Raw genomic sequence first — 56995 nt, 5'->3', positions numbered from 1 at the left:
ACTAAAATACTGTTAAAATATTATATTTACTATTACGAATTGAACATAGTAAACTGGTAAAAATATATTTAAATACTAACGAAATATTAACAAAAATGTGAAGTACGAGGAACTAATTTTTTAATGAGTACGTTCAATGTTTCAAACTTTTAATTGAGACTCGAAGACACGGGTATTTATCCTTGCCTCTGGTTAAAAGCAGCGGGAATAAATGAAAGTAATGGTAATCTCAAAAATTACTTGTCGAATGTAATTACTTTCGACAAAACATTTGTAATCAATATCTAATTTATTCCAACTAATGATCAATTATAATTTTAATGATCCGTCTTCTAGAATGCAAACATTTGTTCTTTGATATACATCAACGTTATTTTTCTACGCAAATTAGGCCTGTGTATATGTGATCCCAATCCCAATTTCTAGAAAGTGTACTGTCTGCTTGATATGTCACGTGATTCTATAACCATGTGTCTTTTACTCAACATGGCGACCGGCAAAGGGCTTACGATTGTATTTCGACCAAAAACTTTTAGTTTAATCAACAGTGGTATTCTAAATAAATTGTCGTGTGGTATTGTGCAAAGATGTAACACATGTCACCGATCTATCACAACAGTAGCGTTGGGTGTCCGCAATTGGAACTCAAAGAAAATAGGAAAATGTAACGTATACCTCTAACCATGAAGAGCACAGATTACATCATTCATTTTTCTGATAATGCGAGTTATATTCCATTAATTTTGAATTTACTAACATGTTAAAGACATTCTGGCGTTCCGAGGCAACCAATTATATATAGTTTCATAAATGTCCTGTAGTTTCTCGTTTGTGATTTTGCTAAAGAATCCTCCAAAGTGGAATATAACCCCACATTTTACAACACATGCTTCTTCGTTTCGTTAAACGCATTTGTTTATAACTGCTGTAAAGGAAACTCTGATCGCCGGTATATTTTCTTAAATGCTATAACATAAATATTTATTGTTACTATCGTAATAGTTTAGTTCCTGAAATTAACTTTTGAAATTTTACAAACCAATATGAACTGGAGACAATATTTTATATTCAATTCTTTGTACTCCTTTAGCCAATTCTTATTCTTCATAACATAATTAATCGTTCTAACAATTGTATGTACATGCGAGTATATTGAAAAAATTATTATATAAAATTATATTCAAATGGTTTATTAATTTTGTCTTTTATGTTGGGAATTAATTAGCAATGGGAAGGCATATGATTAAATGTAAATTAAAATGTATTTTAAATATGTGTAAAGTGCAAAGGATTAATAATAAAATATGTTTTAAAAGATTTTATTTGATAGTACACATTGATGCATTATAAATTTGGCAAGAAAACTTTTTTTCGTTTAAAACATTCTTTTGAAATATAATTACAGATGTGACAGGACATTTCGCTCAAACCCAAAGAGAAATACATACTACAAATCAGCTTTTAAAACTTGATTATTATGAGATATTAGGTGTATCTAAAAATGCTTCGGCAAAGGACATTAAGAAGGCATATTATCAATTGGCTAAAAAATATCATCCTGATACAAATAAAGGAGATCCAAATGCTAGTAAAAAATTTCAAGAGGTTTCTGAAGCTTACGAAGTATTAAGCGATGATAATAAAAGAAAAGACTATGATACATGGGGAGAATCTGCTCATCGAATGGGAATGGGGAATTCTCAGGGTCAAGCCAAAGATTATGGAACTAACTGGGAGTACCCATCATCTGCTAATCCAGAAGAGTTATTTAGATCAATCTTTGGAGATGATGCTTTTCGATCTAATATTTTTAATCGTTTTGATGATTATGCTGAAACGAAATCTGGTTTTGGAGCAGCTCAAGAGGTACATATAAAATGTATACAAGTGTTTTAAAATGATGGGATGAGTCAAAACATATAAATATTTTGTGCAAAGAGAAATTGAAGAGCCCTGTGCCATTTTGCAATCTGAGACTATATTTACAAGATACAAACAGTTAAAGTTTACTCTTAATACATGATATTTATATCCCGATCAGCTAGTTGTGCAATGGCACATGCACACACTCGCACACAAGAGCTACGTGTCCGTGACATGTAAAAACTTTAACTGTTTATATCTTGGATAAAAAAATATCAGATTCCAAAATGGGTAAAGAACTTTCGAATTTCTCTTTGTCAGAGAAATTTATATGTTTTACATTCTACATTTTTGACTTGTTTTATATGAGGAATTACCTTTGTTTCAGTTGTACCACAATTTCAGAATCATCTTGTGTGTGCATGCATGTATATGTATGTATATAGGGTTTTCTTTTTGTTTCTTTAGGTTATTATGAATTTAACATTTTCGCAAGCTGCCAGAGGTGTAAATAAAGATGTTCAACTGAATGTAATCGATACGTGCCCAAAATGTAAAGGTTCCCGTTGTGAGATAGGTACAAAAGCAGTTAAGTGCCAACATTGTAATGGCACTGGAATGGAAACGATTGGTAATGGTCCTTTTGTGATGCGCTACACTTGTCGTTATTGTCGCGGCGACAAGGTATTTATTAAATTTCCGTGTCAGGAATGTGACGGAAAAGGACAATCGGTACGAATTCTACTACATTTTATACTAATTAAAAACACATGAAAGCATTAAATGAATTAACGAATATAGTAATCATTTTCTACGAACGTGTATTTTAAAAACAGGTGCAAAGAAAAAAAATAACAGTTCCAGTTCCAGCTGGTATTGAAGATGGTCAAACAATTCGAATGACTGTGGGTAACAAAGAAGTGTTTATAACATTCCGAGTGGAAAAATCGAAATACTTTCGTAGAGATGGATCAGACATACATACAGATGCTGAAATTTCGTTATCACAAGCAGTACTTGGTGGCACAATAAGAATTGAAGGCATTTATGAGGATCATACTATACAAATACAGTCTGGTACTTCATCCCATACTAAAATTAGACTGAATGGAAAAGGAGTGAAAAAGGTGAATGGCGTAGGATGTGGAGACCATTATGTACACATTAAAATATCAGTACCTACAAAATTAAATAACAAACAATTGGCTTTACTGCAAGCTTATGCCGAGCTTGAGACTGATACTCCTGGCAGTATATATGGTATAACACACAAAACAGATGGTAAGAATAAATGCAATAAATTTTGAGACTGATTATTATAGTTTAAGAGTTAATTATGTATATGTACCTAACAAGAAACTGAAACATATGTGAATTTCCATATTATCATTTTTCTGAAGTACATTAAATTTTAATAATGTGCCTGAAGTCTTTTCAATATCTTGTGTAACATTTTATAACAAATAATCTTTGATTTTGGTAAGTTCACATAAGATTATACGCGTGTGTCGCTTGAGTTTCTTTACATGTACCTGCCATTGCTAGTGAAATAAATGATGTACAAATTTATACATGTGTTTTATTGGTGTTGAGTATAAATAAAATACCAATGTCTATAAAATAAAAACATTAACGAATTATTGAGTTGTTTAATTTGCTTGTTTCACTGTTTAGCATACAGTTTTTCATTGCGTGCTCTTATATCAAGTATTTTTATCATTAGATTATACCTTCTTTTAGGCATGGCAGGTCCAAATGTAAAAACTCAAGTGAGACAGAATACCGACGGTGAACGGGATCATAATGATGGTCTGCTTAATAAGATAAAAAAAGCTATATTTGGATAAATAGAGGTGAGTAACTGTTTAGGATAAAATGTAAAATTTATTTTTGGTGTTAACAATGAATGTGTTGCAAAATATTCATTGTTATCTGTTTTCATTAAGAGAACAACATAATAAGCATTTATTAAATATTTACTATTCTAATAAAACTATTTTTGGTTTTAAGGTACAAAAGAAAGTTATATTGGTCCTCTCGAGTTAGTAGAATCCATACGAATAGCATTAAGTAATGGAGATATTTCTAATACACAAAATTCATTTCCAAAAACTGAAGATTCTGGAGCTAAGCCACGAAATAATACGAAATCGAAATACGATAGTTCGAAAAATGAAGACGTTAACACAAAGCAAAGACAAACATCATAATATTATGACACTATTAGATTTTGTGAGTGGTAGCAAATTATTCGTTCACGTCAGCTGTGGAAGAAATAACGTTCGAAATTAATAAAAGTAAAAGTTAATTGCTATGTAATAGAATCTATATTGCCGCTGCCAACATTAATACAATACGGAACAAAGTCGACTGCAACTTGATGTGTTTATTACAAATGCAATTGTATGCTAATGTTTTCGTTTATTTAATCTATACATACTTGACTTTAAAAAACTTGTACATATTACCACAAATGTGTTGCTCGATTTCCGATTGATAGAATGCGATTGGATGCGCAAAATTGATTTTCGATGATTCCGACACATTTGTGGAAGTATAAATAAATTTCTTTTTAAACCAAAGTACATCGGCAATTGATACAATTTACCGAGTAAGTTACATGTGTATCCATAAAAAAAAAATTGATGATAAAAGGTCGTCTTAATAATATCTATAATACATGTATAATAAATTATACAATGTGTTATATTTACACTTATGGTCAACCATTAGGTCCTTTACTTTCATACTATCCAAAACGAATTCATAATGCAATGATGCCTTGGAAATTGGCCGGTTGCTATCCCTACCAGTTCTTAAAACTGACTACCTACTTGCACCGTGTTATGTATGTCTATCTCACTTACACTTTCTGAAAGAAAGAGACGCGCGGGACTTTCTGAAAGATTTCCCTCTAACTTTAGCTAATTTCAGTCCCAAACATCGCCCAATATCCAAGGCATTATTGTATGCACAATTAAACATGCATGTATGCAAGTAAACATAGGAGAAAGGATGAATAGGTGCAAAGAAAACATTATGTAAATATAAATAGAATTTATTATTTTATTCAAATTGTTTACACGTGTAAAAGAAAGACAAATAATTTAGTTTGTGTAGGTATGGTTACATTTAATGTTGAAAGTCTCTTTTCAACAATTTTCTTTTTCATTTTTTCCATTCCCTTAGACATGTGTTCGCGTGATTTCTAAAATAAGTTTCTCAATTAAAGAATTTTATAAGTGTTTTAATATAAAAGGCGTAAATTTTGTATGAAAGAAGTGAATTGTAACTAGTAATAAACATAACAGTAATTGTTTACATAAAGTATCTTTTAGAAATAAATAAAAGAATATTAAGGTTGTTTCTTAAAGACTTTCTTGTAGTCAGTAATATTATACTTTAATTTAAAATGCATGCTTATTTAAATTTACGGATAATTTAGAGCTTTGAAACTTCTAGTTTTATTAACTAAGTTGACTTAATAATTTCTATATTATGAAATTATTTGATAAATACAACACAAACTATTATATTAATTTATATACACTAACATAAAAATGAAAAACAAAGTACTGTTAATATATATTTTGTAGTTTTATTAATTGTAATATTTGAGGCTTTATCTTTGATGCATAAAGAATAGATAATTGGGAAAATTTATTAATGCTACTTGTATTTATAGTGATTAAAATGTTTTAATTTAACTCTTTTTTACAATAATTTCGAAAAATATAAATGATCTTTTGGGCATATTTTATTATTATACTTTATACTATTGACTATATAAATACCTACTTAAAAGAAAGAGTAAAATGTAATGGATTTTCCAATAAGAAAAATAGAACTTTGAATTTAAATAAAATAAAATCCATAAAAGATAATCTGGTGCTTATTGTTTTATTTTGATGTACATTTGATGATATTATATGTATATAAAATATATAATATCACTTGAATGATCACCACGATTACATTTGGTGGAGTAAATACATTAAACCTTAAGTAAGACCTAAGACTTCGAATAAAATTCGCAGCAGAGAAGTCTAGGGAATGCCTAATTTTTCAGAACGTTGTGAAATCGATAAATTCTCAGTAACATTTTTTTTTATAATAGTAATATTCTTTTCGTTTCTTGTACTACGTGAACGCGTTGGAATATGTATATTGATCGACAACTAAACCACTGGCTTCAAACAGAGATACTGGACGGAGGCCCGGGTGCACCGGGGACACCTCATTCCACTTTCTCACACTATGCCAAATCACACGTACTGTGAGCTCGTAGCGTTTCGGAGAGTCGACAAAGACAAACTGACACATGCCCTCTTTCTCGATTCTCCGAAGCTGCTCGAAGTAATTTCGGACCGTCTCGTGGGAGTCGGGAGAAAAAGGCTCACATTTGCTTTCTCGCTTTTAAACAACTGAAATTTGACCTCACGTCAACGGCATTCGATTTGGAATCTCGAAATGCCCAGGCATTTTTACTTACATGTATGTACGCTCATATACATACAGGGTGTTCGGCTACCTCTAACAAAAATTTTAATGAGCGATAGTAGAGGCCAAAATAAGACGAAAATCAAGAATACTAATTTGTTGATGGAGGCTTCGTTGCAAAGTTATTAACATTTAAAGTTCCGCCTGTAGAATGACAATCCGCTAAACAGCTGCGTTCGCGCGGACGGTTGCGGCAGGCGAGTGCTAGTGGTTCTCACGCAGCATGAAAAATTCTGTTTACCGACATTATCGACAGCCTTAGATTTTTGTCCACTTATGGGAATGCGAACACCTTACGTTGAATAAGATTCAACCTGTCTTATGAAAATCCAGAAGGGCATATCAAAACTCGCCCGACGAGATTTTCACAGAGAAAGGGTGAATGCCAGTTCCAATACACAATGTTGTGAACAAAAATCACCCACATGCGATTATACACGCCCCACGATTGTCCACAGTGTCCACAAGTATCCACAAATAATCCTTTCAGGCACTAACCACTATGCAATTAAATAAACACGTACCGCGATTATGTTATTCGTGAATGTCTACGTGTACGTGTATCACGATTCTTCCGAGTTACTTACGAATAAAACTGTTATTAATTTTTCAAATACACTTCAATTTAAAAATGTAAAAAGGAATCGCAGGATAAATGAAATTTTCGCATCGATTTACGTTCACGGCGAAGAATGTAACAATACTAGCAGCTGACTGTGCCATCGATCGACGAGGTTCAGAGAAACATATGCCGAACAGGCCCCGATTCTACGTCACTCGCCTCGCTTATCTCTCTCACACACAGCGGAGACAAAGGGCAGCATCGGCACGTGTTCGGCCAGCTAGTCAGTCGTAAAACAGAATCAGTCAAGCTAGTTCATGCGACACATTTTAGACATATTTGATTCAGTTATGTATTAAGTAGCATGTAAGAAATACAGTGATATAAACAATCAGCGAATACTTATTAAATTCCTGTTTACATTTTTAAATTGAAGTGTATTTGAAAAATTAATAACAGTTTTATTCGTAAGTAACTCGGAAGAATCGTGATACACGTACACGTAGACATTCACGAATAACATAATCGCGGTACGTGTTTATTTAATTGCATAGTGGTTAGTGCCTGAAAGGATTATTTGTGGATACTTGTGGACACTGTGGACAATCGTGGGGCGTGTATAATCGCATGTGGATGATTTTTGTTCACAACATTGTGTATTGGAACTGGCATTCACCCTTTCTCTGTGAAAATCTCGTCGGGCGAGTTTTGATATGCCCTTCTGGATTTTCATAAGACAGGTTGAATCTTATTCAACGTAAGGTGTTCGCATTCCCATAAGTGGACAAAAATCTGAGGCTGTCGATAATGTCGGTAAGCAAAATTTTTCATGCTGCGTGAGAACCACTAGCACTCGCCTGCCGCAACCGTCCGCGCGAACGCAGCTGTTTAGCGGATTGTCATTCTACAGGCGGAACTTTAAATGTTAATAACTTTGCAACGAGGCCTCCATCAACAAATTAGTATTCTTGATTTTCGTCTTATTTTGGCCTCTACTATCGCTCATTAAAATTTTTGTTATAGGTAGCCGAACACCCTGTATATTATTAATACGATCACTCAAAATCAAAATACTTGTACTTTTGAATTTTCCTAAAGGCATCTGCTGACCATCGCTGACCACTGCTAATACTTCTGACAACATATAACGATTACTACTGACTTCTGCTGGCCTCTGCTGACCGCTGCTGACCACTACTGATACTTCTGACAACGTATAACGATTACGACTGGTTACTGCCACCCTCTCCCAGCCTCTGCTGACTTCTGCTGGTTTCTGTTAGCTTCTGCTGACCATCGCTTATATTTTTGACAACGTATAACAATTATTACTGACTTCTGCCACCCTCTACTGACCGCTTCTGATACTTCTGACAATGTATAACGATTACTACTGGCTACTTCTTGCCCCTACTAGTCTCCGCCCTGCCTATGTTGGTATCTACTTGCCTCTACTAGTGACCAACTTGAGTTAGCAGATAATGTCATAAAACTGTTTTACCCAGACCTAACCCCTTTTTACCTGAAGTATAAGATAACATCATCAGATTATTACCTCTTCGAAGATAATATTAAAGAAACTCATGGAACGGTCGGGAACACTAACAGAGGATTAATGGAAATTATGCCATTGAATAAATAAATAAATATACAGTCGAATTTATTTAGAATAAAAATGCACGTACTTTCCATTCAACACAGTATGATTATAACGATATTAAATGTTTCTATATGCACGTTGATAACTGTTACGTGAGAGTATTTGTATTTAACATGTTAATGGTATTTCGTTTCAAAAGTTAGTAAATTTATACGACTTAATTGACATAATTGTTTGTTATAGCGTATACCGTGACCAAGAAAAATTTGAACGAGTATTGTAAGTATGTAAATATAAAATTAGGCTTCGATCAGTAAGCCATATTTAAGGCCGATGTTGGTCAAGTTTTGTGTAGCAGATACACGTAATACGGCAAGCGCAATAGACGTAATAGCAACTATTCCTTCCAGATAAAATCCGTACAATACTCTCACGTGGCCAAGTATCGTTGAAAGACCACCGGCAGCCGTAAAATCCAAAGGAAAGAGAACGCTTGCTGCAATCGGTCTGTGTCTAGCTACTCCGAAACACATAATTCCCATCAGATAGTAACTACCTAGAATTTGAAAACATTCGTTTATAGTTAATTGAATCAGTATCTGTAAATAAGATTTGTACACGGACGAGTTTTGTAATTTGTTCTAGAAGTATATTTTTGTAAATGTTTTTCGTAACTTAAAAGGAATTGTATACGTACAAAAGAAAATCATGCGTAACGATATTTCAGAGCGCCAGTAATATTTTCTATAATTTAATAATTACCTAGACAAACGAAGGGTACAATTTTGACCCACTTGGGCACTGGTGTCATTTGTCCTTCAGTTTGCTCGCATTCAATTTTTTTTCTGGCTATAGCATATCTCTGTAATCGTAATGCCCATATGAGGCCAAAGTTCATAATCAAAAGAAAGTGTGCGGGTATACCAATCGCTGCAAAAATTACGGTCACTGTTCGACCAGCCGTAGTGCGTGGAACCGGAGCACCAAAACCTACGATAAATCGAACAAACGAGATTAAATGACTGCAATTTTCAGGGACGAACTATAATCGGGCCAAAGAATCGATTTGGTTAAAAGGAGAAAAAATTTCACACGAACAGGAGCATCCATTATTTGATCTTCGTTGCCTATACTTGTCCCGGAGACTAGAGCGATAACAAACATTAGGGGGGCGTTAACAATGTAGTTCGAGTGCAATCGCTGAAGTGGTTAGGTATAATCTCATCAAACATACATTTTTTAAGCACTGTCATCAGCGACAGTGTATTTTATAACGAGTTTTGTAACAAAAAATTGTTGTATTTTTAGCATTGAGACTTGGCCGAAACGTTGCCAATATTTGGACCCACCTTAATCAGAAGAATCTACAGTATAGAAAAATATATTTTTCGTACCTAAAGTAGTGAGAAGGGAGATGGAAAAGAGAACACATCCAGGAAACGTCCAAAGTTGTCCCGCGTTTCCACTTTCGCCGTATCCAGCACTGACAGCCATCAACAATACTTCTTCGTGTTTTGCTACATACTGGTGTACTTTGTTACTCCAAAGTGGCTCTACGTCCTCCTCTTGTTCTGTTCGTAATTGTCTCAACTCTGTCGCCAGGCCGACCGCTAAAGTTTTCTGCATATTCTTTAATTTCACAACTTGTTCGCGCTCGCGTGGTCCTTCGGTTGCACAAAAGGCAAACGCACCAGCGATTGCCCAAATGGTAAGTAACCATGATAAACCTGCAACAAATTCAATCGTATTCAATAACAAAATGTCTCGAAGCATAAAATCACTTCTTTCCTATCGATCGATTAAGGGGCCATTCTACCTTGTAGGCATGAAAAATACGTGTTTCTTTGTGATTTTTTTTTGCGGGTTATTAAAGAGCGATTAATTCCGGATTTTGTAGATACATTTATTATATATTTAGCTATATTTACGAATTTTTGCAACGCATAATATCTATTGATTACGCTGTTTTTGTTGATCATCAAACAACAGTTTTTACGAACGGCACCCGACTGCGTACTTACGTGATATCTTGCGAACAAGTTATTCGAAATCCTAAAACCAACGATATTCTTAATACAGATGAGTGTGGTTATAGCATGAACTAGGATCTTTTCAAAAAAACAAAAAATGGCAAAATGGCAGCTATTTTACGAAAAAATACTGAATATTTTCATATATTTGGTTGCTTTTTTGTTAATAAAAGAAAAAGTATTGCATATATCGCAATTATCCTAGTTCATGCTATAGGGAGACCAGTTCTGAAGATACTGTATAAATTTGATGTTTATATCTTGAATAGTTTTTTAGTTATCACGCACGCAGTGCCGAAAGATGTAGTTTCGAGAAAAACAACTTTAAAGTTTCACGTCTAGTTGTTATACCTACGCGCGGTACATTTCAGCAGGCTATAACTTCGTTAGGTTTCCGAATTTCAATTTAATATTTGGTAGACATATTTTCGAGACTACATACTAAAGGAAAATGCAAAAAAAAAAAATATCGATTTTTTTAATCCCACAAGGTAGAAAGGCCCCTTAAGAGTAACTTATTTACTTCACTTTTAAAAATCGGTACACGCGCATTATTTAAATAACCAACGACCACCATAGCAGTAGACGCGTTAATTTCTAGCAAATTAGGATAAATTATGAAAAACAACAAATTATCGATTTATTTTTACCGAATAATGAGAGCGATAGTCTTCCTAAAAATCTAATATGCTTCCATATTCTGGAAGATATTTTTGAATTAGTTGTATCACTTTCTTCAATAATGTCCTTCACAGATGGCAAAAGTCTTAGTCGTAATGGTAAACCAACTATAGTTTGAATAGCTACCGATTTCAGTGATTTCTTAGGTTCTATTACTGGTTTATATCGCCGAGCAAACTCTTCTGAAATCGTCGTAGGCGAACCTGTGAACAATAGATTAAATCATTATTATACAATTTCTCGATTTTCTGCTATTGGAGGAAAATTATCCACATTCATATGATACGTAAGCATTAGAGATTCTTTTCCATCATAAATTAGTTGGCGTTCACTGTTATTTTTGTTATTTATTTTACTTCTTTAGTCAGTATGACAATGATATCGATTAGTCTCGTATGCGCTGTTATGTACTGATTATTATTTTATAGATGCGCGAGTGCGTTTAGGAGGATATACTCGTTTCATTCATTGTAAGAGCGAAAATGTACGCGGAAAAATCGGCACACATTTAGAAAAATAGGGAATCTTCTAAAAGACTGGGAGACGTCCTAATTAATTTTGTTAATATATTACTCCCTAAAACTGTAGTTTGTTACAAAATCAAAAAAAAAATATCACCTTTTTGGAAATTGTTCTAAACGCTCGACATTGCTATGTCAGCGTTTAACTTTTCACACGCTCCTTCTCCGCTATTTTAAACTTTAAAGGTGGTTTAAATTCCGTTTCTTCATTTTCTGCCCTTGAAACGAAACCTGCTCTACTTTATTGAATCCTCTTTCATTGAAAATAAAAGAAATTACTAAACAGGCAGGAATGAAATATTGGATGCGCGAAAAAGCTTTGATGGATTCTCGATCAGTACCCTTTTGTTTAAAACAATAGACCGTCTATTAAAATTCTTTCTGATCGATGCAACAAACTACTGTCGATTGTTACAACCAAAAGTGGATGCTTTGAGCAGGCAATTTTATTGAACATTAATATCGAAGATGGATAGCAACAGAAAACTATATGCGACGCGTTTGATGAGTCCACTGCGTCGCTTCGAACCCGTGAAAGATGACTTTCTAAATTCAAACCTGGCGATTCTTTTCTGAACGATGAATCTCGCTACGATTTTTTTTATTAATAACAAAATCCATCGAAATTTTTGCACGTATCCGATATTTTGCTACACAATTCGATAGAAATAAGAGCCAATACTCGTACCGATGGCACATACTACATCATCGTCGTCTTCTTCGTTGTTGCTGCGTCGTCGTTCCGTCATTGTTATACGGAACTCGGTGACACGGTGTCCGATCTGGTCCCTCGAGTTAGGATAGACCAGGTTCCTGCGAGTACAACGTTGTATCCTATGGAGTCCAGACGTGCGTCGCGATTTCGACACATATCGTCTACGAGGACAGGCGACCGTGGGCAATGGAACGCGTGTGAACTTTGCAATATCTACTACATCACTAAGAGGCGACGGTGCACCCTTGAATGTCGGTGGTGCTGGAAAAAGGGGCACGTCCATCGAGGAAGGTCGAGGTGACGGTTACTATAAATTATAACGCAATCACGCCCGGTCACTTCCCCTTAATCCTCTTACAGTCTGTCTTATAAGAGCGTGTCGGTGATATCTTCGAAACTTAGTATCTAATAAAAGGGATACAGTGGTAATCTAAACATGTACACTCGTACAAAGTATTCGAAATCTCGCATTTATAACATACAACTAATTAAACAGGTATGTTAAATCGAAGCAATATAACGCATATAAAAGGGATAGGTCCTAAGAGTACATATGTGAAATTAGAAAATAATTCAACAATATACATCGTTTTTACAATATATTTATTGTAAACCCGCAACATCAGAAGTGGCTCACAAAAATATTTGAGCGGAATCGAAATTTAATGTTCAAATTAAACAGTTGAAAGCTTTAAGAGGGAGTTGGCCTACCGTTTGCTCTCACAACTACCCTAAGTCCGTTTTTCCATCAAGTGGAGTAACTTAAACGCAATATTTCTATCGATTGCCATGTTTCAATAATATTTTGTTTTAACGCTTCTTCTGAAGTTGTAACCGTATTTCTTCATCGTTTTTCTACTTGGTTCTCTAAACAATAGTTTCATTTCTAGAAATTATGGGTGGAAATAGAAATATTATAGTTTGTAGAATAAAGAAAATTCAAATAAGAGATTTTTTTTTATAAACGAACCACTGATTCTTTAAATAAATAAGCAAGTAAAATGTAAATTGAATAAGTGATTAGAATTTGTAGGTCAATCTATGGCAGCATGTGTCACATATCAGTGAATACACATGCTAATATCTGCCCACCTTCATTGTTGAAAGAACGCAATTCCCACTGCGTCGTTTATCGCGAGTAATTTTAATACTGTCCATTGTAATTATGCATTTTAAATTGCATAAAATCATTCCTTCCTGTTCTTTTATGTTTAACGTTTCGCTCTTGTTGCTTGCTCTTCTTTAACAATGCAAGGTTTATGCATTGAAATTTATACAAGTGCCACGTGTTTGCAAATGTCCCGGTTATACGAATACTTTCATAGTATGCTAAATATTTGAACTCTTAAAGTCTTAACAAATTTTTAATCGTCAACGCGTTAATTTACCTGTATATTCTTCAATTTATTTAACATTATTGACACGAGCAATAAATTTTAAATATTCAGGAAACGCGTCAGCTTTGGATCGTAAAAATATTCCCCTTGAAATTATGACGGGTGACACGCGAAATACGCGTTTTCATAGGAAACAGAAAGCTAATCTAACTTCTGTTCTATGCTTGAAGGATACCTGTCAGAGCAAATTCAAGAACTTCGAATATAGGTCGAACGCAGGCGTTAGTATTTTTGATGTTTAGAATCGTAGGCGGCTTGATGTACGATAAAGAAGCTAGTATTTATTTTTTAAACGATGCATAGCATCGGAGCGCCGTAGTGAGATGTGAAAAACAACAGTTTTATTAATTAATTGAAAAAATACGATTATCGTACGAGTGTAACTTTCCATACAAATTGATAAACATTTATATATTATTATTTAAACTCATAAGTCCGGGATAAGTGTATCTAGCTTATATTTATTTTTTAAAATAATTTTTATTATCTTAATTTTCAAGACCAAATGATTTCTCTATTCGTTGGCAAACGCTGAATAATTATTAAAACTATAATATTTCTATTTATAATTTCTAGAAGTGAAATTCTCGAACTTTGAAGCTCCCCTAGATCGTTCACTTTAGATATAATTTGTGTACATACGAACATCACAATTAACGAACGTTAATCACAAGTCGCAACGTCACAGAACAGATTAAAAATGTTTCACGCGTTAGGGAACGAGACGGTCAGATTGAAAATATTAACGAAGAGAAAGAGTCCATGCGGCTCTCGGAACAATTTGGAAACTACTGGCTTCCGTAGAATTGAATTTTAATAGATTTGCCGCGTTGCATGCTACGGCGAAAGGTGTAGTAGCGTAAACGGTTTCCCATCGGTACACTAAAATTAGAACACAGCCTTGAGATCAATTGCGTTGACTTTAAGCGCCATTCATACCTCGGGCCTTACAAATCGAGAATCTGTTAATTTCTTCGATTAAACATATTCGACCCTGTTACAACTTCGTACTTTGAAAACACGATTCCGATATAACACATTACAAATATTACGATAGCTCCCCTATAATACGGTCTCCATATAGCATGATTTAATGAACATCGACAGCTTTCATATTGAAGCGACTTTGATTAAAGCGTTACATTTTCATTGTAATACGCGAACTCTTAGAAACATTGGAACGATTTTATTTACTTTTTTACATATATTAATTCATGTTATGGAACGGTATCATCCCTGTGTTTGTATGTTTTTATATCTTAACACGGTTTCAGCAAGTAACGAATTAACCTTGTTATAGGAGGGTCAACCGTACATTAGAAACTGGTATCGCAGCGTGGTCAGAAGCTCCGAGAACAACATTTTGTTCCAAAGAATAAAGACACGTTTCTTTGGGCAGCGATAAAAATGTAAGATAATTTATAAACGTATTTGTAATAAAAAATTACCGTCCGATATATTGAACATTGTTTTTCATGGCTGCAAGTAATATTTGTTCGCGATAAACGAGAAGCGTACTTTATTTTTTATCAAACCGGTTATATATTATTGAAATTTCTCAATAAAAAATTATATTAAGAGAAACGTATATTATTGTAAAAAGTAATATAGATTCAACAACCTTGGATCGTACGTTCCTATAGCATCGTACGTTCTTTCGAGCGTTCATTATTCAGTTCACGACTAGTTCATGTACGATCCGATGAATAGTAACCGTTAAGTTTGTTTGTTCTATGCCGTGAAGTTTCTTTCGAACGAAAATAAATTATTATGATTCGCTTCCAAGGATCGGTGATTAGAACGTTGCATCGGTCAGCAATAATTAATGTTTTTAAGGAACAATTATTTCCTAAGGCGAGTTACTTTCGTTACTTTGCTGTATTATGACACGTTATTTCGCCGGTATAGCGACTGTTGCTATATTTGTCGAGTAATCGTAGAAAACGATGCGCGAAAATACTAGACCCAGCTCGTCGTTGTTCTCTGTTTAAACTGTCGCGTTTAACGATCAAAGAAATTTATTACAGACGAAAGTTATAAATTTGGGCAAGTCGCATTGAGGCTTGGCACGCTTGCGCCGCATCGATCCATAATTGGCGGTCTCGCCCTTCCGCATAGAACAGCAGTGTGGAAACACAGGTTCAATGAATCTATCGCGCTCGTAATATGGAAGATCGTTTCCTTGACCACGATCGTCGAAAAATCGAGAAACGCGGTCTGTGCGAACAAGAGAACGATGCGCTGCTCGGGTCGAAGGCTGTTGCTCTGGCTTGGGCCAGGGTTCACGTTACTTCTCGTCCTGGTGGGACGTTTGTTGGTCGGTCGTGGGTTTGGTCAACCGATTCCAGTGATCGGTAACGACGTCGTCCTAACGCCAAAGGGCCATTCGATTCCCCGTCAACGCGCGGAAACCGTAGCGCCGGCGTTCGTGGCGGGCACGTATATGGCGGGTCTGCAACCCAGGAACAGTTCTTGCAGATGGTACCACGGTCTACCGGATGTTATATCGTATCCGGCGTCCAAAGTCACCTGGAGCCCGGAAATCGGTGAGAAGAGCCCCTACAGAGTCCTACCGTTTGTATTAGTTGGAACCGAGGAGAGGAACAAGCTGCCCCAGGTGACACTCTGCACGCACGCAACTGCAGATCATGTCTATGGAATCGTGGAGTTGGTCAGGAGATGGGAGGGCCCGTTGAGTCTGGCCGTTTTTACACCTGGCCTCGACGCTGGTACCGCCGTTGCTCTCCTCGATCGGGCCTGTCGATGCGAACCCGAAATGTACAAGGTTTCCCCATGCACTCGATGTCAGAACGGGTCGCTAGAAGCATGATTACATTCAAACGCTATTCTCGATTACGATTCACGCGACTTTCATTCCACTCTACGGCTTTTGCATCCAACGTTCACCCTTTTGCAAATCGATCTCACCTGTATCGTAACGTTACCTGTCACGTAATACCTGAGAAAACGAGTCTCTAGAAAAACATCGAGAAAGGGTGAACACGATCTGGAAAAGGGTCAATTCCGGAGTGCAAACTTGTAAATATCCGCTATCTCGGTCAAATTACACAAAAGCCCTTTTTGTACGTTGAAATTGCTCGACAGATTATTATTTTTTTGTATTATTATCATTACAGGAACATAATTGAAACAGAACGATATCGAGATCGATTTCTTGAAACGAATAGTAACTCGGCAAAGTAGTATATCTCACGATGCTTGTAAAATATTTATTAGGTAGACATAGGTACATTGAATTAGATAAATTATATTGTGAATTAGTGACTACGATAAAGAACGCTCTAATTGCGAAGGAGTAGAGGTACAGGATCGATGGCGTTGCGATTCTAATTTATATTATTTCGCAGGTTTCTGTCCATTTGGTATTCCCGACGGCCCGTCCGCCGACTTTGGGCGAAACGATCAAGACCCACGGCGATTGTGCCGCGTCCGATCTCCAAAGGGGAGAAGCAGAAACGGAAAGAAAGCAGAGAGGCATGACTTATCCTATTAACGTGGTCAGAAATGTGGCCAGAACGCAGGCGAACACCAGCCGTGTTCTAGTAACGGACATTGAACTTTTGCCCAGCGAAAAACTGGCGTCCGGTTTTATGGAAATGGTACGCGGCAGGTCACCGAAAACTGGAGTCGTCTTCGTGGTGCCGGTTTTTGAGATCGAAGCGAACAAGCAGCCACCCTCGACGAAAAAGCAACTACTTTTGGCAACGAAAGCTGGTGTAGCCGTATATTTTCATAGGTTTGTGCGAACAAATAGAATGATACATCGATAACATTATTATTATATACTATATACCACCTATCTTGGAGATAAAGAATTATTATTGGTTGATATTTAAAAACGAGACGTTTGGTAATATTGAATTCCTTAAAAAATATTCACCTTTTGTAGGTTCCTTTGCTCGCATTGCCAAAGATTTCCTGGCCTCACTAGGTGGATGCTTAGACCAGACCCAGGCAAAGTCAGACCACTTATTTTTACTAAAAGAGAATATCCGCATCATAGGTGGGAGCCCATTTTTATTGGAACACGCGATGATCCATTGTACACGGAAGATATGTCTTGGGAAGGCAGACAAGATAAAATGTGCCAGGTGCAATACGAAATTATTTATAGAACTGAAATTTTTAGACGATACAGATTTTATCAATACATATTGCCTCGTGTAAACGCTATTATGAATTTTTGTACAGCGATAAGAAATTTATTTGTTTCGCGTTCAGAATGGTATTCCGAACATACGTATTACGATTCTAATTTCGCAATAATCAACGCTGTTATTTTTTTTTTTTTTTTTTTTTTTATTTAAGCAATTGAAACCCTTCTGGATTTATTTCGCTTTACAGAAATAACATAAATGGGTACAATAATATAGAATACAGAAATAATACAAGAGAATATAATAATAATACAAGTGAATACAGTAACAATGTCCGTTAACACTAAATACGTAAATTACAATTTTTGAAAAAAGAATGAATACTAAGACAAGCTTCAATATTTGGCTTCGCTATGAGTGTGTCTATATTAAGAGGTAGTTGGAGGCCCATACTGAGTAGGGCTTTCGTTAGCTTCCAACGCTATGTTATCGCTGTATAATAATATTTATTTATTTATTTACTCCTTGTAGATGTTCGAAATGTGTCTTCTAAATTATCGACTGGTTATACTTGACGGTGCCTTTTTAGTCCATACACCAGGTATTAAACGAAAGAGAATAAAAGTTGATCTAGCGAGACAAGAATTATTGAGGCCTCACGAAAAAAAAAACGCTCAGATCTATCAACGCGTAATCAAGCGCTTATTGAAGCAATATCCCGTCAATCGAAAATGTGCACATTGATATTAAACGATGATACAAATATCCAATATTGCTTCGATGCAGGATACGAAATAGATTTTTAACAACTAACGCTCTCTAATCTAAGATCGTTGCCCTGCTATTTTATTAATGGCATTATTTTTACAAAACATACATCGAGCATCATCCAATATTTTCATTCTCGAAAATTTTATAATGCACGGTGAATCAATTGAGAACATTCGCCTATACATATTTACATATAATTGCTTGCATGTAGAATATAAGAATAGTATAAATATTAATAAATACGGCGCGTGAATGAGAGTTGTACAACTGTTTTTACTAACTGATCTGAATATGTATACAAGAAACAGGTGCATATTAGAATGTTATCAGTTTAATCTAAACATAGATAAAAATTCGGCTATTATACAAGATTAAGATTGTACAAGAATAAATTAATTAAATAGATTTTATCTAAATAGTTCATAATATTTGAACCGATAAAACTGAACGTTTTTTTGTTAAAAAAAAAATTAAAGGTATGTCGGGACAGAGTATAAGAAAGTGCAAATACAGGTGTCTCGAATATTCAACTTATCAAATAAGATTAAGAATTAAACGAAATTTAATTTAATTGTACAAGATTTACGTATTGTTTTTATTTGATACGGATAAGGAAACGCCGAAAAACCAAGTGTTTAGATCTTATATATCAGCAGCAGTAATCGATCTATATTTTCTTAGATTTGCTGTAATGTTCAAATTTGTAACCGAGTTGTAAATAAACTGAATACAAAATTTTGCATGTGACATGTTTTTATTGACAGAGGATTAACGTCGATTATCAAGTATACAAAAATAATGAAAATCGTTCGGATGAACGTTTACCTTGTTCGATTTCTTAATATAACGCAGAGCCTGCACGGAAGCCATTTCTTAAAGGAAATGCTCTAAACGACCGCATTGGGATTCGATGCAAGCTTTTCCACGTCTTCTTATTAACCTTCCCGTGCGTTCAAAAATTTCGGCAGCTGCTTTGATTCGCAGATAACTATTTCTTTGATATGTTAACAAAGTAATCAAGCGTTATCTACCGTTCTACTATAAGGTCTTCTAAGTCTCGTATAAAAATTCATTTGATTTAAATGTGGAGCACAAGGTAATCAAATAAATTGGTCTTCTGTACTGATCCGTTTCGAGAAATTGTTTATTTAAACATTGCCTCGCTACGCGATAAAGATATGTCACATGTGTCGAACAGTTTCTAGTGGGATATCTCCCGTTAATTTATTCGTTTCTCGGACAGTTGTGCGCGTAAGTAAAATGATATTATTTTTTTATTGTTATTATAACTTGGAACGATTCTCGTATTATTTTCGACATACTTTAGCGATACGTTGTTTCCTTCGTTGTTAAAATTCCATTAATGCGCATACTTATTGACAAAACTGAACGGTTTGCCGGGATAAAAGACGAGGTTATCCATGAATCATTTGTTATCGGAATGATTACAGACGTTCTAACGTGCATTTACAAGAAACGGTTGTGTAACTAAAGTATATGTTGATCTGCAACGGCAGTACATGTATCGAAGTATGTACTAACTTTGACAACGAAGTGTAGAATCAACGATCCAGATTCGAGAAAAAATAAATATTTGAACGATTCGTCGATGAATTATTATTTCGCGCGACACAGGGTTGAAAACTAACAATCGAGGAAGGAATTGAACGACGTATTCAAGTGTACGGGCGCAGTCTTCGAGCGGTGGCGTTTCAGAGTAGAGCAGAAAGGTAGTTGAAGTTTGCGCTACAAAGCAATTTGAGTGGGTATATTCGTTTAATCATTTCAGTTTAACGATTTTTTTTTAGAGAGAAATTAATGGACTTACGATATAACGTGCACAACTGATTGTAGGAATTCAGACGATGAATATATTAAAGAATATCACGTCGGCTTTTTGGTCGACTGATGTTTGGTTACCGCCTAACATAACATGGGACGATATCAAACCAAATTCAGAAAACAAATACGCAGACTATCATCATTTAATTTATCCTTTACCTATGGCACTTATTCTTTTGATAATCAGATACGCCTTTGAGAGGTAATAATCGTTCGTTTTTTCTCATTCATTTCCGAAATAATTCCAACACTCTCGCTCGGACTAAGGTTATACCGTATCCGTTCTATTACTCGTATTTTATGTTGTCAGAAACATTCTGTCGGTCTTATTGTATCTTCTGATTAACTTGTTAAATGTACAATGTAAATTAAGTTATTAATATAGACTAGTCACAAGTAGCGAGCAATATGTATATGTATACATAGAGCAGGCAGTATTATGTGAAAAATTCTTACATTCTTTGTATTAGAATATTGATCAAGTTACATTACATGATTTAATTTGTTAATTGATCTACAGGTATTGTTTTACACCATTTGGAAGGTCTCTCGGTATAAAAAATACAAGAACAAAAAAAGCACCTCAAAATGATATATTAGAAAAAGCCTATGTTAGTAGAAAAATTAAGCATAAACAGGTAAGCCTATTTTAAGTGTTTTAAAGACACGTAAGTTTGAAGCCACTGTGGTAGTCAGCTTGTTAATTAACTTTTTCATGCGTTCAATCGATAAAATAACAAACTCCATTTATGTTATTCATGTATTACAAAACTACTTTTAATACGTGTGATTGAATAAATATTTTATTAATTAAAATATATACATAAAATTAAATATTACTGGTTGTTTTGTAATATATGAATATATTTTAAGCTGTTAGGATTGGCTAAACAATTAGATTGGTCAGAACGACAAGTAGAAAGATGGTTGCGATTGAGACGTACTCAAGACAAGCCATCTACGCTTACAAAGTTCTGTGAAAACAGGTTAGCATTTTATTTCGAATTTACTTAGTTAAAAATTGTATTACATTTATTAAAGTGTAATAATATATGATAGAGATAACTTAGTCTTCAAGTATTCAGTACGTTCCAAATTTTTTTTTACAGTTGGAGGTGTTTGTATTATACATACTCGTTTCTTTATGGCCTTATTATATTGTGGAGTAAGCCATGGTTGTGGGATATAAATTATTGTTATTATGATTATCCGTATCATCCAGTTTCGGACGATGTATGGTGGTACTATATGATATCTATGGCATTTTATTGGTCCTTAAGTTTCTCCCAATTTTTTGATGTCAAAAGAAAAGATTTTTGGCAAATGTTTATCCATCATATTGCCACTATTGTTCTAATGTGTTTTTCATGGGTTGGAAATTTAACCAGAATTGGTACATTGGTACTATTAGTGCATGATTCAGCAGACATATTTCTGGAAGTACGTATAAGCACATACATATTAATGTATATATGTATGAAATTCTAAAATTATATATATATATATATATATATATTTTTTAGGCTGCAAAGATGGCTAAGTATGCTAATTATCAAAAATTATGTGATTGTATATTTGTTATTTTCACAATACTATGGATTATTACGCGTATCGGAGTTTATCCATTTTGGATAATTTATAGGTATGTTCTATCAATCTCATATATTATCTCTCATATGTGTATGGCCATAAGCTATTTGGCGTGATTTAGCCCGGCCATACTCATCAAAGGGTTAATATATTTTAATGTAATTAAATTATGTTTTTAACTAGTCATATTGTATTTTATAATTACAGTACATCGGTAAAAGCACCTAAGATAGTACCAATGTTCCCAGCATATTATATTTTCAATTCTCTATTAATTTTATTACTACTTCTTCATATGATTTGGACGTATTTAATCCTTAAAATTGCATATAATGCTTTTTATGCTGGTCAAGTAAGTTATACTGCTGTAAACCTTTTTCTAAAATGTAATTTCGGTATTTTTTATTTTATATATGTCATTTTTTAGATGGAAGGGGACATTCGTAGTAGTAGTAGCGAAGATGTTTCGGACACCTGCGTGGATAGTACTTCTTTAAACAATACTACAAATTACATTACCAAACAAAATTCAAGACAAAAAGTTCACTAACAAATAACTTTCTAAAATAGTTATGGTAACAGTAATAAGGCAAGAATCCAAATATTTAGCCAGGCGCTAATTTATTTCAGCAAATCTATCGAAGTCTTGCATTTATCGTAGAATGGTAATTTAAAACTACAACTTTCATAAAGTTATAAACAGGTGATGAACCTTTGAAATATTTACTTTCTTTATCGTTACTAATATTTTCTGAATCAATTTAGCGCTTTTATACAATATATGAGAGGCAAACACTTCTTGCATACATCAACTGTTCATTCATTACTCTTAGTATTATTAAGTACGAAAAAACGAACATTAAAAACTACGAATTACTCTTCTTATTAATTGTATCATTTATTTATATGTATTTTATTTAAAAATTTAAGAAGTACAGTAGTGCCCACATAAGTGACCACGTTCGGGACCGGAAGAGGATAAATGCGAGTGAGATACAATAGTTGCCACCCGAAACCATACAATGTATCGATAATGGCCGGCATCAAGTTACGCTCGTCACGCTCGATATTCGAAGCTGCTTGGCTTCTAAGAATTGGTGGGGATAACCGCGGTCATTTAAGTGGGCAAAAATGCGGTCAGTTATCTGGGCACTACTGTACATGTTTTTTACGAATAGTCAAATTATTTAATTAAACAAGTGATGGACCAAAGCTGGAAAATATTTAATATCTGTACTTTTTCAGTCTTATCAAGGCTTAGTAATTGATTATGCATAAAGGCGATTATTTATTCACTTATATTTTATAAATGTCAAACGGTGTCTTAAAACTTGTGAATAAGAATACTAATTATATTTCGAATGAGTTGAATTGTTTAAAATTAATTGTCCCTATTATACATGCAGCTTTCTAGGAATATTTAATTCACCTAATTCATATAATATTAAAATAGCGTTCCTTACATTAAAATAAATGTATTCTCCACTTTATGCTAGGGAGCGCATATGAAAATTAGGCTATAAAAGAAATCTTCAATATAATACGAATAAAAATAATTCAAAAATGTACATAGCAATTTATTTACATACATTACAAATAAAGCAAAATATGTGTAGATGTATAATACATTCTTGATAATGTTTCTTTTTTATGTGTGCAAAAATTTTATTGTTTCCTGATCTATAAGTTCATTTTAACGCAAAACAATAGTGGGAAATGTGTGATGTGACAGGTAATTTCAGAATTTAAAATTAGCGCCAATTGTTTCGGTAAACTCGCCATATTTGATAGACTATATTGAATCGTAAACTTTCTTTTTAGTCACATTCTTCTTGCTTTACTTTATGACCGAATATATGAAAAGGTCACCTTGAACTGTCGTTTCAATTTTAGCGGGGTTTAGGGTTTTACCGTGTTGTAATTTTTAACATTATTTCCTATTTGTGAGCGAGTAAATAATTAAAAAAATAATCATGGGAGGAAAGTGGTCAAGTATGGATCCTTCTCAAGTTGAAGTACCAGAATTAAAGGCTTTATTAGAAAGAGATCCATATTTACAACCATATGAAACTGACATTCGCAAAAGGTATTGTATTTTTAGTATACATAAACGTATGTTTCTTAAAAAATTGCAGTTAACAATTAGTAATCCTTATAGCTTATTGCTCTAATTGCTTTAAGAGTTCTTTTTTCTAAAAGCCGAGTACTTATTTTATTACACACTATTATAGTTTAAGTAATATTTATTGTCTAAATAATGTTTTAGTTTTTTATTTAAGCTTTAACTAAATTAATAATTTTATTTATTAGATATGCATTGTTCAAAGATTATGTGGATAAAATAGAAACTGGTTCTGGTAATTTAGATAAGTTTTCAAGGGGATACGAAACTTTTGGAATACATATTAAAGAAGACAATAGTGTTGTTGCAAGTGAATGGGCACCTGGAGCACAGGAATTATTTTTAATGGGAGAATTTAGTAAGTAGTTTAAAATTAAACATTATTTTTAACCAACTGATTACCCATTGATATGGTCCTTTTTGTTATTGCTTGCTCTAAATCTTTTGCAAAAAAATAATTTTGTTTGCATATGCCTAATACATATTTTGTTCTTTTATTATTAGATAATTGGAATAAAACACTTAATTCGTACAAAAAATTGGAGTATGGCAAGTGGGAATTGCATTTAGCTCCTCTTCCTGATGGTAGTTGTCCTATAAAGCACCTTTCAGAAGTTAAATTAATTGTCAAGAATCATAATAATGAATTGTTAGAAAGATTAAGCCCTTGGGCTACATATGTTACACAAAATCGGGCTGAGTCTGCTACGTATAAACAACGTGTATGGTGTCCATCGGCTGAAAATGTATGTAAAGATACAAATATATATATTTATTTAACTTAACACATACACACACACATATAAAGTTCTTCGGCATGGTTTTTGAAATGACCTCTAGTACTCAGATGATTAATGCTGTTCTATGAAGTCATGTTTATAAAGATAAAACAGTATTGGATAGTAGTAACCAATCAATAATGTTTGAAATTGGTTGTTACTATGTGTTTTCCTTCCAAAGTTATTTAAGGAATAACATACCATGCATGAATTTGCGATTTTGTCAGTTACAATACAAGCAATAAAAATGTACCGTCCCCTTTGATAAAATGTTGATAACCTTAGAATTCGAAATCTGTGACCTTAAGAAAAAATCCAGCTTATCATAATATATGCCTGTTTGTAACAAATAATATTTTCTTAATAGACTTTTTACACACAAAAATATTGTGGAAATATATAGGGTCGTCAGGTGGCTTCTTTTTTTCAAAATATATTTACTTGTAATTAGAATACTTATTCTTTAAAATAGTATAAACGCGAATCGAGAAAAATAATTTCTCTTTGAATGGATGAGAAATCTTTATTAAGCATATTATCTAATAAAGTCGAACAAATATCATTCTCGTGTACAAATACATTTAAAATGATATCTGTTGATACAGGTTTATAAGTTTAGGTACCCTAAGCCAAAGAAACCAGAAAGTCTTAGAATTTATGAATGTCACGTCGGTATTGCGACCCAAGAATTAAAAGTTGGCACATATTTGGAATTTGCTAAAAATCTAATTCCGCGTATTGTAAGACAAGGTTACAATACTATACAATTAATGGCTATTATGGAACATGCTTATTATGCCAGCTTTGGATATCAGGTATGAATTATGTATTTATAGGAAGTAAACCTTCTTAGCAACGCATAGTACAACAAAACAGAGAAAAAAGTTGAATCCTTTGTGCAACGCTGTCTTTTGATAATACAATTTCTCTTCTATTTTCGTAAATATGGTAAAAGTTGGATAAGTGCTGGGACTGATCTACAGCATAAGTGCCCGTTCTTCATCCCCATTACTGAGAGGAGATTCCCTTTGTTATACCACAAAGTTCGGTAGTCGAGAAGGATCCCTTTCTTTTTTATTTGCTGTCCTTTTCTACGTTCGACAACCGACTCGGGCTGTTTCTATAATTAGAATCGATTCATCTACTTTATAACTGCATTTATCCAACTTTGCTCTCTATATATAAGACTTTATATGGAATTAGAAAAATTTATATCCGCATAAGTTTTTAACGCTAACAAAGAATGTTTGGACACATGTACTCATATATGTGTTTAATTAAACTTAATAAGGTAACTTCCTTCTATGCTGTTTCATCTCGCTATGGCACACCAGAAGAATTAAAGGAGTTAATAGATACAGCGCATAAACATGGTCTATATGTTTTATTGGATGTAGTACATTCGCATGCTTCGAAGAATACTTTGGACGGGTTAAATATGTTTGACGGTACTGATAGCTGTTTCTTTCATTCTGGTAATCGCGGTCAACATCCGCTTTGGGATAGTAGACTCTTCAATTATGGAGAATACGAAGTATTACGATTTCTACTTTCCAATTTACGGTGGTATATTGAGGAGTATGGTTTCGATGGATATAGGTATGGAAGCATTAAAATTCGCTTGTCGTAATATAGGATTTACATTATTTACTTACACATAACGTAATACGTAGGTTTGATGGCGTAACATCAATATTGTACCACTCAAGAGGAGCTGGACAAGGTTTCAGTGGTCATTATGATGAATATTATGGTCTTAACGTTGACGTTCAAGGCGTCGTATACTTAATGCTCGCGAATCATATGTTACATTATCTATATCCAGAAGTTACAACAATAGCGGAAGATGTTAGTGGAATGCCCGGAATTTGCAGGTACAATAATATACAGGATGAGGTTTTGCACACTGTGCGTCGCGACTTAAATCATAGTGTAAGGGGTTGAAAATTTATGTCAAGTTACAGGTTTTCAGTTATTTCACACTTTAGTGTAGGAATATTTTAGTGTAAATTAATAAGTAATTACTTTTCATTAATATTGAAGGCCCGTCGCCGAAGGTGGCGTAGGATTTGATTATCGATTAGCTATGGCTATTCCTGATAAATGGATCAAACTTTTAAAAGAAGTAAAAGATGAAGACTGGAAAGTTGGAGATATTTGTTGGGCATTAAGTAATCGCAGGTGGATGGAGAAAACGGTAGCTTATTCAGAATCTCATGATCAAGCCCTTGTAGGCGATAAAACAATTGCGTTTTGGCTTATGGATAAGGAAATGTATACGCACATGAGTATCCTAAGTCCGCCCAGTGCAATTATCGACCGTGGAATTGCTCTCCACAATCTTATTACATTAATCACGCATGCTCTAGGAGGAGAAGCTTACTTAAATTTTATAGGTTAATTTGAAAATGATATAGATAATACGCCATAAATGTTTTTAATATTTTTACAATTAATTCTAAGATATATAAATTTGAAGGTAATGAATTTGGCCATCCCGAATGGTTGGATTTTCCTCGAGCTGGTAATGGAGATAGTTACCATTATGCTAGGCGCCAATGGAACTTAGTAGACGACGAAATGTTAAAATATAAATTCATGAACAATTGGGATCGTGCTGTAAATAATCTCGAAGAAAAATATGGATGGTTGCACGCTAACCCTGTAAAGTTTAAACATACATTTGTATTTAAAAATGCTTGTATATTTTCATAAAAAAATATTTTTTTGTTCGCAGGCATACGTGAGTTGGAAACACGAAGACGACAAAGTAGTTGTCTTCGATCGGGCAGAACTTACATTTGTCTTTAATTTTCATTCGGTAAAGTCGTTTCCTGATTATGCTATTGCAGTAAAAACTCCAGGGACGTATAAGGCTATTTTATGTAGCGATGATAAGGAGTTTGGTGGTGAAAGTCGTGTCGATAATAACGTGAAACACTTTACTAAGCCAGAACCGTTTTCGGACTATTCAAACAGAATGATGATTTACATTCCTTGTCGTACCGCTATTGTCTACGTCCGAGGTAAAGTTATTCTAATATCATCACTTGTTGATTATTTATGCAAGGGGCGTATATCGGTATTTTACCTTTAGTTTTTTGTTACACCTTTATAACTTTTATCGAATCCGAAATACAGATATACCGATATGACGCCATACACTATATGAAAATACCGAGTTCACCGAATACCGGTATTTCTTTCGGTTTTTGGTAATACGCGTGTCTTGGTTTTGGTCTAATTTGCTGGCAAAATACCGGTATCAAGTCCCTGATTTATACTACTGATAATTAATGACTGTCTTATTTTTAGAAACGTGAGTAATTGTTATGGTCATAATCAAACAAGGACTGATATTAAGTTACTATGTGTAAATAAAAAAAAACTATTTTTATACCAAAGAAATAATTCTTAATACTATGTGTTCACTAAATAATACTCTTATTACAAATTATGTACAGCTTACTACAGCTATGTATAACCCAATTTAATAAATACAATGTATTGGATTTGTAAAAACTACACTTTATACTTTATGTATTACTTAAATATTTTGGTATACAGGGTGTTCGGCCACCCCCTGGGAAAAATTTACATAAGTGATTTCAGAGGTCAAAATAAGACGAAAATCAAGAATACCAATTAGTTGATGGAGGCTTCGTTAAAAAGTTAATAACGTTTAAAGTTCCGCCCATACTGAATTTTTTTCTCGAAACTGTGCAGGATTTCGGGGGTATGCCTATTTGCCAAAAATGATTGTAATTGATCCTCGCAAACGAAAATAATTTTTCCAGAACGATTTGAAATATTTTTTTTCGTCGAAAAATTTCAGCACCTACCCGATTTTTTTTCTCGAAAGTGGATAGGATTTCGGAAGTATGTGTATTCACCAAAAATTATTGTAATTGACCCCCGCAACCGAAAATAATTTTTCCAGAACGATTTGAAATTTTTGAATTTAATTGTTAATAACTTTTTAACGAAGACTTCATCAACAAATTGGTATTCTTGATTTTCCACTTATTTTGGCTTCTAGAATACCCCATTAAAATTTTTCCCAGGGGTGGCCGAACACCCTATATGTACGTTCTGGTGATAATAACTAGGAAAATTGTGCATATATATATATACCAATAATGTAAATGGTTCGAGTAGTTATTGTGAAAAATTAATTTAACTTATTAATTTACTTCTGTTTTAAATTAAACATTTTATTCATATGTTACATTACTGAATTCTACATCATTTACATCATAATCTTTCATTTTACTTTCTAAAACCCACCATTTGTCTAAACATCCCACATCTACCACCCTTTGATGAAATGTTAAATATCGAGGTTTCAAATAAGGGCAAATAGCTTTATACAAGGTACATGCTTTATCATAGTCATCTAACCAAATAATAGTAATTAAACCCAAATTTAGCTGTCGTACAATACCTTCGCTGTAGCATTGTCCTAACCACTTTACATGATGTTCAGATGTGGGATTGCGTACAGATTCTCCTACTAGCATTATTTTCATAGTATTTTGTAATAAATGTTCTCTGAAGGAACATTCATCTGGTTTATATTTGTTCATATATACACATAGTGCTGTAACTAATGGAACAAGTTATTAATTTTTAATATATAGGAGATTTTCTGTAGTTTTTTCACCAAACTGCAAAAAATTAATCTAGAAATTAAAAAATGCATAAAAACCATGTAACATACTAAAAGCATATGTAGAGGCTCGTATCGGACGCTCTTTACAATCCTGAGCAACACCTTCTCCTACACTTTTGTAATCTATATAAACATTCTTCCAGTATTTCCCTGTAAACAGAAATGTATTAAATCAAATAACATATTTGATTCACATTATTTTTACTTTACACCACACTTAAAAATTATTCACCCCATCGTTCGAGAAATGTTCCTTTTAATTTTTCTGGAGTTTCAAAATTCTTTACTTTCATAAAAACATTACTGACGTAATTTGTTAATTTTGAAGAGAATTTATATTTTAGAAGCCGATTAAACTGTCCGTAATTCATGTTGATCGGAAACTATATTAGTAATCTTCGATGATTATAAATGTAATTCAAAATATGCATTTTTAATTCAAAAGTAAAACGTGTTCACGTTACAGCCAGATTTCTTTATGCTGGATAAGGCATTGACCGAGTTGTGTTAATGTAGACGCCGCCATATTTGAGAAAACACTGCATGCGCCACTTGTATAGCGCCATTAGCTAATTTAGCACCCTTTTTTCTTTATTTGAGGCGTCATTGTGAGGTTCAAGCACACGTAACATAGGCCCCCTGGTAGCAACAGCTGATAATGATTAACGGAATATAGTTGACCGGTACAATTATTTAGATCACAAACCATTCATTGTTGACGTGCAGTTATGGCTCGAGCGATATTTAATACATCGAATAGTCGTAAGTTCGTTGATAACACTATCAGTACTCAATAGAAGTTGACATATTCTCATATTGTATTGTTATACTATTGTCAAAATTCTCGGTGTGATAATATATTAATTCGATATATCTGATTGTAGGTCAACCAAACGTGATATAAATAAAGACGACAAACTTTTTTTTCAAAATGATCGATCATATCCATGCAATATTGTACATTCGCTTATCAAATTTGTATCATTAAATGATTGAAAGTATTTTATAAGGCATTCTTTGAAACGATATATCTTTATAACTTTTATAAATTCAGATTTCATAAATACAATTTTATAATAAATTAACGATGTAAAAGATGTATGTCATATTATCGCATAATAGACGTAAGATAGGTGAACTTTGCTCTTATGATACGTATAAACATTTTATTCTTGAAAAATATAATTCCGTTTGAGGGTAAATCATTCACTTATAAGATGTTTTAATATATTTTTAAACGATATATTTATGTCTGTTTTTTTACTGATACAAAATGATCTAAATAAAATACGAAATATTCGTACAGTAAAGAAATGATAAAACATGGGAAAAACATAATAAACACATTATGAGGTTCAGATATAGGTTTACTTTCTTATACAGTTGTAAATAATCATACAATGGATAGAGACATAGCAGAATAAACCTATCTTGTGTTTCTTATGGTTTTTAGGTTATTCTATGTAACTACCTTCAATTCTTAAATGGTATCGTATATTTTCAATCCCAAAATATGCTATCAAAAAATAAAAAACAACGATTTGAAAATATCGAACTTTTTTTGTCTTATAATATTGAATCAGTCTCATGAATCTTTAACCACATTTATATCTTTTGGCAGTACAGAGGTGGCAATTGATTTTTCGAAGAGCCTATTCTCAAGAAAAATTTCCAAAAATTACAACACACTACACGGTTGTACCCAGAGAAACAGATCCAAGATGGAAAGGTAATTTATTCCATAAATATTCTAACCCTTTCTATACTAACTGTAACCTTGTCCAGATGATCTTGATTTCCAAAATTTAGGTTCAGTTAACATCTAATATAACTTGTATAAGAAACCAACAGTATATCAGATATAATTAAAACAGTTACAAAATTAAATATAAAAGTGTCCATCGATGTCATTTGTATAAAGCATTGAATATGTTTCATAGATGTGAACATGGAAAGATATGCGGACGAGTGCGATATACTAATTGTTGGTGGTGGTCCAGCTGGACTGTCCGCAGCTATTCAGGCACGTAAACTAGCAGAGATGCATGGAAAAGAACTTAGAGTTACAGTCGTTGAAAAAGCTGCCACTATCGGTGGTCATATTCTTAGTGGAGCTTGCGTGGATCCGATTGCTTTGAACGAACTACTACCAAATTGGAAAGAATTGGATGCACCCTTGAAGACTCCTGTCACCGAAGATAAATTCGCGTTTCTCACTGAAAAAGGCAGGATATCGATACCAATTTTGAAAGGAATGCCAATGTACAATCATGGAAACTACGTAGTCAGGTAAGAAACTGAGATAGTACAGTTAGTTATATAAACAAGTATCTAAGAATATCCTTTGTCTAGTTATTATTTTGCGCAGATTGGGCCATGTTGTGAACTGGCTCGGACAACAAGCAGAAGCTGCAGGAGTGGAGTTGTATCCTGGCTATGCTGCGGCAGAAATACTATATCATGAAGATGGATCTGTTAAAGGAATAGCCACGAATGATGTTGGCATTGCGAAAGACGGCTCTCCAAAGGATACCTTCGAACGAGGAATGGAACTGCATGCCAAATGTACAATTTTTGCAGAGGGTTGTCATGGTCATCTTACAAAACAAATTTCGAAGAAACTGGACCTTAGAAAAGACTGTGAGCCTCAGACTTATGGTATAGGATTAAAGGAGGTAAGTTCGATATTTTGTCAACCCTTTCGCTTCGGCATGCTTGTAATAAAATACGATCTTTGCGAACGGAACATACGATGACATATCAATACAGTAGACCACGGTTGAATTTCTACGATCGATCCCCACTCTTCTCCCATCACTCAATGAAACCTGACCAAGTAGAGCAGGTAAGGAAATATTTTACCATCCGCAATTTTCATTTTATCTATTAGTAAATGATACCAACAACGCATTGCTGGGATTCTCGCGATTAAAATGTATCCAAACACCACATAATTTACGTTACTTTTAACTAACTTAACAAATGTAACATAAATATAAAATTGTGTATACGTTCTTTGTACGTGATGCAATTTTTGGGCACGTTTATACGTTTCTTGAAGCGAAAGGGGTAATACAAATTTGAAGAATGTATAGTAGAAATGTTTCCGCTTAGATCTGGGAAATTGATCCAAAGAAACACAGGCCTGGTACTGTTGAACATACAGTAGGTTGGCCACTGTCAAAAAATATCTACGGCGGCTCCTTTTTATATCATCTTAACGAAGATACACCCCTTGTTGCCATAGGTTTTGTTATCGGGTTAGATTACTCTAATCCTTACGTACATCCGTTTAAAGAATTTCAAAGATTTAAACAACATCCAAGCATTAGACCTGTCCTGGAAGGAGGAAAAAGGTAAATCAATGCACTTAAGCAAATTCCTCTTTTTATCTTTTACTTTAGAATCTCTGATTGTTACTTTAGAATAGCATATGGAGCAAGAGCTTTGGTAGAAGGCGGTTTTCAATCTATTCCTAAACTTCAATTCCCTGGGGGTTGTCTGGTGGGTTGTACGGCAGGATTTTTAAATGTTCCTAAAGTTAAAGGAACGCATAACGCTATGAAAAGCGGTATGCTTGCAGCAGAAAGTGCCGTTGAGGCCGTAATTGACTCGGAAAATAATCCATCGCCTACTAAAGGCATAGAACCAAAAACTTATACCGACAAAATAAAAAACAGTTGGATTTATAAGGAATTGAAAGCTGTTAGAAACATAAGGCCCAGCTTCCATACGAGTCTCGGTCTTTACGGGGGTTTGATATATTCTGGATTTTCGATGTTAATCGGAGGTCGAGAGCCATGGACTTTATCTCATGGCGGTAAGATATTCGAATAAAAGTAAATGGAAACACGAAGTTTCATTTCTCATTCTAAATTATACTGTTCACAGGCCCGGATTACAAAAAACTGAAACTGGCATCCGAGTGTACACCGATCGAATATCCTAAACCAGATAATGAAGTGTCTTTTGATTTGTTATCATCAGTGGCTCTTACAGGTACAAATCACGAAGGCGATCAGCCTCCTCACCTCACATTGGCCGACGACACCGTCCCGGTAAGAAAAAATTTAGAGGCGTTTGCTGGTCCAGAAGGTCGATTTTGCCCTGCTGGTAAGTAATAAATTTGTCATTATGTTTATTTTTGTCGAATTTATGTACACATATTTTAAAAAGTATTACAAACCTAATATATTAGTGATTCTTTTCTCGGTTACCGTTATTCATTTACAATGTAGATTAAGAAAATGCTTTTATCGGTAATAACAAGTAATTTGCATATTATTTACTCTTACTATTATTACAAAAGCATAATTTGAAGCCATTCGGTCAACTAGAATTTGAGATATAATGCACACCAGTTAAAAAAATATGCTTAAAGAGACGTGTACTTTTAAGAAACTCGAAAAAGAAATTGATTTTCCAAACTTCTGGACCAAAATACCCTCTTAAGATGATCAAAAGTGCCGCCAAGCTAAATTCAACGATAGTTTATAAAAAGAAACCATTTTATGCCAAGTTTCAATTCTATATCTCGATTTTGGGGCGAGGTGAACGGATTAAAGGGCAACGTTTCTGGCAAATTTTGAAAAAAGTCAAATGCATCTTTTCAGAGTTTTCTTTCGAAGATCCATGTTGTAAAAGATAAGAAAATTCGTAAAAACGGTAATTTTGCATCGAAGCAAGTATCCCTTGCTCCTCAACATTTCCATTAGAACCGCCAGTTCTACTTTATCTCCCTACTACCGTCTCTCGCTTCTATCTCTTCTGCCTTTTCTTCCTAGAATCTCGTCTGGGTTTATCGACCGATGTGTCCTTGAACTTGAGCTATCCGGATACCCCTCATGGCTAGACTACCCTCGACCAAGCACAGCTCACGAATTCGGAGTGCACGTATCTGTGGCCAACAACCTTGCCGCGGAATGTACCCTTCCCTATTCGTCTCTAAAAAGCTCGCGAATTAAACTATTTTTGGTCGAGAAGATCAAAAAGCTTCTTGGTCGACGTCCCGTGGAAACGATGGAACGTAGTAATTGATAGAAGAATAAATTTACCGCTTCGTTATGTACTCGGCAGTGTTCTTAACGCGAAAATATAGTAATACGCGTTAGCATTTTCAAGGGGGCAGACATTTGTATGTCTGTCGCGGTGCTATCCTCTCTCTCGCCACCCTTGATATTTTTCTGCACTCCATCTTCTTTCTATTTTCCTCGCGGAACGGCTTCATCCTTTTCGGAGACTCGTCGTCGGGGAAACAGGGTGGAGCTTGACGGGGGAGCTGTTTCCCTACAGGACAATTCGAATGCCTGGAAAATGGTGGGGAGCAGGTTATCGACTGTCTGGCGGAGGGCACAATTTGACCTTTGAAACGAAACTCTGAAAGTCTTCAAAAGAATAATACTTAACATTCGTTGGACGCTTGAAACTCCTATACGGTGGCGGGCAACATTTTCAGACGATTATGCTTTTGATAGGGGCGGTAATAACACGTTAAATTTTTCAAAATATATTTAATAGCAAGGCAAACTTCAGTAGATAGTAACGTTATATGTAGATTATTAAATAACGATTCTAGTCGAAATGATACCTACGCCCAAATTTTTACACCTAATGTTCTTAATTTAAATAATGAAGATTTTCGCTACGAACAAAATGTGTTCGCGATAGCAAAGTGGGAGGCGTGTTTCAGTTAACTGTTATTTATTTCAGGTGTATATGAGTTTGTACCACTAGAGTCCGGGGAGGGAGAGAGACTGCAAATTAATGCACAGAATTGCATTCATTGTAAAACGTGTGATATCAAAGATCCGAGTCAAAACATCAACTGGGTTGTGCCAGAAGGCGGTGGTGGTCCCGCGTATAATGGAATGTAAATTCCAATTAGAAATTGGAACAATTGTTGGTCTTCGTAATGTTATATTTGCAAATTATATTTTTTTACGATAATGAAAAATGTTTATATGTGTCTTCGAAGATATAATAATTTAAAACTATTTTTTTAATATCAATTTTACTGTATAAATGAAATATACATTCAAATCTGTGCTAACGATCAAAGCAGTCAATGCTGCCAAATAGATGGAATATTTAATATTTTAATATACATCGAGAAAGGCACGAGCAATGTGTCAGCTTATGAATTGAATTTAAAAGAATGGATAATTTTATCTAACAAGAAAATATATAATGCGTTTACGTTGATAAAAACGCATTTTTTATACATACCAAAAGTATGAGAAATATACTTTACATTGTAATAAAAATATTTTATCAACCCTTAAAGAAATTCTGTATAAAAGACATAAATGTAAAGGATAATAGATCATTTTTGATAATGAAGTGCCTATTTTTAAAGGGAATATTAACATTATTCAAATGGGTTAGATAATTAGCACTGCTCACTGCCATTAATTTACCTTATACGTACGTATACTTTCAATTTGATTGCATACTAGTAAAATTCAACAGATTTATCATCTGTTAGAATAACGATTATTGTGTTATACATATTTAAAGTGAATTGAAAAATAAATGATCTTGTAAGAAAAAGAATACTTTTTAAAGGGAACGTATGTTTTCCATAATTTTAGATACAATTTTATATATATTCTTCCGTTGATCTTCCTACAATTTATCTATTAAAATTTTTGTATGAATTATATTTTTCCAAATTCATACAAAATATTGTATAATCTGAAATTAAATATGAAATTAAACACAAGAATAAACATATCTAAAAAATGTAATAATGTCTGACAAAATATATACGAAATAAATGATCGCAGGTGTTATTTCTTTTCATTCTAATTATTTTTATAAGGATGATGTAATGCATTTTCCTCGTACTACATTCTATCAATAAATGATATATATGATACAATATATTTTAAATAACTCTTGCGGAATTACATTTTTCGTAACATTAGTTTGCACTTATAATGTAGTACGGATAAGAATCTCCATTTTCCAATTCATCATTCTGACACGAATGTACACATAGTTTGAATTTAGATTAAACTTATGTTCACAATTTTCTTCAAATCCTAATATACTGCCAGTAGTATCGAGGCATACGAACCAGAAGCTTTTACCATCTAAAAGTTGAAATATATTTCAAATATAATGTTTATAAAATTGCATTATATATAAAGATTTACCTTTAAAGCAAATAGATTAATATTTTTTCAACGAATACATATATATGTATATTATACGATTTGGACAACGTTAATCCAAGCTAGGAAGAATTCAAAGAAGTCGGTAAAGAACTAATTATATTATTGCATGCCACACTGAATGATAAGGCAGTCATTGTTTGAAACGTTTTTCATAGAAGAAACGCTTCAATTTATTTATCTTATGTGCAACGATATTATCTTAATATATCATTATTATTGTTATTACATTAGTAAACGTTTCCAAAGAGAGTTCAACGAACTTTCCAGCTGTAAGTGTCAGCTTCTTTTGCGCTCGTAACAGCAACAACAATATAATTCGACTCTCTCGAGTGTTTAACTTGTACCAAAGCATATTGTACACAGTTTGGCTAATATTCTGACTCTAAAAAATAACTTAACGTTAGAGGCGGATTTATTATCCGTAAACGAATAAGCATCGTCTTTTCTTAGTTTAATCTTTTACCTTCGAAGAAAGATATTCACCGGTATAACAAAGAACGAACGCTTCGCAATTTACAGTTACGTAATAGGGAAATAATTTCGCAATTATCGTGGGTCCTCCTTCGGTGCCTATATACTAAAATATTCAAAGTAACAGTAAATGTTTACGTGCACAATGTATATAAACATAAATCAAATTGACTTACGTGTACGAGAATAAATCCTAAAAAACACATGACTAGAATATTTGCAAAAAATTGCACCAACGACACATAGGTAAACACGACTTTAATATTTTCGGATAAATAAATAATCCGTTGATGTTTGGTAATGAGGTTTTTTATCGCGCGTGGTCTTTCTTCCGCGTAGTAGTTAGAAAACTCCATTATCTCCTCGCATATTATATCAATTTGACTACCAACGTGTAGCACCTAACAAATGGTTTAAAAATTATTTCGAACTGTTTAATTTTGATTTTTTGAAAGTTGAAATATTCTATTTTATATTCTAGTTTAAATAGAAACTCACTAGTGCTGCGAACAACGCTATTAACATTGATGTAATGACAGCTATACTGTATTCAAGCGTAAACTGTGCGATTAGGATAATTTCATAAATCGGAAAGCCCGTGGTGTCGAAGGGAAATCTCATTTTGAACAATAATTTCTTCTCGTTCGAAGTTAATTCTTCGTCAGTGTCGTCGACAAATAACAGGTTGGATGCTGCATATAAAATGCAAGTCATCGAATAAATGCCTAAAAAAAATTTTGAAATGCGAGAGGCCAAAAGAGCTTTGTCCTCCATTACATGTTTATTCCGTTCGGTTAGAGTAATATCATTCCAATCTTCGAACACGATCGTTAAGATGTCGGAAAATAATCTGTAGAGAGCAATTTTATAATCATTAACAGTCGATAGGATTATCATTCGAATTAATAATTTTGAAACTATTGTACTTTTGATCGTCCTATGTCTAAATATTCGTTATAGTAATTTTAGGGTTTTTAAGAAAATTCGAGATATATTAAATATTCTCTCGTTGAAAAAATACAGGGTGTTCGGCCACAAAAATTTTAATAGGAGATTCTAGAGGCCAAAATAAGACGAAAATCAAGAATACCAATTTGTTGATGGAGGCTTCGCTAAAAAGTTATTAACGTTTAAAGTTCCGTCTGTACTGAATTTTTTTCTCGAAAATGCGCAAGATTTCGGGGGTATATCTATTCACCAAAAATGATTGTAATTGAACCCCGCGACCGAAAATAATTTTTCCAAAACGATTTGAAATTTTTTATTTCCGTCGAAAAACTTCACACCTTCTCGAATTTTTTTCTAGAAAGTGGGTAGGATTTCGGGGCATGTCTATTCACAAAAATTGATTGTAATTGAACCCCGCGACCGAAAATAATTTTTCCAAAACGATTTGAAATTTTTTATTTCCGTCGAAAAACTTCACACCTTCTCGAATTTTTTTCTAGAAAGTGGGTAGGATTTCGAGGCATGTCTATTCACCAAAAATGATTATAATTGACCCCTGCAACCGAAAATAATTTTTCCAGAACGATTTGAAATTTTTGAATTTAATTGTTAATAACTTTTTAACGAAGCCTCTATCAACAAATTGGTATTCTTGATTTTCGTCTTATTTTGGACTGTAGAATCCCCTATTAAAATTTTTCCCAGGGGTGGTCGAACACCCTGTATAGTGACGTATCCATGTAACGTTTTACTAAGGATGGAAAGTGGTGTTTTATCAAAATGTTTCTGTATTCGATCAAAATCAGAATTCTATTTTTGGTTCGTAATATAATTTTGATACGGTTGTGTCGCTTACTCTGAAACGTGAAAATTATTGCAACATGCGGCTTACCGGTAATTGAACCAAATAATGATCATCTTAATGAATGTAATGAGATCCGATAAGATCACGCTCAAATTATCCAACAGGTCGGGCAAGCTTTCTGTTTGGCTATAAGAAGCACAGTACCAAAATTGGGATGTCAAGGAGATTCCTAATGCGATCGTCCAAAGAACGCGTTTCAAAATTATTTGAGAAGATTTCGGCCAAGCACCAATCAAAAGTAGACCAAATTTCACAGGATAGCTAATTATAGTTATCGGCGCCATTGAATTTTATATTTTTCTATTCAATCCTTCACGCCTGTAAACTATCGATAAAAGAACTTGGTTTTTTTTTTTTTTTTAAATCACTGATACGAGTTAATAAATCTGAACGCGAACTCGACTAACGAGCACTTTGCAAATCGAAAACAAATCTACGAAGAGTCTGCAGTATACTGAAAAATGTTTCATTTCGAACAGTGGTCGAAGTTTCGAAGTACTTTCGTAAACCACAACTTCTGCTCAACGTTCATCGATCAAGGTCAATTATCTACTATATACTATTATCTGGCATTACGTACAAACAACAGGAAGCAAGTCGTAATTTATGTAAGATCGATGATTATCTATCTATTCTTCTATTACTTTCTTTGTGGAAACGACCAGGCATTATTTGATTGTAAAATTTTTCGTCTACGAAATGCGAGCACAGTAAAATGGCGATTATCGGAGAAGGCAGACACAAAGCATTCTCGATAAACGGATTTTCATATAATCCGATACTTTGTGTAGCTGCTGTATACGTTCGAAGAAAATACTCTTTCTTTTAAAAGCAGGCATGAAGGATTCACGTCGTTCTGTTTGATAATTAATTATTTTTTCGATAACAGACTTTTCTAAGATCAACATTGTGGTTAAAATATATGTCGAGTGAGTACGTCTCGTTCATATGTGTTCGTAATAAATTTAGAAATTGTAATTTCTGTATAGAGTGATTTTCCTAAAATAGAACGTCTAAATAAATTTTAAGGGCAGCACGATCTTTCACATTAATAACAAACGTTTCTTGAAATTGTTAAAAAGAAATTATCGTTAATAATCTTCTGAGAACAGTGAAATAATTATTTCCCTAATTGGTGAATTGGTGCTACAGATGGCAATATTTATTTTCAGGAACAAAACACGCATACTTTATAAAATAAACCTCTTCGTAATAATTTGGGACACGTATAGTCATTTGTTTTTACATTATGAAATTCCAGGTATTTTCCAGTAATTTTTGTACAACTAGAGAGGGGATGATTTTACATGAAAAAGTAAGTAGAAAATTTAGAATAAAATATTACCGTGCAATGCTTCATTTTCGAGATAATTGAATTTGACAATTTGTTTGGAGCAACTGAAATTCAATACGATATGTCAGACGCGCCTGGCCATATATTCACTATTACTACTTGCGACGATCAGTGATGGGTGTGATAGCTTTTTTCATGATTTTCAAGCACTTTGACGTTCAAATACTTATTTGACGACTCATGTTGTATCGAAACATTAAGGACTTTTTCACCTCATGAATTTTCAAAGTCAATTTTCTTGAAAACAGAATCTCTTGTATACATTTTTTACTTCATTTATTTTTTTTATGTAGAATCGTCAGCAAATCATGTAATTTTTAATATGACGAAAAAGCAGTAGTTTAGCAGATATTTTAATTTTAATATTGTGAGGGTATTAACAAGTATGGTATTATTAAAATATCTTCGAAACTGTTGACGATGCTAAAAAATGTTTCGGACAAAAGTTGGATGGTTTCAGGGAATATATAATCTAATGAATGTTACCTTTTCGTCAATGAACGCGTATAGGGCACATGGAGGTCAACTTTATTTTCTTAAATGGAATTATATATTTTTTAATACATTATTTGGTGAAATTCGTCATTCCCCACACAAAAGTAATAAACCACTTATGACGAAAAAGCAGTAGTTTAGCAGATATTTTAATTTTAATATTGTGGGAGGGTATTAACAAGTATGATATTATTAAAATATCTTCGAAACTGTTGACGATGCTAAAAAATGTTTCGGACAAAAGTTGGATGGTTTCAGGGAGTATATAATCTAATGAATGTTACCTTTTCGTCAATGAACGCGTAGAGGGCACATGAAGGTCAACTTTATTTTCTTAAATGGAATTATATATTTTTGAATACATTAATTGGTGCAAATCGTCATTCCCTACACGAAAGTACTAAGTCACTTATAGCGAAAAAGCAATAGTTTAAAAGATATTTTAATTTTTATATTGTAGAGGGTGGCATTACAAAGTGTGGCAGTAAAATTAAATTATCTTCCAAACTATTGTTTTTTCGCTATAAGTGGTTTAGTACTTTTGTGTAGAGAATGACGAATTACACCAATTCATATATTAAAAAATATATATTCCCATTTAATAAAACAAAGTTGACTTTCATATGTCCTCTACGCGTCCATTTAAGAAAAGCTTACTTACATTAGCTTATGTATTCTCTAAGACCATACAATTTTTGTTCGAAATATTTTTTAGTATCGTCAACAGTTTCAAAGATATTTTAATTGTGATATTTTAATATCATACTATGTGTAAAAATACATTAATAATACCATTTGATAGTCGGTGTTGGGTTTTGCTAACTACTGTACATATTTTACTAAATATTAATAACTTTATTTGGATAAATTACACGAACATAACAGTCTCGTTCGAATAATCATATGGATAACTATTTATTCGAAATATTTAGCTCTGTTTCGAATTTGTTTTGGTTATACATTTGGTGAAGCATCACTGATTTTCTATCCAAGAAGATACCAGGAAACAGTAATAATAATAAACGTAACATTCTTAATGCAAATAGTCCATAATTTCGCTGGCATTGTAGCGACAAACGAGAAAGGTTGCTTCTCTTTTTTGCCATTGGAATTATTGATGATATGCTGGTTTCTCTTTTATGTTTTTGCTCGGGTTTATTTATGTAATAATAGACTGGCAATTCCGTTTGATCGATAAGTAGTTTTAGAAAAGTTCAGTATGTAGGAGACATTCGACTGTGCAACTTGCAGCTGCAATATTCAGAAAGACCTGTTCAGCACGCAATATGGTTGTTTTTATAGATAATTTAGTCTCAATGTGACAACTCAGGTTGAATCTTCGTATCTTCTTTGCTTTCAATATTTGTGATCCAAATAATACTTCAATTTTCGATTAAATCTGTAAACAGTATCTTTAAAAAAAGTAATAATACTCCTACGTGTAACAATATTTAATTTTGCAAGAGAAGTATTGACACAAATGGCGTTAAAAAGTATAATAAATCGTCCACTCGAACTCAGCCTTCATCTGTTCGGTATCTGGCCGAATTCTTCGTGCCCGATTTTAAAAGAAGTAATTTGGACAACAATGATGTTAATATCTTTAGTGTTTCAATATTGGTATTGCGTTACTCACGTTAAATCGAGTGACTTGATCGACATACTAGACGGATTGAGTCTTACTTTCTCGAACACGCTCGTATTTTTAAAGCTGACTGTTATTTGGTTTCACAAACAGTAAGATTTCTATTATAATTGTTTTTCGTTTCTAAAGAAATGCGACAATTAGTGCAATGAACAAGTAAAATTGAAAGTCTCGAAATCCTTTATGTTTAATAGTAAGTATTTTATTAAACGTGAATCGTTAGGAAATTTATTTTGTACAGAACGTTTTGTGACATTCTGGAGATTATGTTTGAAGACTGGAGTCGTAATTATGCCTCTAACGGTGAAAATAGACAGATTATGATAAATACGGCCATTTTATCTTCTCGTATTTCGAATTTCTTAATTGGCTACTTTGCGGTGACTTTCCTTCTATATACAGGAATTGCTTTAGCACCATTCGGCGAGGACAAAGATGAATTGACGACCGAAACGAGGAAATTATTTGTCAAAATGGAATTTCCTTTTGATGCCACAGTTTCTCCGCTTTATACAATTATTTTAATCGTACAGTTCTCGTTCCAAGCAGTTCTAGTTCTCGCAGCGGTAATGTCAATAGCATTGATTGCGACATTAGTAAGTCTTTAAATTATGTTTTTGAAAGATTAGGTTCACGAAGAATTATTTAAGATCATGTTTATCATTTTTTAAATCCAGGCTAGAGTGTGACTGATTCAGGGAATATTCAAAACAGACAATTGTTCCTATTATTATTAAAATAAAGGTTGACAAATTATTCGAACAAGTCTTGTTACTTAATAAATATCACGATTATTCGATACTTTTTTATTTGCCCTGAAACAATTCTCTGTTAAAAATATCTTTAAAAGTGGCAAGTTTCTTTTAAATAGACTTTCTATTTGTAAAATCTCTATCGTGTAATTGTTTTAAAAAATGTCACCCTGTTGGATGTTACATCGATCGTTTTAGATATTGCATATTGGCAGTCAAATAGAAATATTTTGCAAAAGATTGACGAGAGCTTCTGGCTGCCCTGGAAAAGAAGAATCACGAAACGTAATAATAAAAGATGTGATTTGTGAACATCAAAGAATCATAAGGTTGTCCGAAAATATTGAAAAAATGTTTAGATACATATCGTTGGGGCAATTTCTATCAAATATGGTGGTAATTGGAGTCATAAGCTTCGTTCTTGCAGTTGTGAGTAAATTGAATTTACATGTTTTGTCGATTCATTTATTTTTAAACACGCTTTGATCGTATGTTCTTTATTAATACTCGCGAAGTCTTCGAAAATGGAACAAGGACCTATAATAATAGCCAAATGCTTTCCCTATTATATTGCTGTAAATTGTGAAGCATTTATTCTTTGTTACACGGGTGAATATCTTTCTTCAAAGGTATGGCCTCGAAATAAACAATAAAACAATATCAAGGATATTGTTTCTTTCGATATTATTAATATGACGTTCATTTTTAGGGTGAAAATATTACCGAAGTCATATATAATTTTCTTTGGTACGAATTAAAGCCCAGAGAATCTCGTATTATATTGTTAACAATATTGCGATCACAAAAACAATTAAAACTCACAGCTGGAAAATTTCTGACCCTTTCGTTGGAGGCCTTTGCTAATGTAAGGAACTACAATACTACATTAAACTTACAAATTAATTTTGTAACACATTATACAAGTTTCAACATACATTGTGTAAAATAAGTTCCCGGAATTTCTCACTTTCAAATCCCACAGTGCATGTATTGAAACAAATTTTTGTGTGTAAGTAGGCAACATTGTATTCAGTTGTTACGTTAAATTTGATCGCAATATGACAACCAGTGTGTTCACGGCAGTTATTTACACCAGTCGATCTCGAGTGTGCTCTGCGATTTTTGCGATGGAAGGAACTGTCGAGCAAAGAATTTGCTTTAAATTTTGCGTTTTTAACGAAATTTCTTGTACCGAAGCGTTAAAAATGTTACAGAAAACCTATGATAAGTGGTGCCTATCAAAAACGCAAACATACGAATGGTACAAGGCATTTAAAGAGGGCCGAGAAGAAGTGCAAGATTTGCCGCGTGCCGGCCGACCGTCAATGGTTTCGACCGACGAAAATATCGAAAAGATAAAAAAAAATTGTCTCACATGTCCGTGCATAACATTTTAACTGAAGTTTTGGGCATGAGACGCGTCGCCGCACGACTTGTTCCGAAGGAGCTGAATTTTCTGCAAAAAGAACATCGAAAAGCAGTTGCTGAAGACATGATTTCACGAGCTTCTAGTGACATTACCTTCATGAAACGATGTGCAAACAAGTCAACAATCTTCGGAATATCGCTTAGAAAATGAACCAAACCCTATAAAACCGCGTCAAGGTTGCTCGAAAATTCAGGTCATGCTCACTGTTTTCTTTGATTATCGTGATGTTGTTCATTCGGAATTCCTTCCAGTTGGACAAACTGTAAATAAAGAATATTATTTGAGCGTAATGAGACGCTTGCGTGAAAATATTCGTCGGAAACGGCATGATGCGTGGAAAAACAATTCTTGGATCCTGCACCACGATAACGCTCCGTCGCACACGTCGATCTTGATACGCGATTTTTTGACCAAGAACCCAACAAATGTGATCGAACAAGCACCGTATTCACCAGATATGGCCCCCTGTGACTTTTTCTTATTTTCGAAACTCAAATTACTTCTTTAGCGTTTAAAAAAGTGTTTTGAAAACTGGGAGAAGCGTTGGCGTATGTGCATTGTTTCTGATGGGGTCTACTTTGAAGGCGACAAAATAAATTTGGATGATTAAGTAAGCAATTTGAGTTTTATTTACAAATTCCGGGTACTTATTTTACATAATGTATTTCTTTATTTAATGTATACTGTGAAATATTAATATTTTTCTTCTTCTAAAAAGTTACTGCACTTATAGATTTATTATAATACAATTTCTACCGTTTTATTATTTATTTAGAAGTTAGATCAGAGTACTGTGTGGAACTATTTTATACATATAATTGTAATGAATTTAAATTTTTAGATGTTGAAAGCTTCTGCTTCGTATGTGTCGGTTATGCTTGCAGTATACTGATACTTGAGGAAATTACGAAGAGTTGAATAGAAGTAATCGAAACGCAAGAAGTGTTTTGTTAAAATGAAAGATATTAATGGAATACAGTGAAACGTAATAATTTGTAAAAACGTTACAAATACATCTAACGAAGTATAATATAATAAATCAGACAATTTTCTTTTATTACTTATGCAAGATGGAGTGCTCAAATTGTTACGAATTGTTCTAGGGAACCATTTGTGGCACTGACAAAATATTTATTGTTACTATGAGTCGATGGACACTTATATGTATAAATATATAATATAAGGTATATAAAATTTTGCAATTTTAGACAGTGTTTTTTAAACTAAAAATCATCGGAAAATATCGATTATCCATAACGTGGAAGTAGAAAATGTTAAATACCAGATTAAAAGTCGACAATCATTCTGATAAATCTTCAATTTAAGGAAAATTCAAATCAAACACTTGCTTTAAACGAATCTGTGAATATTTTACTTCCTTGTTAATGAAAAGAAAGTTCGTAACAAAGATTTCCAAATATACTAAACGCGTACGTACCTCGTGCTCGAAGCACAAACATACACTTCTTATTTTGCAGTATGTTCGTTTCCCTTCTAATTCTCAAATTTCTCTTTTTTTTTTCTATAAATTATTTCTTTCTCCTAACATATGATAGCGAAACAGTTCCCGTCGCCACTTTTTTGTGCCCGCTTATTATTCCGCGTCCTTATAGGAAATCACTCCGAAAGCGCGGATATAAAATTCCGCAAGTTTGAACGCGGATAGCAAAAACTCCTAAACTTCTGCTTTTCTTTTAATCAATATATTTATGTATTTCACTTCCAACTTTGGTTTTCGTATCTTCTTCACACGATGTGAATATTTTATGGAAATGTAGTCGATGCGTACGAAGTTGCGCCAGACTTTTCTGCAGCCATCTTTAGTATTCTAAGTTCAGTCGTTCGCGTACGATAAGCTTAAGGCACGATATTCACGGCGATAATATTATAATAACAAATAAAACTGTTCGATTAAATCTGTACGTTTGAAAACAAATGGGATGTTAATTTTATCCGGTATGAGCTCGATCAACGTCGTTAGTCGTCCACTAGAGATCGGCCTTCGATTGACTGGAATCTGGCCATCGTTGTACGAAAATATATTTCGATTCGTTTGGATCGTAACGATGGTCGCAGGACAAATATTCCAATATTGGTACATAACGAAGCATCTCAACTTTGAAAATCTGGAAAATCTAGCGGATGGCGTGAGCACTGTTTTCCCTTATACTTTGTTCTTTTTCAAGCTAATCACTTTCTGGAATAAACGTGGGTAAGCTACTCTGTGCATATTTAAAAAAAAGGAATTACAGGTACATGCATTATCCGACCCAAAATAATTCGCACAATGATAGAAGGCTGTCTTGAATCTTCTGATAGCTACTCACAGATTTGTTACATTTGCAATAACGTTTTACAGAATACTCACTAGTATTTTAACTTCGATGGTTTCGGATTGGACTGATCCTTCCAACGCTAAACTTAATACAGACGTCATGATAAGTAATGCTGATCTGACGAACCGTTGCTCGTACGTAATTATAGGCCTATACGTTCTTGCAGTTATTTTGTACAGCAGCGTGGGTCTCGAACTTTTTAACGAAAGCGAAAACGACGAGATCGACTCGATACACCGAGAATTGTTGATAAAAATGGAATTTCCATTCGCGATTTATAAATCACCGATATACGAATGCGTACTGTTTGCACAGTTTATACAACTACTGTGTACTGCTTCTGGCATTGCTATGTTGGATGCTTTAATAATTACGATGGTAAGTTAACAAATGTGGAATTTTAGATTTTTTTGAGAACTCTGCAATTTACAAGTATCCTTCTTTCGTTCAAAATTAATCGGTACGAATTTGTGTGGAAAATACCACTCAAAACTCTTTGGTTTTGTAAAGAAGTCAAATCTACAGTTAAATCTAAAATGCATTTAGATATTACACGTTGGAGGGCAAATAGAAATGATGCATCAGATGCTGGAAAAGATTTCTGCCAAAGAAGCAAAACATGGATTGCCTAGAAGCACCATAAAACAGTTGTACAATCGACATCAGAACATTATTATCTTCACCGAGAACATTGAAAATCTTTTCTCGTACATTGCTTTGATGCAATTATTGTGCAATACGCTCAGTATTTGTTGCATAGGCTTCTTATTGGTAGTTGTAAGTAAGATTCCAAGGCTTACGTAAATAAATTACTTTAATCTGGCTTACTAAAGACCCTATAATTCAATTAATCCGCGCAATTAAGAATTTGATTATCTTTCTCATCTGATATTCCCACTGCAGACATTTAATACGGACCGAAACGCTAAATCGATTATAAGAATATTGTTCTTTTACATCGTCATAACGTTGGAAGCGTTTATTTTTTGCTTTGCCGGAGAATACCTTAGTAACAAGGTTCGCACATGATTAAAAATTATATGGTTCAAGCGATGACGAGCGTTTTAAATATTTCTTATTCGATTTCAGAGCATGTCGGTTAACAATGCTGCGTACGATTCACTTTGGTACATTTTGAAACCTAACGATATTCGCGTGATACTTCTTATTATGGTTCGATCGCAGAAGAAATTAACGATCTCTGCCGGGAAATTTACAGAGTTGTCTATGCAAGGCTTCGCTAGTGTAAGCTTCTCTTTTTTTAAATAATTTCAACACCATTCTACGGAATATGTATTATCTCGTTCGATTATTTTTCAATTATGGAGCCATGAAAATATTTTAGATGTTGAAGGCTTCTGTGTCCTACGTGTCGGTACTGTTTGCGATGTACTAATTGCAAAATATTTCTTACAATGAATACGAACGTTGCAATATTGTTGCAGACTGATAATTGGCAACGAAGGCCATGTTATATAAATCAATAAAAATCTGAAACGATAATCTCTGTGCATTCCTTTCTCGAACTGTTTTCTAAAATACAATCGTATTTTATTTTCGCGTAATACAATTTTCACATCGATTATATTAGCGATTTACAGAATGGTTGAGTTGCCCTCAATTTCTGAATTATTTTTCCCAAAATTATGTTAAGACGCTTAAAACAATTGCTTATTTTTATTAAATCTGACAAATTACGTCGAACATAGAAATGGCTAACATTAAACTTGAAGGCGTTATTTATTTTCAATTTTTTACTTTCTCTTTATTGTCATAAAAAATCGAAACTTTTTGTACGAGCAGGGTGAAACAACGTTTAATTCTTCAGTTTACTTCGACGAAGTATAAAGATATAAATATACAATGGGAATTTTAAGACGAAATTTTTACTTCGCAATGTTTTTCCTCCGCTTCCTTAAGTTCAGAATTTTCTTCAAGTTACGATCCGATCAATCGAATATGCGCTCACGTGCCGTGCATCGTGTATTTATTATGAAAATCATTCATACCGACAACAGATCTGAAACTACAATTTTGAACAACATCCTCCTCGGTGTTTTCTATACCCGGCGTGCTTGCAATCGCAAGAATATTATTTGAAATATTTATGTGGATCATGCGAACGCGAGGCGAATGGCTACCGCTCGCGTTTCCACAAACTTTTCAGTCTTTCGTTGAACGTTATTCGAGCACGTTTGACAGCGACAGCGCAACGCCTGATACGTTACCTTTTTTTTACACTGAAAGGGGTATTTAGAAGAGTACAAAGTGTGATAAATATTCGTTAAATGTGGATTACATTTTGCTGGCATTTGGTTTTTGTGAACCGTGTCCAGGTTTGCGCAAACTTTACTGGGCGACGTTCATGGCTATATTTAAAAAATATCGATACGGATACGTTATTGGAGCCTTCGCTTTTGGTGATGATAGACAATTTTGAGCAGTCTGGTTTGTATCAAATTAATTGTTGCTTGGATGTGTCACGGGTAAGTGGATCTTTCAAAGCTCTTTTTCCTATTTATGATAATTCACAAACGGAAATTTTGTTCCTCATTTTGGTTACTTCTTAGCAAGTTTCCTCTTTGTAAACTGTTCATCTGATATTTTCACATGTACATTTAATATAAGATACTTTTAATATTTTAATACTATAATTCTTCTTACAAGGAACCATCGCGAACGGTCCGGCTTCGATTTTGATGAAACTTTGTACACTTATAAAGCAGCCAAAAATAATCGACACGTATTTTTTTTTAGCTGCGGTAACTCGAGTTTAAGGGGTGAAACCACCCCTTGAAGTTTTGGCTCGAAACGGCTATCTCGAAAACGGAAAGAGATACAAAAAAATTGTTTAATGGGCGAGGTTGATGGTTTCTTATGTACAATAACATGGTGTTAAAAAATTTTTAAAAATACAATTTGTTTATAACAAAAATAAAATTTATTAACTTAATTTTTCATTTTATTGAAATTTTCATAATGACAAAAAATGACGAGCATTTTATTCCAAATCCATTGGTATGCGATTTTTTAAAATTGCTTCTTACAGTTTTGCAGATTTTGATGATTTACATCTTGCGCGCACATTCATTATGGTAGTAGCCGTTGTAACTTTGATTTTAATGAAGCACTGTAGGCTTGCACTAAATTATACAGTAATAAGTAGCGAGTAATAATAACAGTAACAAGTTTCTTAACAGCAACGAAAGGATTAATTATTTTTATTGCCCACCTATGACATCGTGGCAAAGGTGGAGCGATTTATAAATTATAAATATATGCAGTGTGTATAACAATTATTCTATATAGTTCCGACAATAGTGGTACTCGTCGAAAAAATGTTTGAAACATAAAGATTTCTTACACCATGCGCATTTAATTATTGCCACGTCACCGCAAATATGACATGTTGGCTCATTTTCAACAGAATAGCAGTACTCAACAGGATTCTGGAATGCATTTGGCTTTTCATCTATATATCCGGATTTATACCAGGAGTATTTAATAAAATTTTGGAACCTTGGCGATGAAAATTGATTGTGGACCAGAGATTGAAGTTTAATTATATTATTCCTAGGGTGGAGATTAATGTCGTGATTTAAAACGAGAACTATATCGGAAAATCGGCGGACGAAATTTTTCCAAGTGCGGAAACCGTAAACATCCAGTGGTTGAACATACTTTGTTCCACCTTTTGATATTATAAAAAGTTTTACATTTTTACCCTCGGGAGTAACTTCGTTCACCGTCTTCTTACAGTGACCACTCCAGGAATCAAGAATTAGAACTGTTGCGGCCCCAGTATTTGCAAAGTAAATCTCTCTTAACCAGGTCTTGAAATGGTCCGTAGTTAATTTGCCTGACTTTGAAGCTACAAGATATACATTGTCAGGGCGAAATAAATGTTGTTCCACAATCGGCCCGAAATGTCCTGTACTCTCTTTCAGTACAATAAATAATGGTGACAGTAATTGTCCATCAGCTGAAATGATTGGCTGGATGGTGTAACTATGAGTGGTGGATGACACTGATTGAACACCTCCTTCTACGATTTTTATACCTTCTTCAGCCAAAGTGCGCCCTGAATGTAATTCCAAATTAAAACCACTTTGATCGGAATTGTAAACATTGTGTGGTTCATTTCGGGCTATATATGATTTTACTTCATTCACGAATGCGCTGCATTGCAAATGAATATCGTCTTCTCGATTTACCATATTTGTGGTTACAAATCTGGTAATTTTTCTGGACACTAATCTAAACATCTTTTTAAAAGTATATAGCCAAGTATATCCGGCTTTAAATGTTTGTAAATTTTCTATGTCCCTCGCTTGTAAAGCCCATCGCCGTAGATCTACTTCATGCACAATTACTCTTAACTGCCGAACTTACATAAATGTATTAAATGTATACTCTGCAATACGTTTTATCTTTTCCTTGTTTGTGCCACCCTGTTCAACTTGTAAAGCCCATTTACGAAGCATTCTTTCGGATTTCACGTGACGGAATTTGGAACGTACGGTGTCTAATTTTAATCGCTTCGACTTCTCGCTGTTCCAGTACGCCACAGCTTTCCTTTTATATTCGAATGGGATGTATTCCTTATTCGAATGACATACAACGTCTTGTTCGTATATGTTTGGAATATTCAGTGTCCTATTTTCCTCCTCTTCATCTACCCACAACCAGTTCAAATCAGCATCCTGATTTTCTTGGTCGATAGGCGCCCCGTCCATTTCAACACACGTTTCATGTTCAACCAGGAATGCCGTGTCTTCGACACTTCTTACAATTAAATCGAATAATACATCCCTTAAATTTTCTTCTGCGCTATTAATTGGCGTGGGTCCCTGGTTCCACTCAACAAACGCAGCAGACAGTGAAGTTATTACATTAATAGGATTAATATTTACCATCTTTCCGAATACAGTAAAAGCTGGATATATGCAACAAAAGATTGGCTGGATAAGTGCAACGTTTAAATGCCCAGAATCGGCACCTCGGCTGTATGGATAACCAACAATGTTCTACACGCTTATAAAGAGCTAATTGCAATATATATATATATATATCCAAGTTCTCCCACTTATCTACCAACAAATATTATTTTCACATGACAAGGGCAATCAATTTAATTAACTTTACGATATGTCACGTTATCCAAAGGTATAATACAAACTCCATTTCAATATACCCATTTTATCATGTTTATTACAAAAACCGTCTCGATTTTAAAGAATGTTAATAACAACAGAGATACAGATGCACATACTAATCTCATTTGACACTAATTTTTATTATACAAATTACACAGAATGCTTTCACAACAGTGAAGATTTAGATAACGTGCGTAAACTGCATGATAGGCGAGCCGCAGAAATGACAATATTTATTTATTCAATTTGTATTTTAAAGCAAGTACATCATGAGAATAATAAGTGTATCTTTATCTCCTGGTATACACACTGTATGTATTTATAATTTATAAATCGCTCCCCCTTTGCCACAATGTCATAGGTGGGCATAAAAAAAAATCTTTTCATTGCTGTTAAGAAACTTGTTACTGTTATTGTTACTTGTTACTTGTTACTGTATAATTTAGTGCAAGCCTACAATGCTTCATTAAAATCAAAGTTAGAACGGCTACTACCATAATGGATGTGCGCGCAAGATGTAAATCATCAAAATCTGCAAAACTGTAAGAGGCAATTTTAAAATATTACATACCAATGGATTTGGAAAAGTTCGGCCACCCTTGGGAAAAATTTTAATGGGAGATTCTAGAGGCCAAAATAAGACGAAAATCAAGAATATCAATTTGTTGATTGAGCCTTCGTTAAAAAGTTATTAAAAAATTAAATTAAAAAATTTCAAATCCTCCAGAAAAAAATTATTTTCGGTTGCGGGGGCCAATTACAATCATTTTTGGTCAATACATATACCCACGAAATCCCACGCACTTTCGGGAAAAAAATTCCTAATCGAAAATGTAATTTATGGCCAGAAATGTTGTCCGAAAATTTCATGCGGATCTTTAAAATGTCATAACTTCTGAACGGATTGAAGGATTTTAATTTTCAAAAATGCAAACGACGCGTATTTTAATCAAGAATACGTAGAAATCGCAAAAATATGCAAAAAGTTGATCCTTGACCCCGCAAAATGAGAAAAACCCCATAAAAATGGTCCAATCTTCAAACAGCCATAATTCCTACAATAGTGAATATATTTCAATGAAACTTTTTTCTGAAGTAGAGCTCATAGGTACCTACAAAAAAGTATTGGCCAACTTTTTTGTAGGGCGTCAAACAAAATTATTAAAAATGAAAAACGAATTTTTAAGAAAAATCGACAGGGCGTAGGTGCCTAAATTTTTCAGCGAAAAAAAAAAATTTCAAATCGTTCTAAAAAAATTATTTTCAGTTGCGGGAGTCAATTTCAATCATTTTTGTTCAATATATATACCCCCGAAATCCTACGCACTTTTGAGAAAAAAATTCGAGAATGTGTGAAATTTTTCAACAAAATTAAAAAATTTCAAACCATTCTGAAAAAATTATTTTCGGTTGCAGGGGTCGATTACAATCATTTTTGGTCATTACACATTCCCCCGAAATCTTGGGCATCTCGGAGAAAAAAATTCAGTACGGGCGGAACTTTAAACGTTAATAATTTCTTAACGAAGCCTCCATCAACAAATTGGTATTCTTGTATTTTTCCCGATTTTGTCCTCTAGAAGTAGTGCAAGCCTACAGTGCTTCATTAAAATCAAAGTTAGAACGGCTACTACCATAATGGATGTGCGCGCAAGATGTAAATCATCAAAATCTGCAAAACTGTAGGAGGCAATTTTAATAAATCGCATACGAATGGATTTGGAATAAAATGCTCGTCATTTTTTGTCATTATAAAAATTTCAATAAAATGAAAAATTAAGTTAATAAATTTTTTTTTGTTATAAACAAATTGTATTTTTTTAAATCTTTTAACACCATGTTATTGTACATAAGAAACCATCAACCTCGCCCATTAACAATTTTTTTGTATGTCTTTCCGTTTTCGAGATAGCCGTTTCGAGCCAAAACTTCAAGGGGTGGTTTCACCCCTTAAACTCGAGTTACCGCAGCTAAAAAAAAATACGTGTCGATTATTTTTGGCTGCTTTATAAGTGTACAAAGTTTCATCAAAATCGAAGCCGGACCGTTCGCGATGGTTCCTTGTTAGTTATTCATAAGGAATTCTTATTATGCACTCTGTATACAGTGCGTAACAAAAAGTTGTACGCACCCACTTTTTTTCGATTATCTAACGAACGAGTTGTGATCCATGGATGAAACTTTTATATAATAAAGAGCATCTAAAAACACCTATTCTTATTATTTGTATCATCCGAATTGGAGCACACGTTCCCGAGTTGTGCAGCCGGAACAGTTTTCGGCTGGAACGAAAAGTTGTACGCACTTAATAAAAAATTAATTTAGTAATATATAAGACGCATTTTATTGATGGATACAGTGTTTTAATAATTAATGGGACCTCCTTTATTTTCTAATACTAAAAGGAGTCTCCTCGGAACACTTTGGATCAGTTTTTTGAGGACTTCCGGTGTGATCTCGTTCCAAGCGTCGATTATTGCGTCCTGTAGGCCAGCAATGGTTTCGAATTGTCGATGATCCTTATACACATCTCTGGCTATAATTCCCCAAACATCTCAATAATATTCAGGTCCGGACTTATAGCCGGCCACTCCAAAACCGCGATATTCTGGTCCGCGAAAAACTTTTGGGTCTCTTTCGAACGGTGAATAGCGGCATTATCTTGCTGAAAAGTATCTCCATCATCCATATGAGGCAAAAGGAATACTTCAAGAGTGCGAATGTAGTCCTTCGAAGCCTGTCGACCGCTTAGAAATGCAATCCGCGATTTCTTCCCGAGTTTGAACGCGTCCCAAATCATAACACTTCCTCCGCCGACTTGCCGTCTGACCTTCCGGGGTTGTTCCTTCCTGGTATCCTGCCAGCAGTAGTCCCATCTATCAGGACCATCCAGATTGAACTTCTTTTCATCGGACCACCACACATTATTCCATTCGGACGTCCACGCATGGTATTTCCGTGCGAACTCCAACCTGGCTTCTTTATGATGCGATTTCATTCTTGGTTTTCTGGTGATTTTCCGATATTTGATATTGGAATCTTCAACTAATCTTCTTCTAATAGTTGTATGGGATACCTCGTTCTTCAGTTCCGCGGAAATCCGGCGTGTAGACATCTTCCCGTCCGTGGCCAGCTTCTTGATCCTCCGAAGTGATCGCTCATCCAACTTTCTTGGACGCCCTGGAGACTTCTTCTTTCCATAATTTTCACGTAATCTGATGAGGTTTCTAATTACTCCATCAGATCTACCAAGTTCTCTTCCAATTTGTCTCATTGACTGTCCGCGACCGTACATTTCCCATGCACGGTTCTGCTCCTCCACGGATAATTTCGCACCACTTCCCATCGTTGTAGAATCAGAACTACGAGCGTCGATATCGCAACGACAAAAGACGAGTGACGATATTGTAACGACAAAAGACGTTCGTCTATTTCCAGTCTGATTCTACAACAATGTTTTATTAAGTGCGTACAACTTTTCGTTCCAGCCGAAAACTGTTCCGACTGCACAACTCGGGAACATGTGCTCCAATTTGGATGATACAAATAATAAGAATGTGTGTTTTTAGATGCTCTTTATTGTATAAAAGTTTCATCCATGGATCACAACTCGTTCCTTAGATAATCGAAAAAAAGTGGGTGCGTACAACTTTTTGTTACGCACTGTATTTGTGACATCTAAGGGCCTAAATTAGGAGCAGTAAAGCTTATTTAGTCGAATATTACGAAAATTGTTGGAGACAGGCCCATGACGTAAATAGGTGAATTTTGTATTTTTTTTATGACGAACAATAATTGTATTTGCGAAGACATAAAATAGTTAGAATTTCTTTCGAATAAAATGAAATACGTTTAAACAAATTTAATTTCTAAATGCCGGGCATTTTATTATACAGCGCTCAGGTAGTAAATGAACAAATAAATAAATATTTTTTAACAATTTTTGTAATATTAATTTTCTAACAATAAAATTTGTATTTTCTTTTACAGAACAGAATGATCGACGACACTTTGGTGTAATTTATACTTCAGTGAAAATTGACTACTAGTGATCTTAATATTAAGATCACGGAATGGACTTACGCTCACTTTTGGAAAATTTTCAAGACCATCTTTGAAAAGCTTCATGATCGTAAGGCACTTGTATTTTATATATGATAATAATTGGTTAGAACGATGTGTTTTCACGAATTATGTGTACATATATAAAATAATTTTCGACAAAGTGTTGACAAAAATATCAAAACATTGTACACACTTTGTCGTTTGATGTTAAATTTGATAAGATGAAAAATGGTACCAATGCATTTCTGGGATTCTCCCGATTAAAATAAGCCCAAACACTACACAAATCAGATTATTTTGAATTTACTTACCATATACATATAGTATTGATATACATAACTGATTTTTAGGCTCAAACTGATACGCAAAGGTGTTCAGTTATTTTTTGAAAAGATTAATCACATTACACATAATTTACTGTATTACATGAATAATAAAAAGCTTTATGTTTGTAAAAACTAGTAATTAAGGTGTAGGAAAGAACAGAAACTAAATTCTTAAATTGCGTAAAGTTTTCATTATGAGCAGTAATTATACA

General features: G+C 33.9%; 9 protein-coding genes across 14 annotated transcripts; 6 read left to right on the top strand and 3 right to left on the bottom strand.

Annotated features, from left to right (window-relative positions):
• Positions 1-468: 468 nt before the first annotated feature.
• LOC122400969 (protein tumorous imaginal discs, mitochondrial) lies at positions 469-5058 on the top strand. The gene is made up of 5 exons (XM_043402782.1): positions 469-671; positions 1413-1866; positions 2332-2595; positions 2700-3144; positions 3874-5058. The coding sequence occupies exons 1-5, from the start codon at positions 469-471 to the stop codon at positions 4071-4073; spliced, it is 1566 nt and encodes a 521-aa protein (XP_043258717.1). The 3' UTR covers positions 4074-5058.
• Positions 5059-8689: 3631 nt separating this feature from the next.
• LOC122401016 lies at positions 8690-12866 on the bottom strand. The gene is made up of 5 exons (XM_043402869.1): positions 12446-12866; positions 11206-11439; positions 9920-10252; positions 9288-9515; positions 8690-9081 (listed from the first exon to the last, which is right to left on the bottom strand). Exons 1-5 carry the CDS (start codon positions 12753-12755, stop codon positions 8825-8827), a joined length of 1362 nt encoding a protein of 453 aa, XP_043258804.1. The 5' UTR covers positions 12756-12866; the 3' UTR covers positions 8690-8824.
• A 3237-nt stretch (positions 12867-16103) lies between these two features.
• LOC122401011 (beta-1,4-glucuronyltransferase 1-like) lies at positions 16104-19111 on the top strand. The gene is made up of 4 exons (XM_043402864.1): positions 16104-16654; positions 17238-17626; positions 17780-17981; positions 18519-19111. Exons 1-4 carry the CDS (start codon positions 16106-16108, stop codon positions 18729-18731), a joined length of 1353 nt encoding a protein of 450 aa, XP_043258799.1. The 5' UTR covers positions 16104-16105; the 3' UTR covers positions 18732-19111.
• A 702-nt stretch (positions 19112-19813) lies between these two features.
• On the top strand, positions 19814-23591 carry LOC122400982 (ceramide synthase 6). Of its 4 annotated transcripts, none has more exons than XM_043402802.1 (9): positions 19814-20009; positions 20394-20488; positions 20567-20802; positions 21121-21238; positions 21474-21586; positions 21710-22040; positions 22124-22242; positions 22398-22542; positions 22618-23591. In XM_043402802.1, the coding sequence occupies exons 3-9, from the start codon at positions 20624-20626 to the stop codon at positions 22738-22740; spliced, it is 1128 nt and encodes a 375-aa protein (XP_043258737.1). In that variant the 5' UTR covers positions 19814-20009; positions 20394-20488; positions 20567-20623; the 3' UTR covers positions 22741-23591. The 4 variants fall into 4 exon arrangements, with proteins under 4 accessions (XP_043258737.1, XP_043258736.1, XP_043258733.1 ...); XM_043402801.1 differs by lacking the exon at positions 19814-20009 and adding an exon at positions 20061-20288; XM_043402798.1 differs by lacking the exon at positions 19814-20009 and having other exon boundaries at positions 20061-20488.
• A 474-nt stretch (positions 23592-24065) lies between these two features.
• LOC122400967 (1,4-alpha-glucan-branching enzyme) lies at positions 24066-28550 on the top strand. Its single transcript, XM_043402780.1, has 10 exons — positions 24066-24276; positions 24501-24670; positions 24817-25058; positions 25697-25906; positions 26383-26690; positions 26765-26965; positions 27135-27487; positions 27571-27755; positions 27829-28117; positions 28407-28550. Exons 1-10 carry the CDS (start codon positions 24164-24166, stop codon positions 28412-28414), a joined length of 2079 nt encoding a protein of 692 aa, XP_043258715.1. The 5' UTR covers positions 24066-24163; the 3' UTR covers positions 28415-28550.
• Positions 28551-29286: 736 nt separating this feature from the next.
• On the bottom strand, positions 29287-30343 carry LOC122401119 (mitochondrial import inner membrane translocase subunit Tim29). The gene is made up of 3 exons (XM_043403072.1): positions 29996-30343; positions 29812-29913; positions 29287-29697 (listed from the first exon to the last, which is right to left on the bottom strand). Exons 1-3 carry the CDS (start codon positions 30132-30134, stop codon positions 29306-29308), a joined length of 633 nt encoding a protein of 210 aa, XP_043259007.1. The 5' UTR covers positions 30135-30343; the 3' UTR covers positions 29287-29305.
• Positions 30344-30387: 44 nt separating this feature from the next.
• LOC122401118 (electron transfer flavoprotein-ubiquinone oxidoreductase, mitochondrial) lies at positions 30388-36323 on the top strand. Of its 3 annotated transcripts, none has more exons than XM_043403070.1 (8): positions 30388-30525; positions 31385-31492; positions 31704-32052; positions 32132-32438; positions 32878-33119; positions 33189-33583; positions 33655-33876; positions 35473-36323. In XM_043403070.1, exons 1-8 carry the CDS (start codon positions 30492-30494, stop codon positions 35634-35636), a joined length of 1821 nt encoding a protein of 606 aa, XP_043259005.1. In that variant the 5' UTR covers positions 30388-30491; the 3' UTR covers positions 35637-36323. The 3 variants fall into 3 exon arrangements, with proteins under 3 accessions (XP_043259005.1, XP_043259004.1, XP_043259006.1); XM_043403069.1 differs by having other exon boundaries at positions 30492-30549; XM_043403071.1 differs by lacking the exon at positions 30388-30525 and adding an exon at positions 31128-31250 and having other exon boundaries at positions 31390-31492.
• A 483-nt stretch (positions 36324-36806) lies between these two features.
• On the bottom strand, positions 36807-39509 carry LOC122401015 (odorant receptor 85b-like). The gene is made up of 6 exons (XM_043402868.1): positions 39253-39509; positions 37911-38262; positions 37589-37813; positions 37405-37518; positions 37168-37323; positions 36807-36857 (listed from the first exon to the last, which is right to left on the bottom strand). The coding sequence occupies exons 1-6, from the start codon at positions 39507-39509 to the stop codon at positions 36807-36809; spliced, it is 1155 nt and encodes a 384-aa protein (XP_043258803.1).
• A 3476-nt stretch (positions 39510-42985) lies between these two features.
• Positions 42986-48632, top strand: LOC122401090. The gene is made up of 10 exons (XM_043403028.1): positions 42986-43022; positions 43122-43315; positions 43670-43859; positions 43949-44100; positions 44181-44336; positions 47195-47614; positions 47783-48013; positions 48140-48253; positions 48326-48481; positions 48582-48632. Exons 1-10 carry the CDS (start codon positions 42986-42988, stop codon positions 48630-48632), a joined length of 1701 nt encoding a protein of 566 aa, XP_043258963.1.
• Positions 48633-56995: the final 8363 nt, after the last annotated feature.

Source organism: Colletes gigas, unplaced genomic scaffold (assembly GCF_013123115.1).
Source record: "Colletes gigas isolate AHSC1104 unplaced genomic scaffold, ASM1312311v1 Colletes_gigas_Sc00021, whole genome shotgun sequence".
In the NCBI taxonomy this organism is placed as follows: domain Eukaryota; kingdom Metazoa; phylum Arthropoda; class Insecta; order Hymenoptera; family Colletidae; genus Colletes; species Colletes gigas.
This window is presented reverse-complemented; position numbering and strand designations above follow the sequence as displayed.

Excerpts from the sequence above, each read along its gene's own strand:
- LOC122400969 (XM_043402782.1), top strand. The coding sequence starts at position 469 with ATGTGTCTTTTACTCAACATGGCGACCGGCAAAGGGCTTACGATTGTA. Across the intron at positions 672-1,412 it reads AAAATAGGAAAATGTAACGT|AGGACATTTCGCTCAAACCC; the intron begins ATACCTCTAACC and ends TACAGATGTGAC. Across the intron at positions 3,145-3,873 it reads TATAACACACAAAACAGATG|GTACAAAAGAAAGTTATATT; the intron begins GTAAGAATAAAT and ends TTTGGTTTTAAG.
- LOC122401011 (XM_043402864.1), top strand. The coding sequence starts at position 16,106 with ATGCGCTGCTCGGGTCGAAGGCTGTTGCTCTGGCTTGGGCCAGGGTTC. Across the intron at positions 16,655-17,237 it reads GCGAACCCGAAATGTACAAG|GTTTCTGTCCATTTGGTATT; the intron begins GTTTCCCCATGC and ends ATTATTTCGCAG. Across the intron at positions 17,627-17,779 it reads GTAGCCGTATATTTTCATAG|GTTCCTTTGCTCGCATTGCC; the intron begins GTTTGTGCGAAC and ends CACCTTTTGTAG.
- LOC122401118 (XM_043403069.1), top strand. The coding sequence starts at position 30,492 with ATGGCTCGAGCGATATTTAATACATCGAATAGTCGTAAGTTCGTTGAT. Across the intron at positions 31,493-31,703 it reads AACAGATCCAAGATGGAAAG|ATGTGAACATGGAAAGATAT; the intron begins GTAATTTATTCC and ends TATGTTTCATAG. Across the intron at positions 33,877-35,472 it reads AGGTCGATTTTGCCCTGCTG|GTGTATATGAGTTTGTACCA; the intron begins GTAAGTAATAAA and ends TATTTATTTCAG.
- LOC122401016 (XM_043402869.1), bottom strand. The coding sequence starts at position 12,755 with ATGGACGTGCCCCTTTTTCCAGCACCACCGACATTCAAGGGTGCACCG. Across the intron at positions 11,440-12,445 it reads TGATGTAGTATGTGCCATCG|GTTCGCCTACGACGATTTCA; the intron begins GTACGAGTATTG and ends TATTGTTCACAG. Across the intron at positions 10,253-11,205 it reads ACTATCGCTCTCATTATTCG|GTTTATCATGGTTACTTACC; the intron begins GTAAAAATAAAT and ends AATTTGTTGCAG.
- LOC122401090 (XM_043403028.1), top strand. The coding sequence starts at position 42,986 with ATGTTTGAAGACTGGAGTCGTAATTATGCCTCTAACG. Across the intron at positions 43,023-43,121 it reads TCGTAATTATGCCTCTAACG|GAATTGCTTTAGCACCATTC; the intron begins GTGAAAATAGAC and ends TTCTATATACAG. Across the intron at positions 47,615-47,782 it reads ATGCTTTAATAATTACGATG|ATATTACACGTTGGAGGGCA; the intron begins GTAAGTTAACAA and ends AAATGCATTTAG.
- LOC122400967 (XM_043402780.1), top strand. The coding sequence starts at position 24,164 with ATGGGAGGAAAGTGGTCAAGTATGGATCCTTCTCAAGTTGAAGTACCA. Across the intron at positions 26,691-26,764 it reads TATGGTTTCGATGGATATAG|GTTTGATGGCGTAACATCAA; the intron begins GTATGGAAGCAT and ends CGTAATACGTAG. Across the intron at positions 26,966-27,134 it reads GGAATGCCCGGAATTTGCAG|GCCCGTCGCCGAAGGTGGCG; the intron begins GTACAATAATAT and ends TTAATATTGAAG.
- LOC122401119 (XM_043403072.1), bottom strand. The coding sequence starts at position 30,134 with ATGAATTACGGACAGTTTAATCGGCTTCTAAAATATAAATTCTCTTCA. Across the intron at positions 29,914-29,995 it reads AACATTTCTCGAACGATGGG|GGAAATACTGGAAGAATGTT; the intron begins GTGAATAATTTT and ends TTCTGTTTACAG. Across the intron at positions 29,698-29,811 it reads AGCCTCTACATATGCTTTTA|TTACAGCACTATGTGTATAT; the intron begins GTATGTTACATG and ends TTGTTCCATTAG.
- LOC122401015 (XM_043402868.1), bottom strand. The coding sequence starts at position 39,509 with ATGGCGCCGATAACTATAATTAGCTATCCTGTGAAATTTGGTCTACTT. Across the intron at positions 37,324-37,404 it reads GTGAATATCTTTCTTCGAAG|AGTCAGAATATTAGCCAAAC; the intron begins GTAAAAGATTAA and ends GTTATTTTTTAG. Across the intron at positions 36,858-37,167 it reads CTTTGGAAACGTTTACTAAT|ATGGTAAAAGCTTCTGGTTC; the intron begins GTAATAACAATA and ends TTCAACTTTTAG.
- LOC122400982 (XM_043402802.1), top strand. The coding sequence starts at position 20,624 with ATGAATATATTAAAGAATATCACGTCGGCTTTTTGGTCGACTGATGTT. Across the intron at positions 20,803-21,120 it reads ATCAGATACGCCTTTGAGAG|GTATTGTTTTACACCATTTG; the intron begins GTAATAATCGTT and ends ATTGATCTACAG. Across the intron at positions 22,041-22,123 it reads CAGCAGACATATTTCTGGAA|GCTGCAAAGATGGCTAAGTA; the intron begins GTACGTATAAGC and ends TATATTTTTTAG.